General features: G+C 41.6%; 1 protein-coding gene across 1 annotated transcript; it reads left to right on the forward strand.

The window, feature by feature from the left end:
- Nucleotides 1–20,307: 20,307 nt before the first annotated feature.
- Nucleotides 20,308–53,000, forward strand: Papolg (poly(A) polymerase gamma). The gene is made up of 22 exons (XM_052734650.1): nt 20,308–20,550; nt 23,891–24,052; nt 25,450–25,516; nt 29,050–29,131; nt 29,356–29,465; nt 30,829–30,882; nt 32,720–32,831; nt 34,504–34,593; nt 38,348–38,486; nt 40,152–40,224; nt 40,905–41,025; nt 41,375–41,459; nt 42,836–42,889; nt 45,211–45,330; nt 45,753–45,862; nt 47,910–48,031; nt 48,193–48,362; nt 48,882–48,970; nt 49,050–49,270; nt 49,806–49,871; nt 50,030–50,086; nt 51,672–53,000. Exons 1-22 carry the CDS (start codon nt 20,534–20,536, stop codon nt 51,768–51,770), a joined length of 2,220 nt encoding a protein of 739 aa, XP_052590610.1. The 5' UTR covers nt 20,308–20,533; the 3' UTR covers nt 51,771–53,000.
- The last annotated feature ends 19,089 nt before the right edge of the window (nt 53,001–72,089 follow it).

Genomic DNA, 72,089 nt, shown 5'->3' on the forward strand with positions numbered 1-72,089 from the left:
CGCCCCCTCGAGAAGGTAGTACCTTGGGTCTGGGGTCTATCATTGATGAATAAAAATAAATTCAAGGAACTGTTACACAGTTAGGGCCTATGAGTTTCCCCTAAGGAGCTGCATAGATTGCAGCTCAGGTTAATGATTAAGGAAAACAATTGAGTCCCAGGAGCCAGGCTGGCTCAAATTCTCTTAATCTTAATGTTGAAAGATAAAGTCACAGGTTTCAGTGTGCATAATAGCTGAAACAAAGCCTTAAAATAACTTAAAATTAGAAAGATTTCTTTTTATAAAAATGGATTAATTTAAGATATAAGAACAGTTAGCAAGAAGCCTGCCACAGCCATACAGTTTGTAACCAATATAAATCTCTGTGTTTACTTGGTTGGGTCTGAGCGGCTGTGGGACTGGCGGGTGACAGAGATTTGTCCTGACTGTGGGCCAGGCAGGAAAACTCTAGCTACAGATGAGTTATTGAGAGGTGGTTGGATCATGAAGGGCTGTAACCATCAGTGAATTAAAATCCATTTCTAGGGGTTAGAGCCATCTCAGTGGCTAAGAGCACAGACTGTTCTTCCAGAGGACCCGGGTTCAATTCCCAGCATGCATATGGCAGCTCACAACTGCCTGTAACTCCACCTCCATGGTATTCGAGTCCCTCACATAGGCATGCATGCATGCAAAACACCAATGCACATAAAATAAAAATAAATAAGTTATTTTAAATGTTTTAAAAATCCATTTCTGAATCCATATCAGAATGGGTCATTAGCAGAGGGCCTTTTCCCTTCCTCAAATAGTTCTGCTTTCAGACCACATATATCCCATTGTCCTGTCTCGTTCCCACCATCACTTTAAATCTCTCTGCTCTCTCTGGTCATCTTTTTACCTCCATACCCTCATATGTGCATGTATAGGTGCATGTGTACATATGAATTTGGATCCACACAGGAGAGAAAGCATGGGATGCTGTTTCTCTGAATCCAACTCATTTCACATTATAATGACTCCCCCTTCCATGAATTTCCTTTAAAATGTCATAATTCCATTCTCCTTTACAGTTGAATAAATTTCCATTAGACAAAGGTATATCTACCACATGTTCTTTATCCATTCATCTGTTGTTGATGGATGTCTAAGCTGCATCCAGAGCTCGCTGTCATGAATACTGCAGCAATAAATAAAAACACACAAGTGTCTCTGCAGTGTGCTGATTCAGAGTCCTCCGGGAACATTCTCAGGAGAGGGACAGTTGAATCATACGTCGTCTAATTTTTAGTTTTTGGTTTCAGTTTAGTCTTTGCTGATTTGCACAGTGGCTGCCCTGGTTTACATTCCCACCAGCAGTATGTAAATTCCTCCTTCTCTTTGTTGTTATTTGTTTTCTTGATGATAAGCATTCTGCCCAGATGAGATGGACTCTCGACATCATTTTAATTTGAATTTCCATGATGACCAAGGATGTTTAACACTTTCTCAAGTATTTATTGGCCATTTGTGCTTTGTTGTTTTTGTTTGTTTGCAACCAAGTCTTGTGTGTCCCAGGCTGGCCTTGAGCTTGCCATGTCACTGAAAACAATGTTAGACTTCCAATCTTCCTTCCTCGGCGTCTGAGTGCTGGGACAGTCCTGTGTCAACACACCGGTTTCATGTGGTGGTTGGGATCAAACTCGGGGTCTCTCTTCTGTGTTTAAAAGTTTCTGTTGCAGAAGTCTTTCACCTCATTAGTTAGGTTTATTCCTAGGTGTTTTTTTAAGCAGGTGTAAATGGGATTTCCTTCTCTGCCTGAGGAAGTTCATTATTGGTATATAGAAAAGCTACTGATTTTTGGTTTTATGTCCTACTAGTTTACTGAAATTGTTAATTGGGTCTGAGAACTCGCTGGAGTCTTTTAAACATAAAATCATGTGTTTACAAATAGATAATTTGGCTTCTTCCTTTCCTATGTCTACTACCTTTATTTAATTTCTGAGCTTAGGTAACTGGAGACTGAAAACATGTTTTTATATCTTAGTATATATTGTATAAAGTATATGCTGAATGATTTCATTAGATGTGAAATAGAATTGACTATTAACATTGTGTATTAACAATTTAGGTCACTTTGAAATTTTTTAAAATTCCTGGCTGAATTATAAATGTTGCCCATGGTCTATGGTTTGGTACAAGAAGAAGAACCAAAAATTCTAAGACTTATTCCTGGCTCTAATCACAAAGTTCTTCATTTTCTTCAACAATTGCTTTTCCATTTATAAAGTGTTACTAATAATTTTAATCTGCAAAATACTTTCCTCAAGAGAGTGTTGTGATTTGAGTGGAATTAATTAATTCTACATTTTCAAACATAAACTTCTATTTTATGTTCACTAGTGTTGAGATCCATGGAGCCTAGTTTTGGACAAGCATATGAGTCCTTGTCCAGGGGTCTCCAGATGAGGCAAAAGCCCATGGGGACATTCTCACACAGCAAGGACCAGTGGACTTCGGGAGAGCACAGAAGAATCCTGGGACTGAGTGGCCTGCACACTCTCTTCTCTCTCATAGTATTGATGATTCTCTTGGCAGTTTTTAGTGTCACTTTGTCAGTCACACATGGGACAGATGTGATCATTCCTGGAAACCCCAGTTTTTCTCGAATACCCTCCCCTAAAATTCTTTGGGAGTTGATGCTTCTCAGGTTTCTTGTTTGGGGATGCCAGCTGTCACTCAAGACCCCGGGAGCTGTCCTGGTTCAGTGCTGACAGGAACAGAGGCAAATCACCTCTATTTCTGTAAGTAAGTTTTGAATGATATTGTTGTCCTTGAAAATGTGTGCCTATGTCAATCACCTTTTAGTTCTGTAAAGCCAGGATGTACCTGGCTCCATATTTGGCCAAGTTAGCAAAATGGTAAGTGTTATTTTTGGTTTAAATGATGTTTTGATGTAAAAGTTGGGAAAAAAAACATATTTGACTTAAATGCTGGAGGATGGGAAAAACTTATTTGTCAGTGTGGAAAACCATGCTTTTTTTGATGTGTAAATAGACGGCTGGAGGTATTCAGGGCCGGCCACTTGGGTGAAACTCACCGGGTGCTCCGACACTTCATTTCTTTGCAGTGACGCCCCTTCCCCATCTCAGGACCTGAACCCAGGCTGTGGTGAGGCAGTGGCACACTAGAGTAAGTCACAGTATTGAAGCTAATAGTTCCTAAAAATGATCACTTTTTAGAATTATCAGTTCATTGCCGGGCGGTGGTGGCGCACGCCTTTAATCCCAGCACTCGGGAGGCCGAGCCAGGCGGATCTCTGTGAGTTCGAGGCCAGCCTGGTCTCCAAAGCGAGTTCCAGGAAAGGCGCAAAGCTACACAGAGAAACCCTGTCTCGAAAAAAACCAAAAAAAAACCAAAAAAAAAAAAAAAAAGAATTATCAGTTCATTTAGTAATCTTATGAAATAGAGATTAAGCTGAAACTAACTCAGATAAAAAAAGTAATAGCCCTTAGGGGCTGTCAGAATGGTTCAGCTGGTAAAGGTGCTTGCTGCCAAGCCTGGTGACCTGAGTTCAATTCCTGCAATACATGGAAGGAAGGAGAGACTCAGCTCTCAGAGTTGTATTTTGACCTCCACATACATGCCATGGCACATGTGTGTGTGCAAACAAAATAAACAAACAAACAAATAAAGATAATATCGCTTACATTGGTTATCACAATGCATAGACATTATTTTTTAAATTTTGTATTACATATATTTAGTGTGTGTGTGTGTGTGTGTGTGTGTGTGTGCATGTGTGTGCACATGTGTGGAGGCTAGTGGACAACTTGTAGGAGTCAGTTCTTCTTTCACAATGCGGGTCACATGGCCCAAACTCAGGTCATCAGGCTTGGCGAGCCATTTCACTAGCCCTCTAATGTAGCAGGAATCTTAGAGGTCTTATTAATAAAATCAAGCCTGAGGCCAGTTATTGGGGTGAACACTGGAAGATCAGAGAGACAGAACAGGCCACAGCCACCTCACATTGCCAGTTCCTCAGTTGGTCCTGTTTCCTCAGACTGGAAGCCTCTGAGTCCTTATCCAGAATGAATCTCAGCTGAACTGCTGCTAGAAGCCTGAAAGCTTAACCAGCCAAACACTTCTAGTTTCTGGTCTTCATGCCTTATAAACCTTTCTGCTTTCTACCACCACTCCCTGGGATTAAAGGCTCGCTTTCAGGGATTAAAGGCGTGAGTCACCATGCTTGGCTGTATCCTTGAACACATGGATTTCTGCCTCTGGAATGCTAGGATTAAAGGTGTGAGTGCCACCATTTTCTAGCCTTTGTATCTAGTGGCTGTTCTGTCTCTGACCCCAGATAAGTTTATTAGGGTGCACAATATTTTGGGGAACACAATACCACCACACTCTAACATTATTATAACTAACATTATATATCATGAGGAAGTGGGGGGGAGTACATAAAACACTAAAAAGTCAATACTTGCATAAAACTACAAATTAAACAATTCTTGGTGTCCAATCCTCCTGTGAGTTTCCTCAGAGAGCAGCTGACATATAGTCCGGCATGGAACCAATCAATTCACAACAAATACCCTCAGATCTAACGGGAGATTCTGCACCAGGGTATTACACTGTCTGATGTTAACATGTTAGACAAGACTCGGCCATACTGTAATCTAAGTGGAACTGATAGGAGAGCATGTTCAGGTAGACACTGGGTTCAAACAAGGTATCTTTGTCTACCTCTGGCAAGTTTCTTTCCCACCTCTTCAGAATGTCTTTCAGATTGTTTTAGTCAGGGTTCTCTAAAGCAACAGAATGGAATATATATGTATAGGTATAGATATTCATATATATATATATATATATATATATATATATATATATATGAATATTAGCATGGCTCACAGGCTGTGGGTCAGGAAATCCAACCATGAATGTCTCCTGGTGGGAAGGCCATGAATCTTGTAGCTGTTTGGTTTTCTGGGCTGACCGTCTGGTTCTGGATAACCAATGGGTATGTCCTCCCTGGGGAAGACAATGACTCCCACTCTTGGCATCCTCCGGTCCCTAGAGTTCTTTTGTGTAAGCTGAGGCATCGCAGGCTTTCACCCAACACTTGGGCTTGTCTGTTGTTGTCCTTGTTCAGTGCACGTTGATGAGATTTTGTCGGTGTAGTCTCTGACATTACAGGAGACACACTCTCACAGCAAACTCTCTCATCCTCTGACCTCACAGTCTTTCTGCACTCTCTTCCACAACGTTCTCTGAGCCTTAGGTGTGGGAGGGTTTGGTAGATGTATCCATTAGGACTGGAATCCACAACTCTGCATTTTGATTGTTTTTTATTGCGATTTTTTTAAATTGCATTTTGATTGTGGTTTTCTGTGATGCCCGTCTGTTGCATATCTTTTTAAAGTGGACTGCCACCAGAAATTATGGCCTAGATTTAGGGTGGGTCTTCTGACCTCAAACAATCTAGATTTCAGGAGAGTATTCTCACTACAAATGATTCAGTCAAGAAGACCTCTCACAGATGTTTCCCACTCCTTTGGGTTGGTTGTACATGTAGTCAAGTTGATGAGCAAAATTAGCTGTCACAACTGGAAAGTGTGGGAGAAAATAGGTCTAGTGCCTGCTATCTCTCTCCAAAGAAGAAGCAGCGATTTCTGCCTTGAAGTAATTTTAAGCAGTTATCACCCTCTTATCATAACAAATCTTTTCTTTGAACGAAGGTGTAATAATAATAATCATGAAACATAACTGCGCATCAGAGTTCATGATTGTAATCCCAGTACTCCCTAAGTGGAGGCAGAATAATTACAAATTCAAGCCAGAAAGGGTTGCAGCGTGAGTTCAAGGCCAACTGGAGGTCTACATGGTGCGTTTGAGGCCAGCTTGGGCTATACAGGGAGATGCTCTATTAAAAAGAAATTGGGAGCCAGCAAGATGGGTCAGCAGATCAAGCTCCCCATGTCAGTCTGATGACGTTGGTGTCATTCCTAGGCCCCACGTGATGGAAGGAGAGAACCAGCTCATTGAAGTTGTTCTCTGACCTCCGAATGTGCACTGTGGTATGAATACATGTGCACACACCTGATAAGTGAATACATGCAACTTTAAAAAGAAATCAGAAACATACCCATAGTAACAGTTAGGGGAAAAGGAATGCTTAAAACATAACGCCCCCCCCCCCCCCCGCCCCGATCCATAGTAACAGATAAGGGAAAAAGTACTTAGAACACACCAAATTCTACAGTTGCTACAGGGAAACAAAGCATATAACTCAGGTAGTCTACAGCTTTATAAAATTCTTTTTCTGGGTTTTAAATAATTTTTTAAATGTTTTATGTGTATGAATGTTTTTGCCTGCACATCGATATGTGCATGCCTGCTGCTCATGAGGTCAGAAGAGAGCATCCGATGCCCTGGAGCTGGAACTGGACTGGATGCTTGTAAGCCACCATGTAGCACTGGAAACCAAACCTGGGTCCTCTGCAAGGGCAGCTGGTCTCCCACTGCTGAACTGTCTCTCCAGCTGTGATTTTTGGTTTTTTTTTTTTTTTTTTTTTTTTTTTTGAGACAGGGTCTTATTATGCAGCCATGGCTGGCCTCAAAGTCACAGCAATCCTCCTGCCTTTACCTCCCAAGCGCTGGAATTACAGGTGTGAGTCATCATGCTTGGAAAAAACTTTTTGTTAGATTAGTATAAGTGCATAGAAGTGCAGAAATTATAAACATACAAATGAATTTAAAAGTAGAAAAGCACATTTATGTTACCAGCAATCAAGTCAAGAAATAATAATTGTAATCTATGAAAAACTAGTTCACAATTTAAAATAGGCCAGAGTAATGATTAGTATTTGTCCTGGTCAGTGTTATGTTGCTGTGAAGAGACACCATGGCCATATCAATTCTTATAAAAGAACATATTTAATTGGTTCTTGTTTACAGTATTAAAGTTTTAGTCCACTATCATTATTGTGGGGAGCAGGGGGCCTGCAGGCAGACATGGTGCTGGAGAAGTAGCTGAGAGTCCTAAGTCAGTTCCATAGGCAACAGCAAGAGAGAGACACTGGGCCTGACTTGGGCTTTTGAAACCTCAAAGCCCATCCCCACACTTCCTCCAATAAGTGACACATTTCCTCCAACAAGGCCATACCTCCTTTTCCTCTAACAAGACCACACCTCCTGATCCTTCTCAAGTAATGTCACTCCCTGGTGACTAAGCATTCAAACACATGAGCCTATGGGGGCCATTTTTATTCAAACCACCACAGTATGAAGTTACAATCTAGGACAGGGATAAACCTGGTGAGGTGGTCAAATAGTCCACATTTTATCTGGGAAGGGGATGTCCATAAGTAAAATTCTGAACATTTAAGATTTGTGCCCTTTGTCCAACTTGTCATGATTCAATTAAAAACATTTTTAAGGGCTGGAACAATGGCTCAATGGTTAAAAGCACTGGAAACTCTTGCAGAGGACCCAGGTTCGATTCTCAGCACCCACATGATGGCTCACAGTCACTCATAATTCCAGTTCCAGGAGATCTGATACCCCCTCTGTCCACAGAGGGCACTAGGGCATGAAAGTGGCACATGGACATACACACAAGCAAAACAGACATCTAAAAATAAATTTGTTTATTTATTTATTTATTTTTGGTTTCTCAAGACAGGGCTTCTCTGTGTGTGGCTCTGGCTGTCTGGAACTCACTCTATAGACCAGGCTGGCCTCGAACTCACAGAGACCCGCCTGCCTCTGACTCCTGAGGGCTGGGATAAATGTGTGTTCCACCAACACCTGGCTTAAATTTTTTTTTAAAGAGTTGATGTTTTTTGGCTTTGAACTGTATGTAAATATATGCAACACATTTTCTTCCTTTTGTATCTTGCTCAATACCATTTGAGAAATTCATCTGTGTTTTTGACTATAGTTAAAAATCATTAATTTTTCATTGCTAATAATGTTCAATTGTCTGACTATGCCACAGTTTTTAATAAATAAATGTATCCATTCTATTTTGGAGTTGTATCTTGTCTGGAGTGACTATGAAGAACACCTCTGTATGCCTTTTGGTATATAGGAGCAAACATTCTTCAGGCCATAAGCATCATGGTGGTGAAATGGCTGATGTGGGCTGTATGTCTAACTGGGTGTTAACCTCTTTTTTCCTAGGCAGATCTCATCTCCTAATAGCCTATTGATGAAGTTAACATCCTAATGATCCAATCATCTTTTAATATTGTGACTAGTTGAGAACCCAGTTAACAAGACAAGAGCCCTATTGAGGGGAATACTTCATATCCGAACCCTGACAATCAGTTTTCCAAAACGTCTGAGAAAATCAACTTAACGGACAAAGATGTGTTTTCGTCCACAGTTTTCAGTATCTTGTCACTTGGTTCTCTTGTTTCTGGACACATGGCAGGAGGATATGAGAGAGGAAAAGTGTTCACTTCATGGCTGCCAGGGTGCAGAGAGAGCAAGAGGCAGCAATGTGAGGTCAGGCAAAAGATAAGTTCTTTCAGGCGAAAGATAAGTTCTTTCAGGGTATGCGCCCCCTAACTTACTTCCTCTATTGAGGCCCCAGCTCCCACAGTTCCTACCACCTCTCATAATCAGTCTAATTATGAACCCACTGATGAGTTAATTCACTGATGGAATGAGAGCCTTAATGATTCCTTTTCCAGAATCCCACTTCTGAACCGTAAGTCATCAGGTATCATGTCTTCATGTAAGAGTCTTTTGGGAACATTCCTATTCAAACTGTAACAACCTTATTAAACATTTCACCACTTATCTCACAAATACCTGCTGCAGGAAAAAGTTAACTCACTTGCTTTTCTGGTTCAGGATGCAATATAAAATCTAGAATCACCTGTTTCACTTATTTGTAAAAGTTTAACACAAACCACTTTCTCCTCTAGCCTCACAGTCAACACAAATACTCTGGTGATCTCCATTCACCAAAATATGTGGAAATTTCTCCTACAGCCCCAACCCTGACTCCCTGGCTCAATGTTTTGTAGCTCAGTTCCATTCAGATGCTGTCTAGATATGATCAGATCTCACAGGCTGAGATCAGTCCCAAGTCCAGGACACCAATAGTTCTGTCCGACTGGCAGCAACCAGGTTCCTGCAGCCTCCTCCATGGGTTTTATTTGAATTGCTAGGATACCACCACAGAATTCAAAGACTTATACTTGCCAGTTTATTATACATAATGTTAAATACATATAGTGGCTATTCTTGGTTATCAGCTTGACTGCATCTGAAGTTAACTAAAACCCAAAAATGGAGGGCACATCTGTGAGGAATTTCTGCTTAATTTGAAGTGGGAAGATCCACTTCTAATTTGGATCTTTGAGGAAGACACACCTTTGATCCAGATCTAATCTGGGCCATGCCTTCTCTTGGAAGCCTATGTAAAGACATGAAAGAAAGAAGCTTTTGCTCTTGTTTGCTTGTTCTGGCCTTGCCAGCAAGTCCATTCCTTCATTGGCATTGGAGCCTACCTCTTCAGGATTCCAGCATAACTGAAGGCCAGCTGAGACATCCAGCTTTGTGGACTGAGCAACTTCTGAATTCTTGGACTTTCCATTCATAACCAGCCATTATTGGATTAGGTGGACTAACAAAAATTATTGGAGTCCAGCCCCTCAATAGCCTTCACCCAGAGTTCCAGAAGAGATGCTACCGGCAGCAGATTAATCTGAGGGATTCGCTAATAAATCTATGCACTGTGTGTATAATGTATAATATATTATATATATTTAATATTATATATATATGCACACATATAGAGAGAAAGAGACAGACAGGGGAGAGAGGGAGGAAGAAAGAGAGAGATTCATTCTATAAGTTCTGATAAATTCTGTTGCTCTAGAGCAGCAGTTCTCAACCGGTGGGTCCCAATCATCAGAAAACCACATATTTCTGATGGTCTTAGAGATTGAGACACCATTCAGTAGCAAAATTACAGTTATGAAGTAGCAATGAAAATAATTTTATGGTTAGGGGTTACCACAACCTGAGGGACTGTATTAAAGGGTTGCAGCATTAAGAAGGTTGAGAACCACTGCTCTAGCGAACCCTGACTAATATAATACACACAGACGAATAACCAGACGAAGAAGCTCCTGACAGGTATGGTGAGGGTGTGGGAGAAAGAGGGGTTAAGCCCTCTCTGGCCCTGCCACTCTCCCAGCATCCCCACATGTTTAGCAAGCCAGAAGCTCATCAAATCTGAAGCATTTTTATAATGCTTGGTCTTCTGTCCCAGCCCGTCTGGAGGTTATTAGATGTGTCTGAAATGTCCAACCCTAAGCCTCTAATCACCTGGTCTACCCAGTCACTGGACCCGTCCTGAGGATGCTTAGTAGCACCCCAAGTCACTTTTTAAGCATATAATCAAGAATGTTAACTGAAAGGTACCATTGTTAGTAACAAAAGATATGCCTAACACTTGGGAAAATCTGGAATATTTTAGGAGTTCTATGGTAGAAACAATAGAAAAGTCAAATATATTTCATATTATACCAGGTCTTGTCCATTTGGTCTTCTTCAGTCTAGAATAGTTCTTCAGTTTTTGCCTCAACATTTCTTTCCTTTCCTTTTCTTTCTTTGTATTTTTGTTTTTGTTTTTTTTTCTTTTTCAAGACAGGGTTTCTCTGTGTAGCCCTGGCTGTCCTGGAACTCGCTCTATAGACCAGGCTGGTCTCAAACTCATAGAAATCCACCTGCCTCTGCCTCCGGAGTGCTGGGATTAAAGGAGTGCTCCACCACCACCCAGCAACATTCTTTAAAATAGAGGCAATTATGAAAAAGAATATCCTTGACAGACTAATCTGATATTTTCTCATCCTTAAATCTAGATTATGCGTTTTCAGAACGAAGAAACCCACAAAGCTGGGGTTATGCATTTCTTGGTGCCTGGTACGTCAATTTTGATAACGTCAAATTTTCCCTTTGCAGTTAATGCCATTTTTTTTTTCAAGACAGGGTTTCTCTGTGTAACTCTGGCTGTCCTGGAACTTGCTCTGTAGACCAGGCTGTCCTCGAACTCACAGAGATCTGCCTGCCTCTGCCTCCTGAATGCTGGGATTAAAGGCGTGCTCCTCCACCACCCAGCTCAATGAGCTATGAAGCTATGCAGCCCAGCCTAGCCTCCAACTCTCAATGCCCCTCCCTCGGCCTCTGGAGTGGTGGGATTACAAGGTGTATGCTGCTATTTTAGGCTAGTAATGTTGATTTTAATAATTTGGTTAAGGTGGTAAGATCTTCCAGGCTTCTCAGCTACAAAGCTGTTTATTTGTCTAATTTGAAATGTTCTGAGGTTGTTTGGTTTTGCCTTTTGCGACAGGTCTAATTCTATATATATGACAGGCTAGGTCTGAAACTTGTGTTGAGCCTCCTGCTTACGGGATTACGGGTGAGTGTTCTGATAGCTGATCTTGGTTGTCCAATTGATTGCACCCACTGAAAACTAACCCACAAGCTAGTAGGACTCCTATGAGAGATCTTTGAGGATTGAAGGCCCACCCTGGGTGTGGGCGGGACTTCTCACAGCAGTGCTGATAAAAGGTCTCATGAGGACACTTTTGCTTCCGTGTTCTCTTGCTAGAGAGTTCCTTCACAGATATCAGAAGCAACTTCTCTGGGATTCCAGCAGGGTTTGAAGACCAGCTTCCCAGGAGTCCTCCAGGTCCTGAGGTCCGGATTTGGACTGCTGAGACATCCAGCTTTGTGGACTGCACCAGGTTCTCCGCCTCTCCACAGTGAGCCAGGAGTTGGACTACCCAGATTGCATCCAGTAAGCCAATCTAATAAATCCCCCTTACTCCATGTACTCCGTTCTTTCTTTAGAGAACTCTGAATAATGCAGAGGCACTATGTCTGGCAGACCTTCTTTTTCTTTAATGACATGTTAATGATATTTTTTCATATCAAACTTAGTAGTAGTATGTTTTAAGTTTCATGTTTGGTTTTTAATAGTATATAGAAATCAAATTGATTATAATATATTAACATCAATCTGGCTAGGTGTTTTAATTATTATTATTTTAGTGTTTTAACTATTTAAAAAATATTTTTGCCAGCCTGGTCTACAGAGTGAGTTCTAGGACAGCCAGGGATGCATAGAGAAACCTTGTCTTGAAAACAAATAAGAAAAAACAAATTTTCGCCGGTCAGCAGTGGTGCAAGCCTTTAATCCCAGATCGGGAGGCAGAGCCAGGCGGATCTCTGTAAATTCGAGGCCAGCCTGGGCTACGGAGCGAGATCCAGGACAGGCACCAAAACTACACCGAGAAAGCCTGTCTTGAAAAACAAAACAAAACAAAACAAAACAAAACAAAACAAAACAAAAGTTAAGCAATTAAATAAAAAGCCATTTAAAAAAATTTCGCTGGGCGGCAGCGGCGCACGCCTTTAATCCCAGCACTCGGGAGGCAGAGGCAGGAGGATCTCTGTGAGTTCGAGGCCAGTCTGGGCTACAGAGTGAGTTCCAGGACAGGCTCCAAAGCTACACAGAGAACCCCTGTCTCGAAAAACCAAAAAAAAAAAAAATTTCATTCCTTTTTTATGTTTTATGTTTCAAGCCTTGTACATTTTGTTTTCTTGCTAGGACAATATTAAACCCTCATGACAATAGTGGATATCCTCATCTCATTCCCAGATTTAAGGAGAAAGGTTTTGATAATTTACTATTTAGTATATTTTCTACAATTTTTTCTTTGTAGAATCAATTTTTATGAAAAGTATTCTCTGTCCCTGGACACTGGCTGTCTTCAGTATCATGGCTATACATCCAAGCTTATTAATCACCTCTGCATCTACCAAGCTGATATGTTCCTTTTATTCTACACACATACTTAATTACATTTATAAACCTGTCACTGTTGATCCAGTCTTGGATTTCTTAGATAAACATAACTTAGTCATGTCTACCTGCTAGATGAATACTCTTACTTTAAAAATATTGTAGCAAATGACAAGTTTTTCACCTCAACTGTGGTCCAGCATAATCACGGCCCAGGTTGCAGTCAGATTTGCTTTCCAGGTCTCTCTTTCTTTTCCAGACACTATGGTTATATAACACATCGTCCCAACAGTGAATAGTCTAGAAAAAATAACTCCTTTATCACGGCTTTTTCTGTGAGTCAATAACCCCAGAGCTGCCCAACTAGACAGTTCTACCCAGAGTCCCTGATGAGGCTCCACTCTGTTTAGATGAGACTGCGTTCTCTCAAAGGCTTCCTACTTCTACGTCATCTAGTGCTGTGGAGTCTTTCAGTGTGTGTAAATACACTCTGGTGCCATGTGATGAAATCACACGATAATGAACATCTCAGAACATATCCCATAACTAAACAACGTGGCCACCTTTGTCTCCCTTCAGCAGCAACTCACAAGTACCACGGCTAGCTTGCTGCTCTACCATTACACTTGCACCAAGAAATTCAGCCCCAAAGCTCCCTTTCTGTCTCATCCCCACGATGTAGTGCTCACTCTTCATTTTCCATGTATAGTCCTACTCTTGGGACCCTCAAACCTGCTCCTAAGACCACCTCTCAGATACCCTTCCTAGACCTGGGGAAGGTAAGGGGAAAGTTTGGGTAGACTTAAGAAATGGGTGTCATCTATCACCAAGGCTGGAGATAGTCAGAAAAGCCATGACACACTTGAGATAACTGGAAAACTCAAAAATGCACCTGCCTACCAGTAAACCAAGATGACGTTTCCTCCTCACGCCTGGAATGTCCTGTGGTGAGGGCTTCTTGAACCCGGGACTGTGAGGAGCTGGCAGAGTGTTGAGGGAGAAGCGGTTCCTCAAGCAGCAACAGTAAAGGGTAGCATCTATAAACACGGGTTCTGATATTGATTGCATCCCTCAGCTTTCTGTCACCATGACATACACCTGAGAAGGACAGTTATGAGGAGGGAAGATTCATTCTGGCTTACAGTTTCAGAATTTTTGATCGTAGCTAGAGTTTTTGATTGGTAGCTGCTTGGCCTTATTGCTTTTTTTTTTTTTTTTTTTTTTTTTTTTGGTTTCGCTTTTGGTTTTTCGAGACAGGGTTTCTCTGTGTAATTTTGGTGTCTTTCCTGGAACTTGCTCTGTAGCCCAGACTGGCCTCGAACTCACAGAGAGCCACCTGGCTCTGCCTCCCGAGTGCTGGGATTAAAGGCGTGCACCACCACCGCCCAGCGGCCTTATTGCTTTTAACCTGTGACAAAACACTGCATGATAGTGGGAACATGTGTTAGGTGAGACTTTTTGCCATTAAGCAAAGAGAAGAAGCCAGGATCCCCAAATCTTCAGTGGTATAACTTCTTTTGTCCTTAAAGTTTTACTTTATTTCTTTAAAAAACTTTTAAAAAAGAGTTTCATGCATGAGCGTCCTAGTTAGGGTTTCATATTGTTGTGAAGAGACACCATGACCATGGCAACCCTATAAAGGAAAACATTTCATTGGAGCTGGCTTACAGTTCAGAGGTTCAGTCCACTATTGCTTTGGTGGTAGGCATGATGTCATGCAGGCAGACAAGGTGCTGGAGAAACAGTAGAGAGTTCTACATCTGGATGCACAGGCAGCAGGAAGAGAGACTCTGGGCCTGACTTGAGCTTCTGAGACCTCAAAGCCACCCCCAGTGACACACCTCCTCCAAAAAGAGCACACCTCCTAATCCCTGCAAAGTAGTGCCACTCCCTAATGACCAAGCATTCAAATCTATGAGCCAATGGTGGCCATGCCTAGTCAAACCATCACACATAAGCATTGTGTTTACATCATTTCCACCCCTCCTTCTTCCCCTCCAATTTCTTCCATATCTGCCCTACTCCCTCTCAAGTTCAGTCTCTTCTTTGTCATTATTTTTGGGTTTTGTTTTGTTTTTGATTTTTGAGACAGTCTCTTTCTGTAGCTCTGTCTGTCCTGGAACTCACTATGTAGAGCAGGATGGTCTGGAACTCAGAACTCTGCCTGCTTTTGCCTCCTGGATCCTGGGATTAAATGCTTGTGCCACCATACCCAGCTCAACCTCTCCTTATTTATTTATTTATATTTTATGTGCATTGGTGTTTTTGCTTACATGTAGGTCTGTGTGAGGGTGCCAGATCTCCTGAATCCGGAGTTATAGACAGCTGTGAACTGCCATGTGAGTGCTGGGAATTGAACCCTGGTCCTTTGGAAGAGTAGCCAGTGCTCTTAACCCCTGAGCCATCTCTCCAGCCCCAACCTCTCCTTCTTTAAGTATTATTATATATAGGCTGCTGAGTCCATTTAATGTTGTTCATATGTATATGTGTCTAGAGATGACCACTTGGGATTGATAACATATTAAGAGGCTCATCCCTGGGAAGACATTTCCCTCTCTGAGCAGCCATTAATTTCCTGTAGTTTACCTGGTATGGTAGTGCACAACTTCGATCTCAAAAAATAAAAATAAAAAAAATTGACACACTTTTGACTAAACTGGTTTAAAGAAAGAAAGAAGACCCAAATTAAAATGAAATGTTCCTGTAGTTCTTCATCTAGGCAGGGCCTTGTGTGATTTCCCTCACCAGTTGGCACATCAACTGGTATTGTCAATATGCAGGTCTTGTTTAGGTGGCCATGTTTTTTAGATTTCATAGGGTCCACTTCCCTGTCATATACAGAAGACACACCGCACAGCAGACATCCTGGCCCTCTGGATCTTACATCTATCCACTATGTTCCCTGAGCCTTGGGTATCGGGATTGTGTTACAAATGTTGGTCACCCCCCACCCACTCCCCGTCAGTTCTGCATTTTGACCAGTTGTGGATTCCTGTAATGGTCCCCATGTGTTGAACCATCCCTGAATCTCAGAGATAAAGCCAACTTGATCACGATAAATGATCTTTTCGAAAAACACCTGTACTCAGTTTGCAAGTATTTTATTAAGGATTTTTGCATCTATGTTCATCAGGGAATTGGCTGTAGTTCTCTCGTTCTCTCTCTCTCTCTCTCTCTCTCTCTCTCTCTCTCTCTCTCTCTCGTGCCTGGTTTTGTTACTAAAGTAAAATGGATGTTGTTTCTTTCAGTTCAGAAAACTGTGTCCAGAGTTGGAATAGCAGCAACAAGCTCATGCTTCAGGACTCTAAATTCTGAATAAAGTTTCACCCTACCAACATATAAGCTGATTTGATTCTCTGGTTGTGTAAAATAGACGTAGCAATCAATAGTCTTTGTAAAACACTTCAGAAATGTCTGGTGTATTTAAAATGTTAGCTAAAATAGTATGAAAAGTCCAACAAAGGCATATTTTCCAAACAGTTTTTGTGGGACCCAGAGCGGCAGCTGAAGTTCTAAAGCTTGTCTTTTTCTGCAATATAACCTGTGTTAGAAGAAGCAACTGTGTACCTGATTGAGTCAGGGAAGTTGAAGTGATGAAACCCGCCAGCAACAATGTGTCAAATGAGTAGTAGAAAGCTGGTTGAAAATTTAAACCCCTTTTTACTGGTTAATCTCCAACTGCTAAAGACAAACAAAAAGCAAAATTAACATGATTGTAAACCGAGCACTGTGTCCTGTGGCTCCATTTCAGGCCTGCTGAGAAAGAATGGATTGATCAAAGCAAGCGAGCTCACTTAGAACTGTGGAGCTGGGGCTGTCCGGCAGCGCACAGGCAGCGGCCATTATCCAGCCTGTTTCCAGGAACAGGTGAGCACCATAATTAATCTCAGCTTTCATTTGGAGAGAAGCAAGAAATCAATCCCCTTCCCCCATCCCCTGAAGTTATATGCCAATCCCCTGAGTTCTGGGGGAACGTTTTTAAATTGCTGTAAAGACTTTCCCCCTCCTTCCAAGCACGTGGAGGGGATGCTGCATTCCCTAACTTGAAGACTTCTCCCTGGAAAGCTGTTGATTGCTATCTTGGTTTGTTTGCTGCATCTCACACCTCAACTTAGAGAGTAAAGCCTCTGCTAAAGAAGCTAGATTTGGTTCTGTAGGCCTTGAACACTATGTAAATAAGGAGGACATGGAACTCCTGATCCTCCTGCCTCTACCTCCTAAGTGCTGGAATTATGCCCGATGCTAGCAAGTTTTTTTTAATTAAAAAAAATTATTCAGAGACCCCTGGAACCTCGCCTCACAAGCGTAGACCATGCAAACCCAAAGATTTGTTATTGGAGATCCTTTCAAGAGGAAAGTCTTAAACACCAGGCTTTTAAGGGCTGGCAAGATGCCACAGCAGGTAAAAGTGTTTGCCTGGTAACCTGAGTTCTATTTCTGGAACCAACTTCAAGTCGGAAGGAGAGACACCACACATGGACACACACAAATAATAAGTCAATTTTCTTCTCATTTTTTCATATTTGCATTATTTTCTATAGATATTTTTTAATCAATGGAGGCAAGAGAGACGGCTCAGTGGTTTAAAGCACAACCTGTCAGAGAAGGATTCCTAGCATCTGCATCAGACAGTTCACAACCACCTAGAACTCCAATTCCAGGGCTCCAGGCTTTCCCCAAGGGCTCCCGCACACGTGTGTGTGTGTGTGTGTGTGTGTGTGTGTGTGTGTGTGTGTGTGTGTGTGTATCCTCACACAGACACACATGCATACACATAGAAAAGGTACATCTAGCCGGGCGGTGGTGGCGCATGCCTTTAATCCCAGCACTCTGGGAGGCAGAGCCAGGGGGATCTCTGTGAGTTGGAGGCCAGCCTGGGTCACAGAGTGAGTTCCAGGAAAGGCACAAAGCTACACAGAGAAACCCTGTCTCGAAAAATAAAACAAAACAAAACAAAAAAAAAGAAGAAAAGAAAAAGAAAAAGAAAAGGTACATCTAAAAAACAAAACCAAAAGGCTCTTGAATTGTTCAAATTATGTATATTCTAGGTACAGGGAAGTAAATGGATACCTGTCCTGCTCCCTTCTCTGCACCAACTTGACTTTAAAAAAAAGCTGCAAATTGTGTAAACAAAGCACAGCTGTCCCCTTAGTATCCTAAGGTAAAAGGAGCTCCTTTCAGGGTCTCTCACTGGTTCCAACACTAACAGGTTCAAGTCCCTTCTATAAAATGACACTACAATTGCATATAACCTACGAACATCATCCCATAGATTTTAAACTATCTATAGATTAATTATGATGCCTAAAGCAATGTAAAATGCTGTATAAATAGGAAATGATGACCAAGAAAAAAGTCTAACATTGCATACAACCTATAGACATCCTCCTACACTTTAAATAATCTCTAGATTATTTATAGTACCTTGAACAATAGTGGCACATAACTTTAATCCCAGCACTCAGCAGGCAGAGACAGGCAGGCAGATCTCTCTGAGTTCAAGGTCAGCCTGGTCTACAGAGATCCAGGACAGCCAGGGCTACACAGAGAAACCCTGTCTCAGAAACAACAACAACAACAAAAACCTAGTTTAGAAAATAACAAAGGAAAAAATGTGTTCATCCTCTGTATAGATAGAATTTTATCTAGAACATTTTAACTATGAGGTTGGTTGATTCTGAAGATACAGTCTGTGGCTATGAGGCTTGACTACAGCTGCACCAGCCACAGAGATGTTACACTAGAAACCCAGGGATTTATGCTAAAATGCAGTGCTGGATTAACTGGGCAGCAGAATAAAACTAAACCACAGACGGCAACCTTTCTTCTTTGAGGAGACAATAAATTGTAGGTGTAGGCAGGCGATGCTGGAAGGTGTCCTCCACCTTTCTCAGTGAAGAACAAGCAAAGCCACTTGGTCACAGTAGATGAAGGAAAGAGGGCTGAGGGGCTTTTTAGAATCGCAAGGCTTGGATGTCACTCCTGAGTCTCTCAATGGTGACTGAATGTGGTGATATTATGGTTGTGTAGCAAAGTGTTCTTATTAGATATGCATATCAAAATACTTTGAAAAGTTTAAAGTTGGGACTATTATTAGGGCTCAGTAGATAAAGATGTTCACTGCCAAAGCCAAGGAACTGATTTTGATTCTTGAGACCCACATGGTGGAAAGGGAGAACAGACTCCCGGTAGTTATCCTCTGACTCCCACACGCAGGCTAAAATAAATGTAATTAATTTTTTTAAGAAGAAAAAGTCCAAGGTTAAGCAAAACATTTATTTTAAAGTTCTAGAGGTCACAGAGCTAGCAAATAGCAAACGTGGGTCTACTTTGAGCCAAATCCCACTCTAGCTACCACTCAATACCTCCGGTGTAGATTTTGTCTTCTCTTCATCACCTACTGAAATCTCTACTCTTCAAATCCTGCTAATTTATACAGCATCCCCTCTTTTAGGAAGCTACTGGTGACTTTTCCACCATGTATAGGTGGCCCTCTTTTGATCCCCTCATGACAACTGAACCCCATCAATAGTCTGTGTATATTTGTTCTCATCCACTAGACAGTAAACTCTTTAAGGTAGGGAATCTAGTTTCTACAGTGTGTGACACATACTTCTGCAGCAGAGAAATATCATTCACATCTGGTTTTTCTCCACCTTCTTTTGGAGAAATTCTGAACTTGATGAGGTCAAATAACACGTCTTTTATGCATCAGAAATAAACTGGAGCATGACAAACCAACAGACCAGATTTTCAATACATATTTTAAATCAATAAATGAATAATCCCTCCTTTCCTGTGACCGAGTCACTTTCCCCAAACAAGCAGGCTTAACTCCAGAGGAAAAAGACTTATGGTTTGAAATTACTTTTATCCTTTATCATTTTAAAATTGGTAACTGTCTCCCTCATTTTCATCCTCATAATCACAAAGAACATGATTTTTCCTATTGGAAAATGTGAGATTTTGTGTGTGTGTTGGGGGGATGTCTTGGATTTACCCTTTGGCTAACTGGTAGCAATAATGTTCAGCCTCTCAGCTAAATGCTAAAAAGCCGTAAATCGGGACTTGGATTTATGTGGCACTGCGAGGAAGGGAACAAGCTAGACTAATTTATTTATAAGCTTTCTTCCCTGAAATGATTGTGTTAAAGTCTCACATTCTTGGGTGTGACGCTCTGGCGACAAAATCTTCGCAACGTGTACTGATTACGTCTATGACTTAAAGATGTGGGTTAAAACGGTGTTAGGGAAAGCGGTGGTCTTTTCTAGATGCTTTCGTTGCAGAAACAAGGAAAAACTGACAAATAATCTTCCTAGAGGTTTGGCCGGATTGACAGTCCCACGGAGAGGGACGACCCGACGCTCTGACAGATGCGTTTGCAGCTGGAGCGCACACTTGAGGTGCCCAGGAGCCGGGAGCCGGGAGCCCGGAGCCCGGAGCCCGAGGCTGGGGGCGTGGCCGAGGGCGGGCCCGCGACTCCAGGGGCGGGGCCGCAGAGGGCGAGAGGCAGCCTGGGAAGCAGCGCCATATTGGCGGCGGCCGCGCTGTATTGTCATAAATAGAGCCGGTTTTGTGGTGTTTTCACTACTCGGTTGACTGCCTCGGCCGTAGTGAGTGGGGAAGTGAGCGAGCAAGCGAGCTACAAGCGAGCGGAGGGAAGTGGACAGAGGAAGGAAGAGAGGGCAAGAACAGGACCCCAGAGCGAAAGGCACTCGCTGGAGGGAGACGCAGGAAGCGATGAAAGAGATGTCTGCGTAAGTGGGGGCGGCGGTTGAGGGCGAGGTGGAGAGAGGTGCCCGAGGTGGGCAGCCCCGAGCTTGCAGCCCCGCGCCCCCACCCTGCGCAGCCGGCCGGGACGGCTGCTTGCCGCTGCCCGCCGCTCGGCAAGGGCACCTCCCCTCCCCGCGGCTCACCTGGCCGCCCCGCGGGGACTCGGGACCGCCGGCAGCCCCCCGCCGCCCGCCTGAGGACGCCCCCAGACCAGGATGAGGGGGAGAGGCGCGTGTGGCTGAGGAGAAGAACGGTCGGTCCCTCTGCTGCCCCAGCCCTGTCCGAGCCCGTCTGCTCCTGTCTGCATTGGCGCAAATACCATCCCTCTGCCTCCCCCTCCTCCCCGCTGGACCCGCCGTCTTCAGGTCTTCCCGAGGGAATGACCCAGCCCAGCCCGCAGGTTTGGGGTTGCTCGCTCTCCGAGAAGGGGTAACCCCCTGCCCCGTTCCTTCCCACAGACCCACAGTGTCTACCGGGCTGGATCCCCTGCTCACACTTTGATAAGTCAGAAGCCGTTTCCGTACTTGCCAAGAATTTATTAGAGCTTCTTACGTTTCACTTTATCAGGAAATGATTTAAACATACAGAAAAATGCACAGAAAAACAACACACACACAAAAAAAAGCCCATTTGGGTAGCCACCACCCATTTCTCCCAAAGAATAACACGGGGTGTGTTCTTACCTCTTTAATCTTCTTTCTTTAAAAGAAGTCAAGCATTCCAATACATCTGAAGGACTCGCCTATCCCTGCTCTGATTCCGTTCATGTCGCTCTTCCAAGGCCCCAAAGTACTGAATTTGGGGGTTATTGTTGCTGCATTTTTAATGTTAATAATACATATTCTTGTGTCCATAACCCATTGTACTTGTTTTAAACTGTTTATAAGTATCATCACAGGTACTACTCTGCAGCCTGATTCTTTAGAACATGTTCTCTCTGACCTTTATCTTATTATTTTCATTTCTAATTAATTCTTATTAATTAATGTATTCCATTTATAAATACACCCCAGTGCAGTCCTTTTAGGACTATTTTAGGCTATTTAAAAGTTTTGGTTTTTTTTTTTTTACAGACTGTCAGTGAACATTCTATTTACATATCTTGTGTACCTGCAGTAAAAGTTTTGTAAGTGAAGTTGATAGGTTGAAGGTTATGTGGGGGTATGTCGTTTACTTCCCCATTGTCCCACAAGAGAGGTTCAGAACCCTAGATTTTGAATTTGGAGCTCAGTAGATTGCTAGGTAGCCAACTTTTTGAGGATTCAAGTAAAGTGCAACAAGGAATTATATTGTCAGAGCTGAAGAATTTATGAAGGGGAGAATGGAGAGGTGGGGAAGAGATTGAGACCTACCTCTCAAGAGTTGTTGGGATTGATTGTGTGAGAATCTGTCTGTGTCATGTATTTATCATACACAAACATACCCAAACACCTTTATCTTTCTTAGATATAAGAAACCCAGATCTTTAGGGAGAAATACAACTTGAAATAATTAATTGAAGTTTTGTTTGTTCTACAGCAAGATGGAAATGGGGGAGAAATTAAAGATGGTTTTGACACTCCCTTATTTTTCATTAAGTCATTTCAAAGGTATATAGGCTGTTTGTTGAGATGAGGTTTTGAGCAGCCCAGACTGGCCATGAACTTGTTTCTGCTTCAACCTCTGGACTGCTGGGATTGAGCCCTGTGCCACCAAACCTGGCTAAGCTGTTTTACCGTCTATATTATCCTTTCTTTCTTCCTATCTAATAAACTCTCCAGCTGAAGAACATGTCTTAGTTTGTAGACTCACTAATAATAAGGCACTGTTGTTTCATTTGTTTTTGGTGCAGAGATGGAACTCAGGGCCCTACACATGCTAGATAAACACTAAGCTGTGTCTCCAGCCCCACGCCAATGTTTTAAGCAGTTAGTGCAAAAAGAATTAAACACTGTTGTATTTTGTGGTGTTTAAATTTTTAAATGGACACATTTGTGCATAATTTATATAATGATCAATTTAAAGTAATTGGCATGTCTGTTACATTTGCTGATCATTATGTAAACATGTACAGTGCAATTAATTATTAATCACAGTTGCCCTGCTGGGTTATAGAATATTAGAAATTAATCCTAGAACCATGCATAGTGGCACACACCTTTAATCCCAGCCCCATGGGGCAGAGGCAGGCGGATCTCTAAATTGGAGGCCAGCCTGGTTTACATAGTGAGTTTCAGGACAGTCAGAGATACATAATGAGACTCTATCTCAAAAAAGAAAGGAATCCTAGGGTCCAATTACACCTTTTTTTGGTGAAAAGGTGTTGTTATGTAGCCTAGGCTTTGAACTCAGATTCTTCTGCTTCAGCTTTCTGAATGAAGGGATGGAGGGACTGTGGCTGTCCCATTAATTAACCTCCCTCTTTTCTTCCTCTGTTATTTTTTAAAAGGCTAATTTACTAAAGTTAAAAGACTGTTTTTTATTTTGGGATGATATTCTTACTGTTATGAATAGTTCTTTATGAAAGTATGAAGAAAAGTGGTTATCAGGTTAGAGTATATGCTCATTGTTACTTTTGCAACAAAGTTTACTTCACATCTTTTAGTCATAGATGTAGTCAGAAATCTGTGGTACTTTATTCAAGATTGTGATTTCCTACTGGTTAAGGTCTATTAAGAGTCATTGTATTCTTTAAAATGTTGCTATTTAGTGTAAAGAATTCAACAATTATTCAGTGTGAAAATGTATGAGTTTCAATCTAAAATGAAGAGAATATTAACTAGTCACAAAATATTAGAGCTATAAATTCTGATGCAAGTAAAAGGTAAGTTTGTTAGTGTAGATTTCCCAAGGACTAGCCTAGTTGTGATTTCTTTTTAAGGTTAGAGTATGTCCTAAGGACTTTATGATGGACTGTTTTGTTCCTTTACTTGTTCAAAAACCGTTGTTTTTACAAGAGTGTCTTTCAAGTGTTTGACTGTTTTCCAAAGACTATAATCTAGATGGTACTTGACTCGGTCTGCAGGGTATAGTGGAGGTAGCCCTGGCACTGGTCCCATTCAGGCTTTTTGCATTTGAACTGAGTGGTGTTGATACAGTTGTCCTGATGCCAGCACATACTGCTTTGGGCTTGAAAAGACAACCATGAAAGCTGAAGGCTGTGTGAAAAGCCCTACATAAAGACCAAATACCCACCTTTTCCTTTTTTTTTAAAGTGGCTTCTTTGGTAATGTTCAATAAACTTTTAAGGTAGTTCAAATAACCTAAGTGGATTAAGAGGTTTAGTGTATTGGTATGAAACAATACTTTAAAAATTGTTTCCTCTTTTTCTTTTTTCTTGAACAGAAATACTATGCTGGACAGCCAGCGTCAACAAAAGCATTATGGAATTACCTCTCCAATTAGTTTGGCATGTCCTAAAGAAATTGATCATATTTATACACAGAAATTAATTGATGCTATGAAACCATTTGGAGTATTTGAAGATGAAGAAGAATTGAACCACAGGTATGTCATTGAAACTATAAAATATTTTTACAGTATGCTATTTAGTCATTTAACTCATACATATTGAATGCTTAATGATCCCTGCCTACGTGTATAAAAATGCCCAAAAAGAAAACTCTTGGCTCTCTTGGAACTTAAAGTTTTAATAGGCATTAGGAAAGGAGACTAACAACTAGTCAAGTAAGTAATTACGGTGTTATATATGGTAAGTACTGGTGGGAAAAATAAGTTTAAGGGTAGAAGTCTTTAGAGAAGACCTTGTTGAAAACCACTGAAGGAAAACTACAGTTGAGGAAGGGAGCCATGTGGATGTTTGAAGGAAGTGTGTTCTGGCGGAAAGCCTAAGGTGAATGTGTAGTTGGTGTATTTGAGGAGTAGATAAGCAAAAGATCTTGGGTGTCTAAAGCAGAGCAAGTAAATGGGAGAAGTTAAGACAGAGAAAATGCATTAGGAAGGAACTTAGGAGGAGGGCACTTTGTAAGCCAGTGTTAAATGTTTGGAAATTGAAGCCTATCTTGGTTTTGAGTAGAAGATTGGCATGATCTGACTCATGTTTTAACAGTTACTGCAGCGATGGTGTTGGGAATAGTCTCTAAAGGGTGGCAGGAGTAGGGGGCAAGAGCAGAAGCAGAGAGACTCGTTCAAAGGACATTATAATAACCCAGGTTAGAAATAATCCCTGAAACCTGAGTGTAGCAATAGAAATATGTAGTCTCATCTAGATGTATTAAAGGTAGGGTTATTTAATGATAAATAGAGACAGTTTCCAAAGATGACTCTAAGATTTTCAGTCCCTGCATCTTACTGGATGAAGTCCATTTTGAGGGGAAGACTGAGAAGGAAGCAAGTTTATAGGGATCAGAAGATAATTTGCCATGTACTTATAGGATGCCTACAATCATTTTTTTTTAATGTGGATGTTTATGCCATTGGTTTTAAATTTAATAATACCAAACTGCATTAGTTAAGTACTATTTCATAAAAAGTAGCCAATAATTAACTTACCTATTTTAATTACACAAAAAACCATGAGTACTAGTGAGAGAGAATGCTAGTCTCTAGTACCACACTGCATTGATATAATTCTATAATAAGGCAGAGTTGACAGTTCAGTTTACCTCTGTAGCCTCATTGAAGGTAACTTTGTGATTTATATTAGGTTTTTTAATTTTTGAAGACAACTCAAAGACCAAAATATCACATTTATCATGTCTGGCATTCTTAGATCTCTCAGGTTTGCTGTGTATCAACAGATGTGGTAGCATTAGCACATATATAATATGGATTTAATGTGGTATCATTACAAAATTTCTACCTGTGTGTTTATTTCTTTTATATTGTTTAGTTTTGGTTTTGTCTTAAAGTGTAAATCTAAAAATTCTCATCTTTTATTATAGGCTGGTTGTTCTTGGTAAATTGAACAATTTGGTAAAAGAATGGATTTCTGACATCAGTGAAAGTAAGGTAAGATTAAAACTGTATAGAATTCAATGTTTCATATTTTAGCCATTCATCCTAGCAATGCTGTGTAAGAATCAGATTACCTGAAATACTTTAGCATCTGTATTTGTGTTGAGTATTAATTTTATACAATATATGGATGTGTACTTTTGGATCTTTTGGAAAGATTCTTTTTGCTTTGTTTGCAAAGGACAGTTGTCTTTTTCTTTGTTGGGATTGTCCTTTTGCAGAACAGTAGTAGTAATGTGCCAGGTTGTGAGCAAATGAAATAAAGGTTTAATCCATTGGTTTTTACTTTCATATCTTACAACTATGTCAAAATCTTTATGTAAGTATTTCATTTTAAATGGATATTGTAATTTTGTAGCTCTCCATTTTGATTCACAATAAGTTAGCCGCTAGCTTCCATATTGAACAACAGTAACAACAAAAACCAGGCTCTCTGACATATTTGGGAATAAAGTGGTCTAGACAACTGAATTTCTAAATAAATAAGGTTTTACCCCAGAGATAGCCAAGTGTAGCCACAAGTCTATAAAAACGTCTAGTTTGACTTACATGCCCTGGGGTAGAATTTTTAGTTTGAGGAGATTTTACTTAAAAAAACAAACTTGAAACTTCTTACAGAGTGTCCCAGCTGGCAGCACCGGGCTTGCTTTTAAGCACAGGACAGAGAGGTCTGAATGAGATTAGGTTCCTGCTCTCTGGTGCCTCGTAGCCTCACTCTCTCTCTCTTTCTGACTTGGTGACTGCCATTTATTAGTTTCTGTGTTTCTCATGTGGAATTCTCTTACTGCACTTGCTTGGCCCATCAGACATCAAAGTTTGCAATCTTTCTGCCTCTTTAGAGGGTTTTGGATTCTGAATCATCCCCCACCCCCACCCCCACACCTGACAAGGTTTCTTGGTGTAGCCTTGGCTGTTCTGGAACTCCCTCTGTAGACCAGGCTGGCCTCAAACTCACAGAGATCTACCTGCCTCTGTCTCTTGCGTGCTGAAGTCAAAGGTGTGCACCACTGCTGCCTGGCTATGAATTTCTTTTATATTATGAATATTTTACTGGCTGTACTAAGATGAGATAGGGCATGTTCAACTAGGTGGTAAAAGTTTTTATTAGCTGGCTTCTTGTCACTATACCTAATTAATGAGATAGACTATTTAGGAAGAAAAGATTAAGTTAGCATACAGTTTTGGAGGTTCAGATCCAAGTTCAGACAACCCTAGAATTTTGAGCTAGTGGTGGTGGTGGGAGGCAGGGGGCAGCAGATGGCAGTCACAGAAGCGGAATGAATGTCAGAACAAGTGTTTCACTCCGACTAGCAAGCAGTCAGTGGCATCCTACGTAATCTCTTTTGAGGGCACACTCCGTGACCTAAGAACCTCTACGGCCCAGTCAGCCCAGCCTCCTTAAGGGCCTTCCTGCCTGCCAATACTGCCAGGAACACCACTCAGAGTAAACCATTAGTCCAGTCACCAAATGACCCTGTCTCTTGACATTTAAGTGTTTTTGTTTGTTCGTATAGTATTCTCATCTCTTCCCTTAACGGTACTCAGTTTAATGTGAATATTTCAGTGTATTTACTTATCAAGTCCTTTCTGCCCTGTAATCTACATGGATTTAGAAATTTTCTGTTAGTATTCTCATTTATTTTATACTTCGGATAAATTTGTAGGGTTGGTTCTTTTAGAATAAGGTAATGAGCTTCTAAAGACTTAAGACTTTAGTCATTAAATTTAATCTAATCTTTGTTATTTACTTTTGTGGCCAAAAGGGTATCGGGCTCATTTCTGATGTCTCAAGGAGGGTTATATCAGTAGCTAAAGTTGTTAGATAAGGTGATATTCTGGTCATGAATAATCAAAAAGTCAATTTTAACATCTATTCAGTAGATAAAGTAACTAGTCATTATATCAGTATTATACTTTCATTTATGTATATTTTTATTTGGGAAATAAATAACTGAAGGATTTGAACTAAGTCAAAGATGATTTGAATGTTGTTGCCATACTCTAGTCTAAACCACAGATAAAATAATGTTAGTTAAGGTCTGTGGCTGTATAAAAATACTTTATCCTGTAATTCAGCGTGTCACTTTCTCATAGAAATGCAGAGATCGACCTTTCCCTTTTTTTTGGGGCGCTGTCTCACTATGTCACCCCGACTGTTACAGAACTCTCTACTGCAGACAAGGCGGGCCATAAACTCAGAGATGCCTTCCTGCCGCCTTCCAGTGCTGGGTATTCACCACCATACCCAGCAAGGATTATCTTTTTTTTTTTTTTTTTTTTTAACATAGAAAAGTAAAACGAAAATTTTTTAAATGTCCTGGTTTACTTAGCCTTTGTATTTACTGTAAGTCATTAATAAATTTATTGACTCCTTTCTAGCTAGTTGTGAGATTCTTGAAACATTAATATGCACTAAACAGAAAATAGCTGTGTCGTCTTGTACAGATAATTTTATTCGGGTTAGTCACTTGTATTCTGGAACTATGGATGACGAACAGTAGCGGACCCAATTCTCACCTCTGACAAATTTAATTAGAGTTGAAGAGCTGGAAGTTACTTATTAAAAATATGTCTCTGGAAAGAGAACTCAGTTGATAGAGTACTTGCCACACTAGCATGAGAACCTGAGTTCAGATCCCCAGAACCTGACTTAACAAAGGAGTGTGTCTCTGGAAAGAGAACTCAGTTGATAGAGTACTTGCCACACTAGCATGAGAACCTGAGTTCAGATCCCCAGAACCTGACTTAACAAAGGAGTGTGCACCATACTCCTGTAACCTCAGTGCTTACGAAAAATGAGCAAGGCAAGCTGGATGTGGTGGTGCAGGCCTGTAATCCCAGCACTTGGGAGGTGAGACTGCAAGACTAGCAGCTCATTGGAGCCAGTTGGGCTACGAGGAACCCTGTCTCAAACAAACACGAAAAACTCGCCCATAAATAATGAAACAGAAGACTATCTGGTTTTTAGCATTGGAAGAACATTTAAGACAGATACTAAGTAGATCAGAGTACAAGTGAAAATACCTGAGAAGAAGCAGTTGGAGTTAGCTCTGAGAGAAGTTAAAAAGTAGCAGTTTTGTTTGTTTTTTTCGAGACAGGGTCTCTCTGTGTAGCCCTGGCTGTCCTGGAACTCGCTCTGTAGACCAGGCTGGTCTCGAACTCACAGATCTGCCTGCCTCTGCCTCCTGAGTGCTGGGATTAAAGGCGTGAGCCACCACCAGGCTGAGAAAAAGTAGCTTTTTATGATACAATTAAAGAAATTAAATTGAAGTCTTTCCATTATCTCTTGTAAGATGCTCCCATCAAGAATGACCTCATTCTTGAAGAAAGCTGAAAAGCTAATACCAAACAATTAAACATACTTGAATAAAAACTAAAGGGAAGATGAGTTTGACTTAGATTTTGATAGTTGAGTTAGTTCCTTAAAGGAGTGTAGTACATCAATTGTTCAGTAAAAGATTATAAACATTTAGGTGCTCTTTATGCAGAATAACTTAAATGATTGAATGCCTTTTGCTTTATTTTAGAATCTCCCACCTTCTGTTGTGGCTACTGTTGGCGGTAAAATTTTCACATTTGGATCTTACAGGCTTGGAGTACACACCAAAGGTAACTGCTGTTTAGTTACGTTCTAGTGATAAGAATTTTTAGTAAACTGTTTTAGTTGTTCACAGTTAGTGAGTACAGAACATAGTTCCCATTATCTTACTACTAAGTGTTCATAAACATTGTTAACATTATCTTATGCTCATTTTCCATACTTAGTTCTGTATTTATGTGACTTTAATGAAAATATAAGATATCCTTCTTAAGAAATCACTTTATTTCTGTAGGAGCTGATATTGATGCACTTTGTGTAGCCCCAAGACACGTGGAGAGATCAGATTTTTTTCAGTCCTTTTTTGAAAAATTGAAACATCAAGATGGCATTAGAAACTTAAGAGTAAGTATCCTTTGGCATCTAATATTTGGAGGTTAGAAACAGCTGTAAAAGCATGGACTTAGGATTGTTGACAGACCTAAGTTGCTGTATCTTGTTACCATCACATACAGAAATTAGGAATATGAGTTCATAGCTCTGTAGACTACTTTTATATCTAGACTACACCTGTAGTTCTTTGATCTGAGTCAAGTAGCTATCTGCCTGAGCATCAGTTTTCTCAGCTGGGGAGGGGTGGTGGGGTTGAGACAGGGCTTCTCTTTGTAGCTTTGGAGTTTATCCTGGAACTCACTCTGTAGACCAGGCTGGCCTCGAACTCACAGAGATCAGCCTGCCTCTGCCTTCCAAGTGCTGGGATTAAAGACGTGGCCCACCACCACCCAGCTGGTGATAACTTTTATGAGATATTTTTGAGGATTAATGTGATAGTAGACTCAAACCACTTGTTATAATATCTGATAAATGATTGATGTCTATCAAACTGTGGGTGATATTATGTGTAAGAATTTAGTTAATGACACCGTGTATATCTAGCCCTTCATTTAGCAACTAACATTTCCATACTGGCAATCTATATATATAAACACTGGCCTCAGTTCTACCAGTATAATATTGTATGTATGTATTTGCAAGTGTGTGGGGGTGATACACTTGTGTATTGCTTATGGAGGCCACAGGACAACTTTGAGTGTCCTTCTCAAGAACATTGTCTACTTCCTGACAGAGTCTTCATTGGCCTAGAATCCCCAGTTAGGGTAAACTTACTGGTCAGTGAGCCCCAAGGATCCTCCTGGTACCTCCCTACTGCACTGTTGTGCTCCGTATTGGGTTCTGTGGATTGAACTCAGTCCTGTGTTTGCAGGTCAGGTCCTGGACTGAGCCAGCCCCTAGCGTTCTTTTGTGATAGATTATATAATTTTAACACTAATGCTTTTTGTAGTTTTTTTAGGCATTTTGTGCACCCCATGCCCAAACTCGTTGTGTAGCCAGCAGTGACCTTGAACTTTTGAGACCCTGCTTCTCCTGAGTACCAGGGTAACAGGAGAGGGTAACCATACAGTTTACACTTAGTGCTTTCTGTAATAAATAATTTTCAATTTGGACCCCATAAATGGTACCCAGATAACAACAGTTCTGCTTTCCAGTTTCTGACAGCAGGATAAACTACATAATAGGTGCAGAGACATTTTGTGTGATCTCGTAACATAAACTATAAAAAAGAAGACCTTAACCTGCATAGTAGACCAAAAACTTTTTTTACTTTTTTTTACTGAATAAAATACAAATTAGAAGAAAAGATAAGGTATTGGCAGTTAGGAAGGCTAAAGGGCTAACCCATATGTTATTTTTGTCTTCCTTTTTATAGGCTGTAGAAGATGCCTTTGTGCCTGTTATAAAGTTTGAATTTGATGGTATTGAAGTAAGTATTTAATATGCTTTATATTTGACAATTGAAATATTTAACCTGTAAATTTTGTTTCAAAATCAAACTTGGCATTGGCATGTTTTTGTTTTGGACTTGGTTTTTGAAATAATCTATGTAACTCTAGCTGTCTTCCTGGGAGTTAAGCTTACAGGTGTGTCCCAGCTTGCCTGGCACTAACCACATAGTTTAAAGAATTAAATAGTAGTCTTTTTACCTTCTTTCCCGTTTCTCTTGACCACTCACCATGGACAGTGAACCAACCTCCATCCTCCCCTCGTGCTTTTTGTACACAACCTTCCTCATCCCGTAATCATCTAAAATAATCGCTGTGTTATAACTGTCGTTTTGAGCTGTGTTCTGTTTACATTATTCTCTTAAAAACAATTTTCAAAGCTCAGTACTGAGTACTGAATTACCGTTCCTTTGCCCTATAACATTTTTCCCCCGGGTGTTAGTGATTATGAGTTCTGTTAGTTTAGTTGTACTTTTGTCTAATTTAAACCCAGTCTCTTCTGGTTGTCAGAATCTCCGTTAAGCTAAGAGTCGTCAGCATCTTGAGAAAATGTCCCCTGAATCTTCTCATCTCTTCTCATCTCAGCCCACCGGTGCCCATCTTGGGGCACAGCTGGCATCTTGGTGTTCTCTCTAGCATCTTCCTGGAAGTTTCTATTCCTATTCTAGAATTTTCTTCTTTGTAGATGTGGTACCATTTTACTGGAGCTCATCCATTGGATTCCTGAAAAAGAATTTGTTTTCTTTTTATCTTGCATGCTTAAAAATCACTGAATTCATAATTTTGCTGAGTACGTCATACTAGGTAGGAAATGATTTTTTACATACTTTAAGACCTTCATTGCTTTATAGCTTCTGTGATGTTGAAAAATATACCATTTTTAGTCTTTCTTCTTTTTAGGTGTAACCAATTTTGTCTCATTTAGTTGTTTTGTTTTTATTTTGTCTTCACACTTGTAGAATTTATGATGATGATATGCTTTGGTGTGTGTTTTTAACTGATGTGCTTGGCATGCAATAGTCCTCTTTTAGTATGGAAACTCCTTCAGTTCTTGGAACTTTCATTGAGTTCTTTTGGATTTCCTGCCTTTGTTTACACACACGTGTCTTTTTTCATGGAATTTTAACATTTGTTTGTTGAGTCTCCAGAACAGCTTTCTATAAATATAAATAAACACACACACACACACACACACACACACACACACACACACACACAAATTCTTCTTTCTCACGTATTAACCACATCTTCATATTTTTATTCCACCTTTTTGATGTTTTCTTGTCTTTGAAGCTTTGTAATGATTTCCACTGCCCTATTTTTAATTTCTGAAAGTACTTTTTATATTTTCTAAATGTTCTTTTAAATTTGTTTGTGTATTTATTTGTAGCTACCTGTCCTGTTTCCTGACTAAAATGTTTCAGTCTGTTTTCCTAGATCTACTGGGTCTGTTGTCTTCTGTCCATCTGTTTTCTAGCTTCCATGCCTTTTGCTGCTGTTTGTTTTGTCTCATTTTCCTAGTAGGTTATGCCATAAAATCAAAACAAACTAAACCAAACATAAAGCATGTTTTTCCTAATACTTTAGTTGACTTTCAAGAGGGAGTGAATGTAAATGTGTGTTGGATCTTCCATCTTTATTTCAAGACTTAGAGTAATTGTCCCGCATTAGATCACCTTCATAGACCTTTTGATGTTTCGTTAGAATGTCTCAAACTAGTAATTGGAACTTTCTATGTTTGGAGTTGGGGCTGAGGAAAATAGAAAGTAATATTTGTCTCCTTTTTTCTTTTTCTTTCTTTTTCACCTCTTTCCAAAGATTGATCTAGTCTTTGCAAGACTGGCAATACAAACCATATCAGATAATTTAGATCTAAGAGACGACTCTCGCCTAAGAAGCCTTGATATACGGTGTATTCGCAGCTTAAATGGTAAGTTTCTAAAGAAATCTTAGATGTCTACTTGAAAACAAGTAAATAGAGCCTTTTTGCAGAATTATTAATGGACTGTTTTAAGGCTTGAACAAATTAAGAATAGTTGGAATACAGCTCAGTTTTAGAGCACAAGCTTAGTGTGTGAGAGGCCTTGGATACCATCTCAAATCCAGAAGATTTAAAGTCATAGTTTTCTTTATAAAAATAGTATGATCCTATTTAAACATCCTAAAAAGTATCATTTATTTGAAAGATTAAGTTTAGAATTGAGGTTCATAAACTTATTAGTCTCAGGAGCCCTGTAAACCTTTAACATTTATTGAGAACCCCAAAATACATTTGTTCATCTGTATTATATGTCAATATTTACCATATCATAAATAAAAATAAATGTTTCGAATATTTATAATTCACTAGAAATAAAAAACCTTTATAAATTAATAATATATTTTTTATGTCTAAAATAAATTTTGTTTTCAGATTGCTAACTGCTTCTGTAGTCAGCCTGTTATCTAATATCTTATTTTTGTTAAAATATGAAAAGAAATGGAATTACCTTGTCACATTAATGTCCAGTGATCTGACTGTTTGGAAAATGTTAGTTCACAAAGTTATTTTTATCTTCCAAATGTTTTCACAGACTTTGTTATAAAGTGGTTTTTAAATTTATTGATTAATTAATATTAGCACCAATTCTGTCATGAGAGTCTTTAAAGTATTAGAAGCTGTGAGGTTCACAATAGCAGATACAATGATTTATAACTAATATAACTTGAAAGCTTACATTTTCTTATCCACAGTAAATAGTATCATTGTTTTCCTTGAGGCAAGAAACTTACTTAGTTTATTATTCAGAGATTATCTACTGAATACCCACTATGTAATCTTGTTTATCTGCTGTTTTAATTTCAAGTAACCACTGAAATGATGACACACTTCTTTCCTTTTGTTGGTTTTTTTCTTAACTAGGATAGTAGTAAAGATACATTGTATACTTCTACACTTTGTTGCCACTGCCCTGATTGACCTCTAAGGTGACAGTACTTTTAGCCATCATTGCCATTACCCCATCAATGCAAAGTTAACAGACTGTGAAAATGACAAAGAAAGATTAGTATTCTTACAAAAATAGATTTGACTTCACAGATTATTCAGGTTTGAGAGCCACTGATTTATTATAGTCTCTTGTTTTACATCTTTGTTTTTTGTTCATTTGTTTATTTTTGATTTTTGAGACAGGGTTCTCTGGGTCTCCCTGGCTGTCCTGGAAATCACTCTGTAGACCAGACTGGCCTCCAGAGGAACTCAGATCTGCCTGCCTCTGCCTTCTGAGTGCTCACTGTAGTTTATCTAGTAAATTACACTTCTCTATGGAAAGGTTTGTATTGAAACAATAGCAGTTTAATAACTTGGAGGCATTGTGATTAAGTCAGATGTAGAAGAAACTAAAAAGGAACTCATACTCATCTCTATTTCAACACTGAATTTCATTACCCATGTACTTTCAATTCCTCAAAAGTAAAGACCTATTCACATGTGTTTCAAAATTTTAAATGCATCCTGATTTATTGTTCATACCTTTATCATTTGTTAGTTTGAAGGTTAGGAGACCACTCGAATTAACTGAGTTTTGTTCCTTAGTGAAAAATCAATGTTTTGTCTTTTTCAGGGTGTAGAGTTACGGATGAAATTTTGCATTTAGTGCCAAATAAAGAAACTTTTAGACTCACTCTAAGAGCAGTCAAATTATGGGCAAAACGTAAGTATCCCAAGTCTTTGATGGGTCTGTTCTGAAATTCTAATTTTCTGTCACCAGCAATTGAAGTACATATGAAGACTCTGGCCTTACTGATGCTGTTGAGGGTTGATGGCCAATAAACTTGTAAAAGCTGTTTCTCAGGTGTAATGGTCTATAGGTGACTTTCTGTCCTCCATGTGGAGATGGGTGTGTGTGTGTGCGTGTGTGTGTGTGTAAAGGTCCTATGTCTAGTTCTGATAGGTCATTCTGTATTATTTGTAACTGTATTGAGACACTGCTTAAGAATGGTGATATATGGTGGCAGAGGAAATGGCTCAGTAGATAGGAGCACTTGCTTCATGGGCTGAATCTGAATCTCCCACACGCATGCAAAAGGCAAGGCGTGGCTGTGTGTGCCCGTAACCACAGCCTCAGCATCATAGGGCTGGAAACAGGAAGATTCAGGCTTGCTGGCTGTTACCCTAGCTTCAGGTTCACTGAGATAAAGTTCAAAGGAATCAGGCAGGGAGAGAGGACAGCAGGACACCAGAGGCCTCCTCTGGCCTACATGTGCATGTACCTGTACACATGTGTTCATGTATACTACATACACACACACACATGATTTTTAAAAGAAAAATAATGTGATAATGGTCTGAAAAGTGAATTGTTAGGCAGTTTGTGGCCATGCAACCAAAATAGAATGTGCTCACATAAACCTGCTTGTAAACTTGAGCTCTAGAAAGCCATTGCTCCTAAAACTATATAGCCTTTTAACTGTATGAATAATGTAGGCCTTTTAAATGCAGTGCTAAGTACCTTCATGTAGAAGATACCTAAACACAGTAAGGTACAACAAAGACACACAAAAAAAGATCTGTGTGAAACAGATATGATAAATGGAATTTGCTGAACCCAAAGTTGGTTTGAGTGAGTCTGAGTGAGTAGTGAGTGACCGTAAATGTCCAGGATGTTAATGTCCACTATTGTAGACTTTATGAACACTGTATACTTTAGTCTCATTGATTTATAAAAGTCTTTTTCTTCAATAATAAATTAACCTTAGCTTACTGTAATTTTTCTTTGTAAATTTAATTTTTTAAAGCTTTTTAATTCATTTGTAATAACACAAATACAAATTGGACATGGTGGCACATGCCAATAATTTCAGGGTTCAGATGACTGAGGTTGGAGGGTCACATATTCAGGACTAGCAAAACTTTGTCTTAAAAAACAAAACTCATGTTGAGCAATAGTGGCACACTCCTTTAATCCCAGCACTCGGGAGGCAGAGGCAGGTGGATCTCTGTGAGTTTGAGGCCAGCCTGGTCTACAGAGCGAGTTCCAGGACAGGCTCCAAAGCTACACAGAGAAGCCCTGTTGGGGAAAAAAAAAACAAAACCCAGCAACAACAACAAACAAAACCCTGACAAATGCAAGCAGGAATGGTGGCTCCTGCCAATGCCCCGCTGGAACACTGAGGATGCTCCCTGGAGCACAGGAGTTAGAACCAGCCTGATTTCCAGCCCGACGTCACTATCAATTTTCTTAATGGTGTCCCCCCCCCCCCCCCCCCCCCCCCCCGTGTTTGCTCTTCTCTTACCTCTCCTTCGGCTATGCATTTTTTCATCCCCATTATAATCTGCATCATGTATGTGGTTCATTCTTGACCAACATTGGTCCGTGACCACACTGAAGCAGCGCTGGACTTGAGGCACGAGGTTTCACAGCTACAGATCTCTCCATGAAACTTTGACTGTGGAGATGTTTTATATGTCATTGTCAGAGCCAGCTAACTCTGTGCCCGATAAACACTTGAAATGTCCAACTAAAGAACTGAATCTTTCAATTTGTTTTATCTCATTGACTGTAACATTACATAATTCCCAATGGAAGGTAAAATCATGTTCATATAAACATCTTGTACATATATAGTATTAACATTCCTAATAGCCAGAGTGAACACAGTCACGTATTCATACACTGATAATGAATAAACCAACATGGTATAGCCACATTGTCAAATACTGTTTTGCAATAAAAAGGAATGCAGTAATGACAAAGGGTACAGCATATGATTGTTGACACCACTTTGTTGAGTGTGACAGAAGTTACTCAAAAGACAACATATGTATGCTTTGATTTATATGAAAATGTCCATAATAGGACAGATCTATAAAACACAGAAGGTAGATGAGTGGTCGCATAGGTCTTCAGATTCAGAGAAAGGGGTGGTATGGCTGTTAAAGGTTTCCTTTGGAGAGGAACATGTTCTAGACAGGATTATGATAGTTGTACAGCTGTGAATACACCAAAAAGCATTGAATTGTATAGTTTAAATGAATCCATCTATAGTATGTGAATTGAGGAGGCCTCAAGCAAGTGATGTTTGCCTGTGGCCTGGAATTGTCAGGATAATGTAATTTGTATTAAAAGCACAACATGAACATTTTATCTCTCCTTATAAACTAAACACTGTATTTTGTCAATTTTACGTAGTTTTTATATTTAACATGTCTAAACTGGTATTTCATAGGATTTTTTACCTCTCTATATGGGACATAAAATAATGTCATAATGTGTAATAAGGGCATGTGAAGTTTAATGAGTCTAATGTCATTGGTATATTGTTCATGTTCACAATGGAGAGGTATCCAACTTCTGTGAAATACTGAAGTTTGTTGCCAATTTTATACTACCCATGTATGTCATTTCTACTAGTGAAATGTCCTTTCTTACCGCCAGGTGTCTTTCCTTCTGTTTGTTTCTCTCTTTAACTCCAGATATTTCAAAATGGGGGAGGGGAGTTAGTAATAATTTCAGTAGCATTATCAATTGATGCACAGTCCTAATTAGTCTTAACAATAAAAAATCTGGAGACAGATATTAGGGTGAAAGCTGAAAAATCAGAGAAGCAGAGCAACCAGCCACTAGAGACTTCTTACCTCTACAAAATCTCAGACTGAATGGGTGGGTCTTCTGTCTCTACAAACCCTCAGACTGAATAGGTGGCTGAGAGTCTGTCTCCACCTGTTTTATATTCCTCTCTCCACCTCTCTAGTGCTGGAATTAAAGGCTTGAGCCTCCCAAGTGCTGGGATCAAAGGCATGAGTCTCCCAAGTGCTGGGATTAAGGGCATGAGCCTCCCAAGTGCTGGAATTAAAGGCTTGATTGAGCCTTCCAAGTGCTGGAATTAAGGGCATGAGCTTCCCAAGTGCTGGGATTAAAGGCTTGAGCCTCCCAAGTGTTGGAATTAAGGGCATGAGTCTCCCAAGTGCTGGGATTAAAGGCATGAGCCTCCCAAGTGCTAGGACTAAAGGCATGTACCACCACCTCCTGGCTCTGTTTCTCTTTTAGACTTTTTCAATCTCATGTAGCCCAGGGTGGCCTTAAACTCCTGATCTTCCTGCTTCCTCCTCCCAGGTCCTGGGATTAAAGGTGTGAGCCACTACTGTCTGGCTCCTATGGATAACTAGTGGCCAGCTCCACCTTCTGATCTCCAGGCAAGCTTTATTTGTCAGAACACAAACAAAATATCACACAGCGATCAATCAGGACAAATGACAGTGAAACAGAGAATTGAACCATTGTGCATTAGAGGATAAAGCAGAAGAGCTAGAAGGAGAAACTAGCAGTTAACTGACTGACTCAGCCTAGCGTGGCGTTCTGCTTATCATCTCTATTTTGTGTTCAGTCTTGGGGATGAATGAAGTTATCCTGTTGGACTTCAAGCATAATACATCTGAATAATAATTAACAGATTTTGTTTTCATAGGTCGTGGTATTTATTCCAATATGCTGGGATTTCTTGGTGGAGTCTCCTGGGCAATGCTGGTTGCCAGAACTTGCCAACTGTATCCAAATGCAGCAGCTTCAACTTTAGTTCACAAGTTTTTTTTAGTTTTTTCCAAATGGTAAGTATATACTTTAACTAATTGTTAACTTCTATGAATATGTTAAAAAAAAAAAAAAAGGTTGGGGATTTAGCTCAGTGGTAGAGTGCTTGCCTAGCAAGCACAAAGCCCTGGGTTCGGTCCTCAGCTCCAGAAAAAAAAAAAAAAAATTTAAGAACTATGGCCAGGCCTAGTGCCTCATACCTGTAATCCTAGCACTTGAGAGCTTTAGGCAGAATTAGTGCCGTAAATTTGAGGACAGTGGGCTCCATAATCCGTTCTAGTCAAGAGAGACCCTGTTTCAAGAAAAATAAACCTATACATATATATTGTGTTTTGCATTCATTAAAAGCTTTAAAAATATATTTAATCTGAGACAATGAAACACCCAGATGACACTCTTTCTTCTCTTTTTCTGATTTAAATATAAAAGTTGTATATATTTATGAGGTGCCCATGATATTTTGTGGGGTGTTTGTTTGATTCGGTTTTTTGAGACAGGGTTTCTCTGTAGCTTTGGAGCCTTTCCTAGAACTTGCTGTGTAGACCAGGCTGGCCTTGAACTCACAGAGATCCCCCTGCCTCTTGCACCCACCGCCCCCAGCTCTTTTGATAGGTAATCAGATCAAGGTTAGCATGTGTACTCCTGAAACCTTTATCATTTCTCTATGGTAAACACAGTCTCTTAGCTCGTTGAAGTTCAAAGTACAACTAACATTATTTGTAATCACCCTGCGGTACAACAGAACACCAAAACTTCTCTTCTCTGATTTAATATCCACTGACTGACATTCTACTATCCACTTCTCTACCCTGCTCTCCTAGTCTCTGCTAATTACTATTCTACTTTCCCCTTCTATGAGATCAACATTTTTAGATTCCTCAGATGAGTGAGATCCTGAAGGATTTTCTGTGCCTTGTCTATTTCAGTTAATGTAATGACCTCCGGTACCATCCATGTTATCACAAGTGACATAATTTTGTCTCCCCACCTCTACCAGTGTTTTGGGAAAAGGGTTTCACTTTGTAGCCCAGGCTTGTATACGATTTGCATTCCTTTTTTTATTGTATTTTATGTATATGGATGGGTGTATGTTTTACCTGCATGTGTCTGTTTACCACTTGTGTACCTGTTGCCTGTAGAGGTCAGAAGAGGGCATCAGATCCCCTGGAACAGGAGTTACAGATAATTGTGAGCCTTCCATGTGGATCCTGGGAATTGAGCCTGGGTCCTCTGGATGAGCAGTCAGTACTTGTAACCCCATTCCCCTTTTAAATAACTCAGTAAGACGGCACTTGAGGAGTTTGTGAATGTGAGCCTTAAGACTGTAATGGCCCCACAGATTTTTTGGCCTTGTACATTAAGCTGGTCTGGTAAAATGGAGATGATAATGGTAACTGCTTCATTCATGTACTAGTATTTTCAGCAAATGTTACTTATTGCTGTTATTATACTATCAGAATCAAATCTGTGAAAACGGATAAGAAGGAAGGGGCAAACTCAGGTACAGATTGCTTCCAACTAACAGAACTGTTGCCATTTCTGAGAAAGGGCAAATAAACAGATTCTTCCTCTTGTATTTTGTACTTTGCCATGTGAAGATTGGGACAGCTTGATACTTTTAATATTTCATATAGCATTGGAAGTGAGAGTCTATGTGAGTTAATGTACTTTATTCATGCTAGGGAATGGCCAAATCCTGTGCTGTTGAAGCAACCAGAAGAAAGCAACTTGAATTTGCCTGTCTGGGATCCTCGGGTATGAGAATTTACTGTAGAGAAGGGCCTTTTTCTAATCATAGTCTCACTAAGGATTATTCCTCTGCTTCCTGCATACCTTTCTAATGCAGAAATAGCTCTTTTCTTCCCTTTGCTGTGTATTTTGATGCAGGTGGTTTGAATTTCTAATATTCATCCAAATGTTATATCATTAAAAATTGCCCATATATGACCAGTAAGTGGGTATATCAAAAACAGTATCATAACCCATCGTAAAAAAAACTGTGTCACAGTAGCTACTTATAGTGAAGTACTGAAATATATAAAAATAATATTTTGCAGTACAGTTTAAAGCAGATTCATAATTCTCACATAGTTTCCATTTTAATTTTTAAATTCCAATTTAATAAGAGTAAGCACTCATTTCTCTATATAATTGAAGATAATGTCTCTGTAGTTATGATATTGTATTTCCATAATTCTGAAAGACTTGCTTATAAGATACATTATTTGATAGCTTCACTGAGGAAAAATTAATTTCTGCAGAGTTTTGACAAATATATCTGTCTTCAGAAAGAAGTGCAGTTCAGTAGAGAAATACACTCCTAGAATTGAAGGAATTTAGTATTAAATTTGTATTTCATATTCTTCAGACTTTGGGGGAAATGAAGTGAGGACTACTCAGAGGAGTAGATAATTATTCTACTTCTGATTTCACAGGTAAATCCATCAGATAGATATCATCTTATGCCCATAATTACCCCTGCCTACCCACAACAGAATTCTACGTATAATGTGTCTACATCTACTCGAACAGTAATGGTAGAAGAATTTAAACAAGGTAAACATGTTTGGCCCTATTTTTTCTTATATATTCTATTCCCAAGTTTTTGGTTAACAGTTTTATTCTACATGAGCTATGATTGGCAGTTAGAATTCTGTAACCCTTAATTCTTTGTAAAACTTCAAATGCTTTCGAAAATATATATTAAGGCCACAATTTGAGCCAGTCCAGTATAGTGAAATTTTACTTTTGTGTTCTAAGAGACAACATAATGTGTTTACATTTGTAAGTCAAGCATTTGTTTACATTTCTAAGTCAAGCATTTGTTGGGCTAGATAGTTTGGGTAGAGCTGGTCATTTTTCAAAAATTAGACTTAGTTTCTAAAAACCCTTTGTTTTTGCTTAGGTCTTGCAGTTACAGATGAAATTCTTCAAGGGAAATCAGATTGGTCCAAACTATTAGAGCCACCAAATTTCTTTCAAAAATATAGGTATTTAAACTTTGCAATTTTTGTGTATGTGTATCTAGGGAAAATGTCACCTTTTTGTCTTGTTTTTGTGGGTTTTTTTGTTTTACATGTTTATTTTGAAGGGAGATAGGTTGTATATGGCTGGGTGTGCCTGCTGTAGTGCTCACGTGAAGGACAGAGGACACCTTACAGGAGGTAGAGCTGCATGCTCTTAGGGATCAGACATAAGGCATCAGGCCTGCTGACAAGCACCTTTACCTGATAAACCATTGTGCTGGACCCGCGTTTGTTTTTTGAGACAGAGCCTCACTTTGTATTCCAAGCTGGCCTGGAACTCACTCTCTGTGTAACCCAGGCCAGCCTGGAACTCACTCTCTGTGTAACCCAACCCGGCCTGGAACTCACTCTCTGTGTAACCCAGACCGGCCTGGAACTCACTCTCTGTGTAACCCAGATCGGCCTGGAACTCACTCTGTGTAACCCAGACCGGCCTGGAACTCACTCTCTGGGTAACCCAGGCCAGCCTGGAACTCACTCTCTGTGTAACCCAGGCTGGCCTGGAACTCACTCTGTAACCCAGGCTGGCCTGGAACTCACTCTGTAACCCAGACCGGCCTGGAACTCACTCTGTGTAACCCAGACCGGCCTGGAACCTAGGGTGATTCTCCTCCCTCATTCTCACAAGTGGTAAAATTCTGTGTGTGAACCAGCACAGTCCAGTAAATGTAGAAAGCTAATTATGACAGATGACAGGTGTTACTCAGATTGCAAAGCAAGGTAGAAAATAGACTAATAGAGCTGGGCGGTGGTGGCGCACACCTTTCATCCCAGCACTCGGGAGGCAGAGCCAGGCGGATCTCTGTGAGTTCGAGGCCAACCTGGACTACCAAGTGAGTTCCAGGAAAGACGCAAAGCTACACAGAGAAACCCTGTCTCGAAAAACCCAAAAAAAAAAAAAAAAAAGAAAGAAAATAAACTAATAGAAATCCTGGCCGGGCAGTGGTGGCGCATGCCTTTAATCCCAGCACTTGGGAGGCAGAGGCAGGCGGATCTTTGTGAGTTCGAGGCCAGCCTGGTCTAGAGAGCGAGATCCAGGAAAGGCACAAAGCTGCACAGAGAAACCCTGTCTCGAAAAACCTAAAAAAAAAAAAAAAAAGAAAAAAAAAAAGAAATCCTGGTAGTAGCCAGTCCAGCATCAGTGATATTTTTTAAAGTGAGTTAATTTTTAATTGTGGGGCCTATAGTTTTGTGAAAATAAAGTATATTTTAACTTTCAGAAACTCTGTACATGTATTGTTTTGTTCATTGGGAAGAAGAAAGAAAAATGATGAAAAATCAGATTAACAATGTTTCTGGCTTTTTTTTTCTTCCTGATTATTGCTGCAAATCCTTTATAGACATTATATAGTATTGACTGCCAGTGCATCAACAGAAGAAAATCATCTAGAGTGGTAAGACTTATGTTTCAAGTTCCTTTACCCACTGTCTGATGATAACAATAGTCACATGACTTTTGGCTTTCATAATTGGTATGTTGTATTGGTGACTGTTGTCCATGAGTGCCAGGGGTTAAGAAGTCAAGTGCAGCATCGGCAGTGACAGAAGGCTTTGATGCAGATTGTACTTACTATCTTTAGAATCAGAGTGCTGTGAAATTTTGAAGAACTCTGGTGTCCCTGACGCCCAGCTTCAGCTGACTATTACTGTTCCCTCCAGAACTCAAGGGAAGACCCTTTATGCATGGTTTTAACTTCGGAGGAGGAGGCACACGTGTCAGAAGTTAAGCTTCTGTCAATAGATAGACAATAGTTTTGGTCAAGCTACTACGGTCTATCTTTGTAGTGCATCTAAATCCATCCCCTCTGCCCTCAGATACTCATTTTCATGGGTCCCCTGGGCAGAAGCTGTGCTCCCAGCTCTTCCTGCAGTCCGACTTGCTGCTTTAGGGGTTTGATTTCTGTGGTAATTTAACTTTTTATTGATGCAGAATTTAATTTGTCTAGATAAGGAATCAGTCTGCCACTTGTTAGGAGATCTTTTGGGTACACATCCTTCATTAATATGTTGTTGAGTGCTACTTCTGCTACATGGCAAAGTATATAGTTGCCCAGACACTATACAGCTAAAAAGCCTAAAAGATGTACTGTGTGGTACTAATAGAGAAGTTTACTTCTCATTTAGGAAACAGTACTCAGTAACTCAATTATACCAGCTTTTACAAGTGTTTGAAAACACTTAAAAGTGTTGTTGAAGTTATTCTGACTTACAGTCACTAAGAAATGCACAGATGACAGTCATATATCTTAAGTGAGGGGGAAGATTAAGTTGTAAAAATCTGGTGAAACCTGTATGGTTTTCTTTTTTCTTTTTATTTATTTATTTATTTATTTATTTATTTTTAAATTTTTTTTTTTTGGTTTTCCGAGACAGGGTTTCTCTGTGTAGCTTTGCGCCTTTCCTGGGACTCACTTGGTAGTCCAGGCTGGCCTCGAACTCACAGAGATCCGCCTGGCTCTGCCTCCTGAGTGCTGGGATTAAAGGCGTGCGCCACCACCGCCTGGCCAAAGGTTTTTTGTTTTTTTGTTTTTTTTGTATTTTATTTTTCAGAGCTGAGGACCGAACCCAGGGCCTTGCGCTTGCTAGGCAAGTGCTCTACCACTGAGCTAAATCCCCAACCCCCCTGTATGGTTTTCTAATATCTGATTTAAATTTAGTGACTTGAAATGCAAAATCCAGTATTTTATGAAAATCAGTATGCTTATTTCAAGAATTACGTGCCTGTGTTAGCTTTTCTTGTTGATATTATTTAAAGGTAGTTTAGCTAAGGTTTACACATAAAGATATGAAAGTAGAAATGATTGAAGATCACTACACTAAATCAGAGGTTTTGTTTTTTTAAGGGGTGAAAGCCTTAGAGATCACGGAAATAGGAAAAGCCACCAGCCAACCTCACCTCACCAACTCTGCAGCTTCCAAATGCGAGCTACTTCCTGTTTACCCACGCCTTTATATGCCTTGCTTTTCTGCCCTCTCATTGGCTCTTAGCCCAGCTCTCTCACTTCCTTGTCACTGTCTGTCTGTACAGACTTTCAGGTCTCTGTGGTTGGTACTGGGATTAAAGGCGTGTGTCACCATGCTTGGCTCTGTTCCCAATTATGGCCTTGAACACACAGAGACCCTGCCTGATAATTGATTGGATTAAGGGCATGTGCTGCCTGACTTTGTTTACTTAAAATGGCTGGCCTTTCCCCCTGATCTTTAGGCAAGCTTTATTTATCAAAGCACAAATAAAATATCACATTTCAGCACAAATAAAATATCACCACATTTCCCCTTTTTTTGTCTAATAAAATTAAATTATAGTCAGAAATGCATTCAGTTTAGATCAGTTCTTCTCTAAGCAGAAAGTCACATAAATTTGACATTTGCCTGACTGATGTTTATTTTATTATTATTATCATTATTATTGTATGTGAGAGAGTCTGCTTATGCCCCACCATGTATATGGATATCATGGGACAACCTTCAGAAGTGGTTCTCTCCTTCCACTATTGACATCAATGGCTCAAATTTGGGTGGTCAGACTTGCATGGCAAACACTTTGACCTGTCGAGACCTGTCACTACCTCAGTTGGCATTTAAAATCCTACTATAATTGGACTGCATTTTCAAGTGAACATACAAAGCTTGGTAGTTGATGTATTACTTGGTTTACTTGAGTATAGTTGTCAAATTTGATATAACTTCATAGAACTCTTGTTATTTATCTCAGGGTTGGATTAGTAGAATCTAAAATCCGTGTACTTGTTGGAAACTTGGAACGAAATGAATTTATTACTCTTGCCCATGTGAATCCTCAGTCATTCCCAGGAAATAAAGAACATCATAAAGCGTAAGTTGTCCTTAAGTAAATTTCTTAAATAATATTATTTGACATATGCATTGTTTCAGATGAGCTTTAAGACTGTCCTTAACAGACATTGATGGAGGAATGATACATGTTTTGAATATGTGTGACCGTGTATTTATTATATATTATAGAAGTACACATTGCGATAGTCAGCAAACCTCAGCAAAAACTCCATAAGTGTTTGGAACATCTTCATATGTTCAATGAGTCATTCTTCAGTACTATTTAATTTTCTTTTAAAACAATACTAAGCAACTATACCAGTGTTCTGGATATAGTTTCAAGAATTTGGCTATACCACTGAAATCTATTAATAAGGTAGAGAAATAGAAATTAAGTTTTAATTTTCAAGTAGCATTTGTTAGGTTGAAAAAATAATGGAAATGGTTTCTCTTTCTTTATAGCAACAATTATGTATCAATGTGGTTCCTGGGGATAATTTTTCGGAGAGTAGAAAATGCAGAAAGTGTTAACATAGACTTGACATATGATATACAGTCATTTACTGATACAGGTAAGACTTTTTACTCATGGGGCTGTGATTCTCAACTATGGCTGTAACTCAGTACCATCTGTTTAGGGTCTAGCTGGAGATATTTTTTATTCCCGATTTGGTTAAATTAACCCATATTGTAGACACTGATGCAGCTTTGGAAAAAGGGAAAAGAATGATGAGACACATAATAAGGGCATTGCAGAATAATGGATAGAGTGCTACTACCATTTATTTGCAAAAAGAGACATACTTACAAATGCAGAGGACATCTCTGGCAGGTTTTTGTTTTTGTTTTGTTTTGTTTTGTTTTAAAGGCACTGCTTGTTGCTTCTTAGTCTGGGAACCAGCAACTGTGCCCAAGGGACAGAGCTGAGGAGACTCCCTAGGTACTCCTAAATCACTTAAGTTTTGTACCATCTTAATGTATTTTCTATTTTAAAATTAAACTCCACAGGTGACTTTCCTGTGGGTTCAGAGTTTATAATCACAGTCCATGAGAATGAATTGATTTTTATGTTTTTCATGTTAAATAATCATCAGTAGATACAGATTTGCTGAATATGTTCCAAGATCAATAGAAAAAAAAAAATGTTCATCATATCTAGCCGCAGCCACATCTCTGGAGTATCTGTTATAGACTGGGCTAGTGTTGATCTGGAGCACTATGCATGTTCATGTTGTTACTGTTCTTGGCACATAGGTGTTTTCTAAATTCTTTTAGCTAGTCCTCATGTGTATCATGGTAATATAGATTCTTACGCTTCAACTTCAGACTACTAAATCACATTCTGAGGAAGGAGCCAGAGAATCTGCAATTTGTACAAGTACTCCTGATGATCATAAGAATCTAGAATGAAATTATGAATACAAATTAGGGATCAGATGTCTTAAAAAGAGAAAACTGAGATACTCATTTGTTAGATTTTTAGAATATTCTTTTCCACACATAGACACTCTAGGTCCCACAGTATTGAATAATGTGCCACATTTCATAGCATTTGCAGTGCAAAACAACCCTCCTGCCTCTGTCTTCAGTGGACTTAAAATCTAATTGGCTAGACACAGAATACCTTAATTAGTATGGTAATACAACTGGTCTTCACAAGCTGTGAAAAGCACTTAGAACAGAAATCTAGAGCCATATGTCCCCTGAGGCAGTCAACGTGTTCCAGGCTTTCTGAGACAAATTTTTCCACCTATACACTACAGATAGACTTGCAGATGGCCTCTGAACTGCGATGTTCTGTATCTGATGTGGGCTACGATACTGAAGTAGTCTCAGGCTAGAGGGAGTACTTGAATTGCCTTTGGATATTTGATACAAGAATTATCCTAGGTGGCTGCAGAGACGACTTCGAGGTTCAGAGTGCTGGCTTCTGTCCAGACGGCCAAGGCCGGGTTCCCCAGCGCCCACATGGAGGCTTACAACTACCGCCTTTAACTCCAGTCCCAGAGAACCCAGTACTCTCTTCTGACCTCGGCAGGCACCAGGCAGGCACATGGCACACGGACATACATGCAGGCAAAACACCTATACATGCATAATAAGAAAAAGAATTATCTTAGATTCAGACAAGTAATTATGAGGAGAGATTGCCATTTTGAGAATAGCAAAGAACAAGATTTGGAAAAAAAATATTTTGCTGTATATTTATTTTGTTCATGAGGGCTTAATAAAAATAAGAAAGCACCGGGCAGTGGTGGTACATGCCTTTAATCCCAGCACTTGAGAGGCAGAGCCATGCAGATCTCTGTGAGTCCGAAGCCAGCCTGCTCTACAGAGCGAGATCCAGGATAGCCAGGACTATTACACAGAGAAACCTTGTATCAAAAAACCAAATAAAGAAAGAAAGAGGGAGAGAGAGAAAGAAAGCTTTTAGAAGATAGACACACAGAACCAGTCAATCCTTAAACACTACTGTGACACAGTGGCAGTATTGTAGAGATATTTGTTCATAAGAGGGTGTGTGCTTAATGGGTGGTAAGGGGTCTATACATTTCCAAAAAGGAAAACAGCTTGGGGTTCAGAAAGAAATGTCCATTTAACATATTAACATTGTTACAGTGTACAGACAAGCAAACAATATAAACATGCTAAAGGATGGAATGAAAATTGAAGCCACTCATGTAAAGAAAAAACAACTTCATCATTACCTACCCGCAGAGATTCTTCAAAAGAAGAAAAAGGTGGGTCTGTAGTCCTAATTCTCTAGTATTGTTCCACTGGGAAAGAGGGTGTAGACAGTCGGTCTGAAATCTCACCTTAAAATGGTGACAAGTTGCTTTTGTGTGCATCATAATATTCTCATTTGCTTTTGAAGTCCTAATAGTGTCTCTCTCTCTGGCAGAGCCTTTCTGATGTAAGCCGGAATTCAGGTGGCCTTCAGTCCAAAAGATCATCCCTGGATAGCAGTTGTCTGGATAGCTCCAGGGACACCGATAGTGGAACACCTTTTAATTCGCCCATGTCTACAAATAAGCCTTCCAACCCAAACAGCCCCTCAGGAGAAGCAGAAAGGTGTGCGTCCAAACTGTCCTTGAAGGCTGTTTTTGGAGGATGATGAGAACTTTCTGTACCTTTCCTAAAAGATCTATTTTCATTGTTAAAAGAGTTTTCTCTTGCCGGGCGGTGGTGGCGCATGCCTTTAATCCCAGCACTCGGGAGGCAGAGACAGGCGGATCTCTGTGAGTTCGAGGCCAGTCTGGTCTACAGAGTGAGTTCCAGGAAAGGCTCAAAGCTACACAGAGAAACCCTGTCTCGAAAAACCAAAAAAAAAGAGTTTTCTCTTACTAGCTACTAGTGTCTTGTTTAGGAATACAGTGTGTGTAGTGCTGCCGGGGTTGTTCCAGGATCAAGGGCCCATGGAATTGTGCAAGTTTTCTACTCAGATTTTATTTTCTTCAGTTATCTGACTTTTTCTGTTCTTCTAGTAAAGTTGAAATACTAGAAAGAAGTAATCCTGAATGTTAAAGTGAGAGCTTTTAAAATCAGTAATAGTGAAAAAAATTAATAATGATAATTTTATACTTTTACTAGGAATAGTACTGAGCCTGCCACTGTAATTGTGGAGAAGCTGCCAAGTGCCCCTCCAGCTCAAGGGCTATCTATTCCAGTCATTGGTGCAAGTAGGTATCCAAACTCGGTTATTACTGACAATTCTGCTACCTAACTATTGGATTACTGAAATTGTTTTGTACTTTTCAGAGGCTGACCCTACAGTCAAAGCCGCGTCCTCCCCATCGGGATGCACCATCCCTACTCTAGTGGGACGGAATGTCGTTCCTAGAGTCCCAACGCCCCACAGCGCTGTCCAGGGACAGCCACAGCCAAACGGACTGTCTAATATCAGTAAGAACGTCACACCCAAAAGATCCCATTCGCCACCTACAGATGGGACTTCTAAGAGGTTGAAAGACATAGAAAAGGTAAAGCTAGGACTTTAATAGTGGTCACTCATTGGTTTTTTGTTTTTTTTTAAGTTCAAATAATAGTAAAGAAGCTGACAATTCTCCTTAACTATGTAAGTTTTCCACTGGGAGTTGTTCTGTCTAAAAAGAATATTTCAAACTCTTCAGGAACAATATTTGTTGTTCATCTTAACTTCAAATTATTGATGTCTGAAAGCTTACTTGATTGGTTTAAGTTTCTTGACTTACACAAAAGTTAAGGAGACTAGATGTAAATGTGGTGTTTTTTCCCGTTATGTGGATCTTCTTAGCTTCCAGCAGATGGTAATAAAATATTTTGTTAGAATCTGAATTGATTTAACCAAAAAGATCACTTAAGGTGCAGAAATTAAGGGTAGCACTTGAATTCAATCTAATTTTAGTTGTAGTTAATTGAAGTCATTAATTAAATTGTCATTTTCAATGATAGACGGATTAATCTCCTGATTTATAATGATATGTATGGTCTTTGCAGTTATATAATAGCCACTCATTTTTATTGTTTATGTCTTAGTTTATTCGACTTGAGTCAGCATTTAAGGACCCCCATGCTGCCGGGGATAGGAAGAGAAAACCAATGGTAAGTATGTTAACGCTGCATTCAGACTGTGGGCTCAGAGAGCAGCAGGCTGTAAAAAGTACCGTAGGAGGTATTTCAGAGTCACCACTTTTTGGTAGGAATAGTGTTGTAAATGGTAAGAAGATTTAAACCTGTATTTTTAATTCTTTTATTTTTAGGATGCCATTGGTGGAGAATCTATGCCCATTCCAACTATTGATACATCACGCAAAAAGGTAATAGGTTACGGTAATAGTTCTATAGGTAAAAACAAGTACAGAAAAACTTAAACTAAAATAAATCCAAGTATTTAGAAGTCTAAGGCAGGATTGCTTCAAGTTCAAAACTAGCTTAAGCTACAGAGTAAAACCCTGTCTCAAAGAAACAAAACCTAGGGCCAGGAAAGGGTGTGATTATGTCCCCGTTGTCAGCGACCAGCAGCGCGGTTGGGGTTAGGACCGGAGATGACAGATAGTGTACGGTTCTGAGTGGACATTCCTCAAGAGTCCAGAAGAGGACATAGTTAGGAAGACCGTGGGACCTACTTAGATTTCAGTCTATTTTAGTCTCTGTCAGCGGTTGGTTGCTCAGCACAGGAGTTTCTTACTAATGCCAAAGATGATAGCTTTTGTTATTTATATACACTGCTTTCAGAATTGAAGTTACTAGAAATCAAATACATTAAGCATGGAAAGCTATTGAGCAAGTGTTAGAAAGGAGCTTTGTATAGATGATGGAAAGCCCTTCCCTGAGAGTGTGCAGAACAGATGGCTTCTTTTCTCAAACCCTCCACCGAGGAACTGCTTCCCTGTCGTCAGTTCTTACTATGTCAGGACTTTGGGAAGTAAAGTAGTATCTTCACAGGCAATTTTACTCACACAACTCACACTGCAAGAATGCATCACAAAATTATATACTAAATACGATAATGGATGGGAAATATTGGGATGAATATTAAAATATAAAAATGAATGGCATGATTATGTTTTAAGATATTTCAGGTAGAGCTAGGGCTGGTGGTACATGCTTTAATCCCAGCACTCAGGAAGCAGAGGCAGGTAGATGTCTGAATTCCAGGAAAGCCAGAGCTACATAGACAAACCTGTGTCAAAACAAAAACAAAACAAAAACTAAGTATAAAGGATAAGTGAGTAGAATTGTCTAGTGTCTGAAGTTTGGCTATGCTATATAAATCTTCATTGTCCTATTCTCTATGTATGTCTGAACTTTTTACCCATTCATTTACTTATTTATGGTGCTGGGGGTTAAACTCAGAACCTCATGCATGCCACACAAGTGATCTACCACTGACCACACCCTTTGCATTTAACTATTGACAAGTTGTATATTGTTTCTATCACACAAAAACTAATTGAGGGACCTAACTCTCAGGCACCAGACTTTGCTGTGTAATACTCCTTTTTACTTGACATTCTTAAGACTTTGCTCTTCAGTCACCATGCACTTTCTATTGCTCAGTGTCCTTGCTCAGCGTTAGGGAGGGTAGAGCTCTTTATACATTTCTAGTGGTGATTGAGTTAATGAAGTCCTCTTTTCCAGAGCCCTCCTCACATTGCTGCCACGTCTACTTTCCCTACTCAGTTTTGACTGTGGGAAAAAAAGACCCAAGAGTGAAAAGTACTTAGAATAAGCAGGGAAGGAGCTATTGAGAACACCTGTGAATGTTAGGGTGCAGGGCTTTGGAGAAATAGTCCAAGAAGAGTCTGATGGTTGATTATTAGATGAGCCATTATAGGGGAGCGGTGTACATGTATGTATGTACATACACACTTTTTTGTGTGTGTGTCTTTCTTTCAACAGAGACTACCCAGTAAAGAACTGCCAGATTCGTCATCTCCAGTTCCAGCCAGCACCATTCGTGTCATCAAAAACTCCATCCGACTGACCCTCAACCGGTAATCGCAGTGCCTCTTCCTGAGGTGAACTGCAGTCACACAGTGGCCTAGATGGCGTGGCAGTCAGTCAGCAGCCTGACGACCTTGGAGTGGTTCCTGACCTCTCATTCGACCTTGACGTGCTGTGGCATCCTCTCACTGACTGCTGCACATGCTCTGAGGACCACCTGCTAGTACATTGTCACCTACCCTATTATGGCTTTGCATTTGGAGGTTTTACTGCCTTAACTTTGATGTTTGTTTCTCTGTCATGGGAACCAGTTCTTGGCCACTTGGACTCTGATAAAACAAGTCCTGAATTGTTTTTTTCTTTTTTTAAGTCTTATGTCGTAATCATTGTATAGAGCTGGAAAAGTTTAAAAAAACAACAAAAAAAAACCCTGTCCTGTAATTTTCTAAATGTTTATGTGTTGACTTGAAGCCACTTTGTAAAACCCAAGAGTAATGAATGTGAGGTATCTTTTCTGCTTCCTTCATTTGTGTAGATGTCTATTTTGTTAATTTAAATTATTTTTTCCAGATTGGCACATAAATATTTCAACTATTTTTGTGCTTTTGTCCAGATGTTACATAGTTAGTTACCAGGGAGGACTAGTCCAGTGACTACACCAGAGTTGGGCACCACACATTCTCTATATTTGCCTCCCATGGAGGCCTTCAAAGTTCATCTTTATTAAAAATCAAACTATAACCAGGATACTGAAAGTCAGTATATGAATGGTGAAATTGTTACATATCTTACTATCTCATGACATTCTTGTTTAGCTGATTGGTATTTTTTACAAAGGAAGAATTCATCCCACCATCAATGATAAGACTCATTTAAGTATGGCAGACTTGTATTTTTGAAGTATAAAATTAACTCAGCATGGTAATCCCTCACCATAACTTCCAACAGTCTCTTCATGGATTAGGCATGCGGAATAAGCAGTGGATTTTATTGAAACCTCAAGGCATTTTTGAATGACATTGTTACCGACCATTAATTGGCTCAGGACCTTTGTAGTTTTTATTTAACTATATGAGTTGTCTTTTTTTACACTGCTTTTTTCAGTGCATTTCTTAATATTTTTTAAGTTTCATGAATGCATGCTCAGTTTATTAAAAATCCACAACCATGTAATTCTTGTAATCTGTTGACTCCGTGTTTTGTAAATGAAGTCGTATGTATTTTCAGAGTATTTTTGTATGTACTGTAAGATATCATCTTTTCAAAGAGAAACTTTAAAACCTTTACTGTCTGTCTTTAATTTTTTAAATACACTTAATTAATACATTTAAAATGAAACTCAGAAGCACAGCCAGATGCATACCACCTTCTTGAGCTCTCACTCAGCTGTGGAGTAGGTCCAGAAGGGGGCAGTACATTTGAGTAGTGCCGGGGAAATAACCTGGCCGTGGTTTTCATAGGACACATGGGAAGCCATATAGTCAGTGGAGAAGGAGCAGTCCATTTTCACTTGCAAACCCTTTACCACTAATTTTAAATCCTTAAGTTGAGGTGGTCAGAGTGCTGTGTCCTCCCTCTCCCGTTCTGATCCACGGGGGGTCTGAAAGGCAAGTTCTAGCGTCTGACGTACACAGTAAAGAGCAAGAGATGAAGAAGAAGGGTTGTTCCGCTCTCAGGTTCGGTATCAAAGGCCAGGAGGAGTTGCAGCTTCCTTGGCAAAGCCATTTTCATAGTTAACCTTTTCTGAATTTAAATGTTTGGGATTTGTTCTATAAATATGCAAAAATGAATGATTATAAAAGGACTGACACCTGACCTTGAACCTAGAAAAATTATTTGATGGGGGATTTAATTAAATCTTATTCTGAGAAAGAACAAGCCTGGCCCTGGTTATATAGTTTTTTCTCTTAGGCTAAGGGTCCATTCAGCATGGTCAATGGTTCAGCATCAGGGTTTACAAATAGGGACTTCATCAGCTTGTCTGACAACTGAGGAATCAGTTAGATGGGTCTTGATAACAGTGGGTTCCTTCAAAGGTTAAAGAGCTTCCTGTCCTGACTGGTAGCGGGGACTTTTGGTACATTCCATTACCACAGTAGGGGGTGCTCTCTGTCAGACTGGTTCCCAGTAAATAAAAACATTTGGATTTCTGTGGGCCTCTCTAGCACTTTGCTTCTTCCTATTCTCATGTGGTCTTCATTTACCATGGTCTCCTATTCCTTGTTCTCCCTCTCTGTTGTTGATCCAGCTGGGATCTCCCGCTCCCCCAAGCCCTCTTTCCCTCGACCCTTGCCTTTCATTACCCCCACTCATGTCCAGGCTGTTCATGTAGATCTCATTCCATTTCTCTGTCATTGGGCGATCCCCGTGTCTTTCTTGGGGTCCTGTTTTCCAGGTAGCCTCCCTGGTGATGTGAGTAGCAGTCCAGTCATCCTTGTTCCACATCTAGTATCCTCCTATGAGTGAGTACATACCATGTTTGTCTTTCTGAGTCTGGGTTACCTCACTCAGGATGATTTTTTCTAGATCCATCCATTTGTCTGCAAACCTCATGATGTCATTGTTTTTCTCTGCTGAGTAGTATTCCATTGTGTATATGTACCACATTTTATTTATCCATTCTTCAGTTGAAGGGCATCTAGGTTGTTTCCATGTTCTGGCTATTACAAACAATGCTGATATGAACATAGCTGAACACGTGCTCTTGTGGTATGATTGAGCATTCCTTGGGTATATGCCCAAGAGTGGTATAGCTGGATCTTGGGGGAGATGGATTCTCAATTTTCTAAGAAAGCGCCATATTGATTTCCAAAGTGGTTGTACAAGCTTGCATTCCCACCAGCAGTGGAGGAGAGTTCCCCTAGCTCCACATCCTCTCCAGCATAAGCTGTCTTCAGTGTTTTTGATCTTAGCCATTCTGACAGGCGTAAGGTGGTATCTCAGAGTTGTTTTGATTTGCATTTCCCTGATGATTAGGGATGTTGAGCAATTCCTTAAATGTCTTTCAGCCATTTGAGTTTCCTCTGTTGAGAATTCTCTGTTTAGTTCTATAGCCCATTTCTTAATTGGACTGTTGGGCATTTTGATGTCTAATTTCTTGAGTTCCTTATATATTCTGGATATCAGTCCTCTGTCAGATGTGGGGTTGGTGAAGACCTTTTCCCATTCTGTAGGCTGTCGCTTTGCCTTGTTGACCGTATCCTTTGCTCTACAAAAGCTTCTCAGTTTCAAGAGGTTCCATTGATTGATTGTTTCTCTCAGTGTCTGTGCTACTGGTGTTCTATTTAGGAAGTGATCTCCTATGCCAATGCATTCAAGACTACTTCCTACTTTCTCTTCTAGCAGGTTCAGAGTAGCTGGATTTATGTTGAAGTCCTTGATCCACTTGGACTTAAGTTTTGTGCACGGTGATAGACATGGATCTATTTGCAGCCTTCTACACGTTGATATCCAGTTATGCCAGCACCATTTGTTGAAGATGCTTTCTTTTTTCCATTGTGCACTTTTGGCTTCTTTGTCAAAAATTATATGTTCATAGGTGTGAGGCCCATAGAAATCCACAAAGATACCCCCACAACAGACTGCTGGCAGTGGTCGAGAGACAGCCCGAACTGACCTACTCTGGTGATGGGATGGCCAAACACCCTAATTGTCGTGCTAGAAACCCCATCCAACTACTGAGGGATCTGGATGCAGAGATCCATGGCTAGGCCCCGGGTGGATCTCTGAGAGTCCAATTAGCGAGAATGAGGAGGGTTTATATGAGCGAGAATTGTTGAGACCAAGGTTGGAGTAAGCACAGGGACAAATAGCCAAACAAATGGAAACACATGAACTATGAACCAATGGCTGAGGGGTCACCAACTGGATCAGGCCCTCTGAATAGGTGAGACAGTTGATTGGCTTGATCTGTTTGGGAGGCACCCAAGCAGTGGGACCGGGTCCTGTGCTCATTGCATGAGTTGGCTGTTTGAAACCTGGGGCCTATGCAGGGTCGCTTGGCTCAGCCTGGGAGGAGGGGACTGGACCCACCTGGACTGAGTCTACCAGGTTGATCTCAGTCCGCGGGGGAGGCTTTGCCCTGGAGGAGATGGGAATGGGGGGTGGGCTGGGGGGAAGGTGAGGGGGCCCGGAGGGGGGAGAACAAGGGAATCCGTGGCGGTTAGGTAGAACTGAATTGTACTTCAAAATAAAAATAAAATAATAATAATACTCAAAAAAAATAAAATAAAAACATTTGGGATTCAGTGTTATGCTTGCTGTCTCTTTTCAAGTGTGTAACTATAGCTAGAAATGTATTTATAACCTCCAGCCTCTAGACGCAGGTTCATTTTCCTAAGGTACTAGACTTTCTTCAGTGACTAGCTCTGGAGACTAACAAAGGAAAACAGGTACCTAGGAGTTTCAACTCTGAGAATTTAACCAATTTGAGGTAGAAAGTACTTGGTTTAACACCTTGTGAAACTGGGGAGAATAATACATTTTTAAAGTTTTTTATTTTTCATTTTTCGAGACAGTTTCTCTGTGTAGCTTTGGAGCCTTTCCTGGATCTTGCTCTATAGACCAGGCTGGCCTTGAGCTCGCAGAGATCCGCCTGCCTCTGCCTCCCGAGTGCTGGGATTAAAGGCGTGCGCCACCACCGCCCAGCTTTTAAAGTTTATTGATGCTTAAGACTAATTTTGTCTAAAGATAGCCACTCAGTGTTGGTAAAACGCTTACTAGTTAGCAGATAGCTGAAAATGGACAGGATCAAGTGGGCCAAGTCTTTTTTTCTGCAGCACCCCCAAGATCTGTCTCACTTTGTAACCCTGGCTGGCCTGACACCTGCTGTGTAGGCCATGCTGCCTTACAGTGTGGGGGGACCCTCCCTCCTCAGCACCACACCTGCTTGTCCCTTGGTTTTGAAATAGCAATTTCTAGCTTGAGAGTCAAGAGTATCTGAGAACCCTTTGGAATTGTGTAAAAGATGCTTTTTGTTTGTTTTTCTCGTCAAGGGAAGGTAGTGTTCATTGGTTTCTCAGAATAGTTCATGCCCCACAAAGGAGGCAGAGGGTGGGACCACCAGGGTCGAACAGTCCTAGAATATTTATAATTTACTCCATTTGATTTTGCTGCAGTAGATTTCTGAATGCAGTGTGGCTCTTAACTAATAAAAGGGGCTGGTGAGGACCTCACAAACACTGTATTTCTTAGGTACTTTATATATTTTGGGTGAAAATGTGGTTGGTATTTAGAAAAATGTTTACCATCAACTTTTCCATGTTATTAAGGTCACTCAAAATTCACTAGCTTAGAATGATCCTTAAAAATGATAGAAAGAGTGAAAATCTGAATCCTTGAGTTCTATAGCATGAAAGTTTTCACTTGCTCCTCTGAACTCACTGAACATACCAATAAATATAAATGCTTTAGTTTTTTAACATATGTATTTTTATAAACAAATTTGTTTAAATAAATTACTACCTAATAAATCATACAAAGATTAGAATTTGTGCAAATGATCAAAGGAAATCAGACTCTAATAACAACTATTTCCTTAGGATTTTCTAAGGGGATTATATGAGGTCATATACTTTCCAATTTCTCTATTTTAGAAATAATCTAATAATTTTATATTTGAAATTAATTGAACACAAGATTATCAAATATGTTAAAAAATTTTAAAGACTTATTTTTGTTTATGTGAGTGTGGGTGTGTTAATGTACATGTGAGTGCAGTGCCTACAGAGCCAAGAAGAGGGTGTCCTGAAGATCCCCTGAAGGTAAAGGCTGCTGTGAGCTTCCCAACATGGGTGCTGGGAACCAAGCTTGGGCCTCTGGAACTGCAGCGGGCGGTCCTCACTGCTGAGCCGTCTCTGGAGCCTCTGAATTTGTTACAATTTTAAACTATCGCCAGATTTTCAAAAAGACCCATAGAGAGTGTCTTTGATGGCAACGGTGCTAGGTCACACCATGGTGTTCTGTGAAATGACTGCGGCTGCTGTCCCTTCTAGATAGCTGTGGTGTATGTTAATTTTGTCCTGTTTTATACTTGTACACATGAGCTTCATTTGTCTGGAGTAAGTAATCAAATAAACTTACTTTGATAAATGGGTGATGTTTGGGTAATATTATTTGGGAGTATTTCAGAAGTGCAAGAAAACTACATAGTTGTTTCTCAAATTGACAATCAATTTAGTCATTTAAGACTCAAGTTGCCTGTGATAGAAAATGGCATCTACTAGCTACTTATTAAGAAAGCACAGCTCAGACTCATTTGCCTCCTACACAATCACTTATTTATTAGCAAGCTATAGCACAATTTGCAAATCTGCTCTACATTTAAAGAAGTTCCAGTTCCTGTCCTTTTGGGTGGCCTTGTCTACACTTCCATCAAAGGTTGCTTGAGGCATCCATGTCAGGTGTTGAAAGGAAGATGCTGTCATTCTTGTGGTCAGCCCTGGGAACCAGAGGCTTCTGGTTCCCATCCCTAGAAGTACAAGTTACAGGACTTCATTTGTTCTTATACCTCCTTTAGTAACAATTGACATTATGCAGGCCTCTGGTGCATCTTTTAATACTTAAATGATTCAAACTTGTGAAATGTTTACCTATTTGTTTACCCTGACAGGATAGTTGTGTTTTATCACTGTCATAGAAAACAAACTAAGGCATGACCGTTATTCAAGATTCTTCCTATAGAGGTAGCCCAGTTGATAGAGAGCATCCCTAGCCTGCAGGAAGCCCTGAGCTTGAACTCCAGCACGTCATAAAGCAGGCCTGGTGGTACACACCTGCAGTCCTATCACTAGGGGGTGGGGGCCAGAAGATCAGAAGTTCAAGGTCATCCTTGGCTACACAGTTCCAATCTAGCCTGAGCTAAATCCTGTCTCACAGGGTGAAAAACAACAGCCCTTCCTGTAGAGAAAGCTCAGAGAATGTTGAAGAGGAAAATACATGCCTTTGCTTTGGGAAGGCAGCAGAGATTTGATTTTAATACACTACTTACACTACTGTGAAGACTTAATGGGCTAAGATACCAGAAAGCAAACAAAACAAAGGTCATTAAAATAGGTTTTCAAACCTTAATAATAGCCCTTAGAAGTATGTTTCCTATTGTAAGTTAATGCCTGTATATATACATATGTGAATATATTGCATATAAAATGTATGTGTAAGAATTTAAGTTGAGGAAATAGCTTTCCTTACTATTAACAGGTTATTTTATTTCATTTTTTAAAAAGTCCTACTTATGATATCACTGAGGTGTTTTCATACCAGTCTTGAATTGTAACCTACAGTTTGAATCCACAGCACAAGAGGGCCTCCCAAAAGGTCAGCTCAAGCTTGGGTCATTATCCTTTGTTCTATAATGTTAAACTGCTCCAACAAACAGTTCCAGAAAAGACAGAAGTCTGTATGAAAAAGGAAACAGATCAAGTGCAAAGACACTCCTTTGTCACTAGGAAAAAAAAATCTGCCACAAAAAATAATAATAATCTTTGCATCAATCATCAATAAGCAAATCAAAAGCCAATAAGCAACAAAAATCATTAACTGGGACATTTTAAAATTGGTCAGGTGGCTTCAATTCTCAGAGGGGGCCGAGGTTGAACTGAAGTACAGCGTATTAAGATTTGCTCCAGCCAGGCGGCAGTGGTGCACGCCTTTAATCCCAGCACTCGGAAGGCAGAGCCAGGCGGGTCTCTGAGTTCGAGGCCAGCCTGGTCTACAGAGCGAGATCCAGGACCAGAACCAAAGCTACTCAGAGAAACCCTGTCTTGAAAAAAAAAAGATTTGCTCAAATGAGAGGCAAATCCTATTGTACCCACGTCTCATACACCCCAACATGGTACAGAAACTAGATTATAGGGTTCCAGCAGGAAAAAGTATTACATCCTGGGGAGTATTAGTTCTAGACCTAAATTGTAAAAGTGTCCTTTACTAAACCTTTACAACGCTGACAGTCGTGAAGCTCCTCTGAGGCAGCACTGGTTTTACAAATGAGGAAAAATTGAGCATCTCCAAATGCCTCACCATTCGGTAGCAGACCCCAGAAGTGTGGGTCAAAGTCTGAGAACCCAACCGTCTCTCCGAGTTAGGAAAGAAGCGGAGGTGAGCAGCAGAGTCCGGCGTGTCGCACTGCTCCACCGGATCTGGAAGTCCTCACCTGGTCGGCAGCAATGATGGTGTGCTGTGCCAGGCTGCTCTGCCACTAAAAGCTGTGTAACTTGATGCTTAACCCCAGATCCAGGGGAGCGTGCGTGTGCGTGTGCGTGTGCGTGTGCGCGTGCGCGTGCATGCGTGCGTGTGTGTTCAGTTGGAAACACTTGTCTTTCAAGCCTTAGAGTAGCTATGACATGAAAATATTCCAATAACAAGGGCTTTTAAGGTGCCAGCCTCTAAAGCCTTGTGTTAGGGTCCAAAAGAGACGCACGATACTCAAGGGAAAAGCTAGTATCTGAGGTTGAAGGAATGAATCTGCTCACACCGTGCTCTAGCCATCCATGTCTCTTTATTCTACCTCTTTCTTCTCTGCTGCAAGGGTTTCAGTTATATATACATCCACAAGCAAAGGCAGTTCTTTGGTAATCGTAACGTTACAGAGCTAGAATTTCTCTCAGGGTCATAAGCAGATAGAAGCTGTCCCGAGATGGTTCTGGGGAGGCGTGGTTAGAAGGGGCCCAGGCAGCACTAAGAGGCGGAAAGGCTGATTTAATAGGCTTCTCTATTATTATTTGTTTTTGTTTTTGTAAGATTTTTATTTATTTATTATGTATACAGCGTTCTGCCTGCATGTATGTCTGCAGGCCAGACGAGGACACCAGATCTCAGTATAGATGGTTGTGAGTCACCATGTGGTTGCTGGGGATTGAACTCAGGACCTTTAGAAGAGCAGCCAGTGCTCTTATCCACTGAGCCATCTCTCCAGCCCATGGTTTTTTTTGTTGTTGTTGTTGTTGTTGTTTTGTTTTGTTTTCGAGACAGGGTTTCTCTGTGTAGCTTTGGAGCCTGTCCTGGATCTCACTCTGTAGCCCAGGCTGGCCTCGAACTCACAGAGATCAGTCTGCCTCTGCCTCCCGAGTGCTGGGATTAAAGGCGTGCGCCGCCGCCGCCGCCGCCGCCGCCGCCGCCGCCGCCGCCGCCGCCGCCGCCACCACTCGGCTCCTGACTTCTCAATTCTAAGGAGTTTGTGCATGATGTGCTTAATTAAACTAGAGTTAGTGATAAGTAAATGTGCACAATTTACATCTACCACCTAAGTGGTTAGAACGAGGGGGATTAATAGCTTTTTAGGGTAGAGCTGGGGGGTCAGCTGAGGTTAGCACTTTCCCAAGTCAGCTGCAGGAGAATTTAGGTCATTCAATCTCCATAATCAGGAGGGACCAGGAATCAAATGAGCTTGGACGTTCCTTTATCTCTGAAGGTCCCTAATGTGATCTATTTGAAAGACTCCTTTCCTGACCACATGTCCTGCCAAATGGCAGATAATTTCAGGGAGCTGGCTTCTAGCGTATGCCTCGGGGAACGGAGTAGAGATTAGGCTGTGGGAACCAAGGTTATTGACTTTGTGACTAAATTCTCTCACCCACTAGAGGTCCCACAGAGTAGGGGGGAGTCACTTAATATACAGTACATGGGAGAAACTGTGCCCAGTAAATGATCAAAACATTGCTATATGGGAATAAATCTCAAAATTGTAATCGATGGGAAAAAGCGTAGGACTTCACATAAGAAATCCACAGCAGGAAACAGCTAAATCATTCAAAAGGCAATAATGCCAATACGCTTTGTGTTCTTGGTTTAAATCCTCCATCAGAACCCTTGGCTCTGGTGGGTTGGCCTCTTTATAACAGCTGAATTTCTCACTGGATAATCCGAGGCCCACAGTAGCTCGTGATAATGGCTGACATTCCAAAAGGTCATCAGGCCTCTCCGTCCCTTGAGAAACAGTTCATCTCCCAGATGACAGATGTGTATCATTTGTTAGCTGTCTGGGAGCTGAAAGACAGGGGTCTGGGAGCACTGTCAGCAAGAAGAAGAGAAGGAGAACCTGATGGACTGAGAGGATAGCATGCCTGCTGATGATCTTGCAAACAAGCAAGTTGTTCATGGCAGTTGCTACGGAGCCCTGGCTCTCCCGAAACTTGCTATGTGACCAGGCTGGCCTAAGTTTGTGGTGACCCCTCTGCCTTGGTGCTGGGACCATGCCTGACACTAGTAAAATTTTTAAGTGGCACATTTTAATTTCAGAAAAATCAAAAAGCTTAATTAAAAAGTGTAACTACAGTAAATCGTCACAGTCTTTTTTTAATCGCAGTTACATTTAGTGCGTGCGTGCAGGCATGCATGTATGCACGCGGGTCAGAGGACAACTTTAAGGAGTTGGTTCTCTTCTGTCAGCATGCGGGTCCCAGGGACAGAACTCAGGTCTTCAGGCTTTGCCACAGGTTAAGTCTTCTTGACAGTCTGAATGTGAATAAAATACTGAAATGACAAAAAAAAAATACATTGAGAATGAGGGAGGTCAGTACATGAGTAAAGCCTCATCTGTAGTAATAAGTAGAAAATTAGAAAATACCTAAAACTGGAAAATGTAGACCAGTATAAGCATGTCATTTAGAAATAGATGAAGCCAAAGGGTACATCTGTAATTCTCACTCAGGAGACAGAGGCAGGAAGATCATGAGTTCAAAACCAGCCCAGTCTTCATAGCAAGACCCTGTGTCAGAGAGGTATGTAGGCTTGCAAAATAAGTGTATGAATAGAATATTTACTCCTAGTAAATCATAAATTTGTTTTAAACAATTCTTGGTACACGTAATTTTACCATTTACTAAAGATGAAAGTAATCTCGATGCTAATGAGCTAGATATGCTTGCTTATGATCTCCGTATGGAGTTCAGTTTTGAAGCTTGTAAGGTGACGTAGTGTGTGGAAGCATTTGCTGTATGAGTGTGAGGGCCTGGGGTCAAATCCCACGGACCCACATAACCCCGTGCCGCATTTGAGATGGCTCTAGGTTCCTCAGCTGTGCGGTGGAAACAGCAGTCCCTATTTCGATGAAAAAGCCATGTGAGGAGTTTAGGAGGCTCTTGTAGCCTCTCTGCCTTGGCCCAGGTCCAGCGCTGCCCTTGCTTGTGGGCTAAGAAGTATTGTACAAGCTACTTTATCTCTCATGTCTCCGTTGTTCTCATCTAAAAATGGTGGTTATAATAAAAGATCCTACTTCAAAAAGTAACTCAGTGAATTAAAAGAAGCAATCCAAAAGTTCCTGGCACATAGTAGAATTCAGCAAATCATTTGGGGACCACATGAAATGACAGGTCATGTATCGTGCATGGCACTTGATCAAGCTGTTGCTCCTTGTCCTAGAAATCCATCTCAAGCATCAACCAAGGCAGACGTCTGTCTCCCCAGCCAGGCGGAATAGATTGCACCTCCCATGAAATGCCCTTGCCTTGTGTTATGAGAATTTTCTCTGGGAAGCTGGGGACATGGGGGTGGGGGGAACTAGCCAACATCTGCTTCCTCCCCTACTCATGAGGTTCAAACGACAGACAAGTAGAATTCCACCACGTTCACTCAGGGGACTTACTCACAGAGAGCTCATAAGCAAACAAGCAGGTAACTTGAAGACAGCCATACTGGAATGTGGTGATGTTTTGTTGAACTCTAATAAAGCTTGCCTAAAGATCAGAGGACAGAGCCAGCCACAGAGTTAGCCACAGAGGCCAGGCAGTGGTGGCACACACCTTTAATCCTAGCACTCAGGAGGCAGAGATCCGTCTGATCTCCGTGAGTTCACCCTAGACTACACGAGATTAATCTAGTCTAAAAGAAACAGAGCCAGGCAGTGGTGGCTCACACCTCTAATCCCAACACTAGGAAGGTTGAGACAGGAAGTGATGTGGCTGTGTGGGAAAGGCATATAAAGTAGAAGAGACAGGAACTGGAGACCTTTTCAGCTGAGGACTCGGGGACACTCAGTCTGAGGATTCGTGGAGTTGGCGAGGTGAGAGGTGGCTGTAGCTTGTTCCTTGGTCTCTCTGATCTTTCAGTATTTACCCCAATATCTGGCTTCAGGTTTTTATTAAGACCATTAAGATTCATGCAGCACTGGAAGGCTTACAGGAAGCATGGATAACAGCTCTGCTATGGCTGCAGACATGAAACCCTTCTCCCTGGTCCTTCCCAACCCCTCCCCAAAGCCAAATGCAATTGGGGCTGAATTGCAGACAACTGGTTGGTGAGGACCCCATGACTCTCCCCAATCTTCTGTGCACCCCATGACCCTCCCCAATCTTCTGTGGACCCCACGACCCTCCCCAATCTTCTATGGACCCCATGACCCTCCCCAATCTTCTATGAAGGAACATCAATGGTCAACAGGCTGCAACAACCTTTTGCCAAGAGGGCACAGCTGAACTCATGAAGATGTGGCATTCGGCCTGGAGGATAGTCCTCAAAACCTTGTCACAAAGAAAGACCTTCTCAAAACAGCTGCCTTAGTTGTAGGGGGGAAAGTGTAGAACTCACTGAATTCTTCTGAAGTTCCCTGAGCTGTTCTTCAGTCCACACATATATTGCAGCAGATTAAGAGCTTATCAAATCCACCTCTGGCAGTCCAGCACTCCTAATGCAGCCGAGCCAATGCTCAGCCAGGATTTAACTTCCTGCATCATAAACACCTGTATGTTGACACTGATTTCTGATCCAGCTAGATCTGTAAGCAGTTACACTTGAGAAGCATCCCCGGTGTGAAGCTACACCCATACCAGATGCACCTGTATTTCCTTCCTCCCACCTCTCCCGGGCATGGGGCAAGACGGTCTAACCCTGTTTCCAAGTCACTTCCTGCTTAGCTTCATAGCACTTCAAAGAACAAAGTGAGGTTCTTTCCAAATAGATCGGTTTCTTGAAACTCACCAACAAGTCAAACACCAGGAAAACGGGGATTTCTGAATGCCACCCACTTGGATGGCAACTGATATTTAGTAGTTTCAAATATTAAGAAAAGAAAAAAAATCGACCTTGCTTAGGCAGTATCTAATCTCCCGGAGCACAGGAAATGAAGGCGGTCAAGTCTGATTGGCGGGAGGCACTGGGGTTGCACGAAGCAGCCTCTCCCCAGCAGGGCCCACTAACCTGCCTCCAGACTGCTTCCAGCTGAGCACCCTGGGGGAAAGCACCGCCAAACTCCCTATGAATGCAGCAACCAATCAGCTGCGCCAGGGTCACCAGGTGAGGAGGTGGGGAGAAGGGACGGAGGGAAGGGGGCTGTGGTCGGTTTGAGAAGGCTGTGCTGCTGGGGCCAGCCGGATTCAGTAATCACCAAGCTATTCATTCCATAAATGTTTAGCATGGATGTTCTGGAAACTAGATAGTATTGGAAGGTCCAGTTGGAAGGACTGGAAATGTAATCAGAGCTCCACTTTCCAGGGATGGCGGAGGGAAAGAGAGGCACAGAAATGAAGACGAGGTTGCTGCTGTCGGCCACCTGAGGTTGTGGGGAAGGAAATATAGCAAATGAGTTTTGAGAGTTTTTTTTTGGGGGGGGGAGATTGGCAAAAAAAAATGCATGAGGAGAAGAGAAGGCGATGTGCGCCTTCCTTAGGCATATATTACTGTCATTAAGGAACTCTGAGAACCCAGAAGAGGCTGGTGGTGTTTAATTAGAGCTGCCTGGCGCCCCCATGTGGCGATATGCAACAGATCAGGAACCACGCTGGGCCCAGGCTCGTCCAGATAGAACCCCGTTGGAGGTTCCCAGCCCCATGAAAAGGGTTCTGCTGAGGGAACTCTTGGTTCGGGTGAACCCTCACTGCAACCTGCAGCCAAGGGACAGTTCACTTGATTGGCCATTTTGGGAATGAGAGCTGAGCACACACAGACCTGCCACTTTCTCTTTAGATCCTTCTGGCCATGCCCTCAGAGGCTTCTGGACTTGCTAGGTGGGCTGGACTACAGAACAAGCCCACTTGAAGCTGACCCGGAGTCACAGTCTCCAACTGAGTCTCTCCGTAACTGAGTTTGGATCTTTGCCTCCTGCAAACTGAGAGGCAGAAAAGAAAACGATAGAGTACTGACACACGCCGCCAACCCCCACACCATTAGCATGTATGTATGTGCTCATTTGCTGTACTTTTGCCTCCTCGGCACTCTGCGCAGGTGGCCAGGCCTGTGCTGTCCTTTGCGGAGATGTTTACACAAGGTGAAAGCGGAGGCTAGGTGTTCCTGGGGTGGGGGCTGTGAGACGGGGGCAAAAAGACTTGCCCCTGGAGCTCAGAGACAGAAAATACCAGCAAGTCTGCAAGGGCTGGGACCTGGGTGCTGCTGGGTCCCTGCAGCCCTCTAGGGGACGATAGTAGACGCACTTAGGGAGGCTGAGCCAGGGCCGTGAGCGCATTTTGCAGAAAATTCCTTTGCTCTAATCGACGAGGTTATTGACCCGTGACCCTGGACTCAGCTGGAGCAGGGAATGTCTCATCAGCCATCAGTGGAACCAAAGCTCCGTGGATTTGCCTAGCACGTGCTCCCAGGAGGGGCTGGCCTTGGCACACCTCTGGGCAAAGGAGGTGTGATGGTCAGTCCTCATGGTCAGCTTGACTGGATTTAGAGTCACCATCGAAACAAACTCTGGAGATCTCCCTGGATCTCACTGGACCTCTGGGTGTGCCTGTGAGCTTGTTACCAGAAAGGAAGACCCACCCTGAGTGTGGGTGGCACTACCCAGGGACTGAGTTGGGGGAAAGCTGTGCACCAGCGGTCAATCTCTGCTTCCTGACTGTGGGCAATGCGACCAGCCCTCTCGAGCTCCTGCTAGCACGTCTGTCCAGAAGTCAAATCAGCTGTCCTTAAGCGGTTTCTTCTTAGATATTTGATCTCAGCAACAAGGAAAGACACGAATACAGGACATTCAACAATTCCTGGGGTTAACTTCCTGCCACCTCAGTAGAAAGGGGCTCAGTGTCAGACTGAAGTTGACTTACACTCAAGAAAAGCGTTATTTCCTTCACAACGGAGCTGGAAATCTAAAATCCACAGCTGCAGTAATATTTACAAAACAGACTTGTGGGGGGTGGGGGGTGGGGGTACAGAAGTGAAGCCAAAGGTGGTAGGCAGGGCCTGGGCAAGCTCAGCCTTAGGAGTAAATGAAAACAGAACACAGCCATCCTGGCGGGAATGAAGACATTCTAAAGAGACATTTGTGCTCTGCAGAATCCCTGTGGCCATCAGCTCCTGAGGTGGTGGTCCCCACAGGACTGGAACCCCCACTCCCGAGGAACCCCATGCTTGGCAAAGAAGAAGGCTGAAGGCTGCCTGCCAGAGGAGGAATTTGGTTCCTAGGAAGATGTTTCACTGAGTTGTGACAACTTCTCAGACCACCTTGCAGGAGAGACGGAAGCCCAGACAAGGACAGGCAGAGCCACACCTCCACTCGAGGCTGCTTAGTCATATGTAACCCCACACTACGGCTAAGCGTCAAGTCACAGGTCAGGACCCAGAAAACGCACTCTGGAGATCTCACTGGACCTCATGATTTGCCCTCTTCCCAGTGTGCCCACACGGAATGAGGCTCTTTTCTCGGCCTTTCACTATCTCTTGTTTAATCGGCCGATCGAGTGCACATGACCAAGGCTAGCCCACGAGAGCTGCAAGAGCCCCAGCTCTGACCCTACGACTCCAGTCATGGGAGGTGGAGAAGATGAGGTCGACAAACCAGCCAGAACTAAAGAGAGTCCACAGCACTTAAATGCTGCAGAGGGTCGGGGCACGGCGAGCCTGCAGCACCCACCTCCTATGTGGGAGGCTCTGGGTTTGATGCTCAGTGCTGCAAAAAGAAAAAGGAAATGCTGCAGAGGTCAGCGTAAATAAAAGAGCAGCCACATGACCTGGCATTTAGGTGGTCACTGGTGACTAGTGGAGCAGGCTGTGGAGGTGGAAGCTGGGCAGGGAATAAAGGTCACATTCTCAAGAAGACTGGGGAGGAAGGAGGGAGAGGAGACCTAAGGTCATAGCTCAAGGGGCGGGGATTTATTTTTAAATTGGGAGATTTCTGGACATGCCTTAAAGCTGAAGAGCAGGCTATGCGGGCCAGGTCCTTTAGGTCAGAATCTGATGTCCTGGCAAGATAGCTGATTTGTAATCAATGTTCAGGACATAATAAAGCTGAAGATGCTAAGATCAAAGTAAGCTGAGCAACATGCCTAAAGAAGTCTGGGATCGCTGGGTGGTGGTGCTGCACACCTCTAATCCCAGCGCTCAGGAGGCAGAGGCAGGTGGATCTCTATGAGTTCGAGGCCAGCCTGGTCTACAGAGTGAGTTCCAGGATAGCCAGGGCTACACAGAGAAAAACCCTGTCTCAAAGGGGAAAAAAATCTTTTTTTTTTTTTTTTAAAAAAAAGTCTGGGATCAAAATTCAGGGAGAGTGGGGATTCCACTAAGAGCTTCATGAACTCTGCATCTGACGTAACCTTTCCACAGTTTGGGAAACCTAAGATTTAAGGGGCCAGGCACTTGGCCTTGACTTGTGTCTGTACTCCTAAAGTCTCATCCAGTCTCAAGCCTAAACTGCATGAATGTGCTCATGATACCAGATTTCATCTCTAGCCAGACTGACTTCTACATAAAATTATCTCTGGCATCGGAGATGTCTCTATAGACCATACAAGCTCCACAGAGCAGAGCAGCCTCCCGGTTTCAAGCCCACAGGAGTTATTCTCACGGTTGTCTCCATCCTGGTAAATGGAGATTGTACCATTTAGGACCCAAAATCCCCCCACCCCATCCCCTTAAGCACATACACACACACACACACACACACACACACACACACACACACACACACACACACACACACACACACACAGCACACGGCATTCCCTGCTGAATCCCCATCATGCACATAAGCAACCACATACTCCTCTCTTCCAGCACGACCTTTCCTCTGTGTTACAATCCCCTCTCATGCCTGTCCCTTCAGCACTGAGAACAGAGAGATGCTTCTCAAATATAAATCCAGTCATTCCGTTAAAGTCATCAGGCAGGCTCCCATCCTTCATAGTGGACCCATTCCTCCTCACTGTGGCCTACGGGCCCCACAGCCCTGTTGCCCATCAGTCATTGGTCTGACTTAAGTAGCTTTATTAAAGGGTCCTTCACATGGTGGAAAGCTTTCCCACTCAGAGTACATGACGGTGTGGCGCTAGTGTATTCACAGGGCTACAGGGAATTGAAGAACATCTGCATCGTTTCAGAAGGAAACCTCACTCCCCAATCCCACCTGCTTGCCCAACCCTGAGCAACCCTTTCTCTGCCTGCAGATCTGCCTGCCTTGGGTTTTCTACACAAAGTTCTCTGGCTTTGTCTCCCTCCTCAATACTCTCTCCTTGCGGCCTTGAACGCTCCCAGCATACCCTCCACTCGATCTGTGGCCCTTACTCTCTCCTCCACCTAAAATCCACTGGGCCCAGATCTCTGTGTGGCCACGCCCTCCTCCCTCAGGTTTATGCTGACAGATGGCCTGACTCCCACACAAGACACCTACCTGCCCTGCTGGTCCCCAGGGCACTAGTGTGGGTTTCAAAGTCCGCCAGAGATCATGGAATAGAGTGCGAGCTAGCTAGCCCAGGCCGCCTTGTGGTAGAGTCTCCTTTTCTTTCCTGCTGCTCAGATTTGAACCCGGACCTCCTACAAGCCAGTCAAGCACTCTACCACTAACTACACTTCTGAGCAGTGTTTTGTTTTTATTTGCCTATGTCCCTTCTTAGCAGTTTTTGTTGTTGTTGTTGTTTTTGCTTACGTCCCTTCCACTCAAGTGTTGGCTCCAGAGGCAGAGGTTTGAGGATTTTTTTTTCTCTACAGTCATAACTCTGTACAGCACCTGAAATATATGTTGCCAGCATTATCAAATGAATGGCAGAAGTGGGATTTGAGCACATGCCTGATAGACTTCAAAAACCCTGTCATTAATTACTAGACTATGGGACCTTCAAGAATAAAAACATATAAAAGGAGGTAGAGAAAGAAAGGGCCCCAAACTCAGCTCAGTGTGGTGGCTGCTGCAGGGCATGGGTACCCGACGCCGAGCTGCCAGACAGGTTGGCTGCTGGAGCTGAGGGCACAGTGTCTGTAGAGTTTGCCCTGACTTGAGAGCCGCTGCCTGGTTCCAGGGCAGCCGCCATCTGACAGTCTATGCAGGGACAAGAATGGCCATGCACTCCCTTTCCAAGGGGCCGTGCTGGCTCCAGGGTGCCTGCCACTACCGCTGGAAGCTGCCTTTGAGACAGACAACCTATGAGTTTGGCTCCTCCTGCCTATCCCATGTCCCTCCTGCAGGGTGTTGTAGAATATTAGTTTAATATGTGTGACGTTTGATTATACTGTGGAACATTTGATTAATGATGCAAAGATGTGTTGCTTTACTTTATGCTGCATTTGTTTAACTCTGTGAAGCTGTGTTACTGTGCCTGTCTGAAACACCTGATGATCTAATAAAGAGCTGAATGGCCAATAGCAAGGCAGGAGAAAGGATATGCGGGGTTGGCAGGCAGAGAGAATAAAGAGAAGGAGAAATCTGGGAGGAAAAGAAGAAAGAGCAAGAGAACAAGGAGAGGAGGATGCTAGGGACCAGCTACCCAGCCACACAGCCAGTCACGGAGTAAGAATGAAAGTAAGTATATACAGAAGTAAGAAAAGGAAAAAGCCCAGAGGCAAAAGGTAGATGAGATAACTTAAAGTTAAGAAAAGCTGGCTAGAAATAAGCCAAGCTAAAGCTAGGCATTTATAATGAAGAATAAGCCTCCATCTGTGATTTATTTGGGAGCTGGGTGGTGGGCCCCCCAAAAGAGCAAAAACCACCACCAACAGCATGACTCTCACCTTGAGCCGTCAGTCCCCAGTGAAGATTCTATACATGGACCTCTGGAGAGTGACATGGGGGTTCAGAATAACACACCCCATGGCTTTCCACAAAGAAAGAAGGATCTTTAGGGAAACTAGAAACAGGACAAACAAGCTAGATCCCCCAAACGCTACACCAGATGACCAGTGCTGTGTGACCTGGGAACAAAGGTTAAGAACGTGGTTTTCAGGGCCCACACCTGCCCCAGGTGGAAACAGCTTCATGTCGTGGCCCAAATACTCCAGCTTAGGCTCCCTGTCTAAGCATGAGCAACCCGTGAGTCATCAGGAGCTCCATCAGATTTTCCTCTCCACACCGCACCCTACCCCAAGGACAGTGTTCCTTCCACATCCCTCAGAGCCAGGCTCTGAGGAGGAAGAACAGACCGACAACGAACAAAACAAGAAATGACAGCCCCACGGGGGCAGTAGTATCCTTGCCTGAAGTCTGGAGAAGAACAGGCGCGATTATTAAAACTGCTTCTGGGGTTGGGGATTTAGCTCAGTGGTAGAGCGCTTGCCTAGCAAGCGCAAGGCCCTGGGTTCGATCCTCAGCTCAAAAAAAAAAAAAAAAACTGCTTTTATTCCAGTCTGTCACTTAAGTATTAAGTGACAAGGTGGCACCCTCCCCTGTAGGAGCAGCTTGAGGGCAGGTGTCAGCTGCAGAAGTAAAGCCAGTGTGCTCACATAGGGAGACTTTGCACTATGCTTTGTTCTGACTATGTTATAAATACTCACCAATTTAGGGACCATTATTAACCCTCCCACTTTTCAGCAAAGGAGACTGGCAGGGGGAGCTGAGAAGGGACAAGAGACTGGCAGGGAGAGCTAATTATAAGTAGGTTTGGTCCGAGTGCCACACTGCCCATGTGTGTAATTTAGGGCAGGCAGTACCTACTCTGCGGCCCTTCTCACAGCTTACCACTTACTGCTCAGGAGCGGGAAGGGGGTAGGGGGCATCGGAAGCCCAGGCTAAGAGACCATGGGTTAGGCTGCAGGCTTCCTCTCGAAGCCCCCTCTTCCTGCCTGTGTCCCCCTTGACTGGGCTCCTGGTATCTGTTCTCTCTTTGGTGCATTCATTCTTTCCAGATTTTTTTTTTTCAGCTCTCTTTCCACTTGTCACAAGGGAATGTCTGCTGGGGCGGAAACATCGCACATGAGCTGAAGGAGAACACGCGGCGTGAGGCGCCGAGCAAGCCTCCAGTGTGGTGGCTGTCTTGTGGTTCCTGAGTTTCCTCCAAGGGAGATCTGATCTGTCGCAGCGCCCCAGCAGGGTTGGTGGAGACATTCATCACTTCCTCCCTCAAGAAAAGTTGAGAAGAGATACTCTTTTCCTCTCCTGGGCCATTTGGTCCCTGTGCTGACTCCAAACAAGGGCTCCCTAGCTTCTTTCTGAGTCCCTGTGCCAGCCCCCGTGGGCCACCCTGGCCATCACACACAGGGTGGAGCTGCCTTGTTTTCTCCAAGCTCTCTTTACTAGACTCAGCT

The sequence above is a fragment of the Peromyscus californicus genome, unplaced genomic scaffold (assembly GCF_007827085.1).
Source record: "Peromyscus californicus insignis strain IS unplaced genomic scaffold, ASM782708v3 Scaffold_13__1_contigs__length_99412109, whole genome shotgun sequence".
NCBI lineage: Eukaryota > Metazoa > Chordata > Mammalia > Rodentia > Cricetidae > Peromyscus > Peromyscus californicus.

Excerpts from the sequence above, each read along its gene's own strand:
- Papolg (XM_052734650.1), top strand. Across the intron at positions 40,225-40,904 it reads TGCCTGTCTGGGATCCTCGG|GTAAATCCATCAGATAGATA; the intron begins GTATGAGAATTT and ends CTGATTTCACAG. Across the intron at positions 42,890-45,210 it reads GAAGAAAATCATCTAGAGTG|GGTTGGATTAGTAGAATCTA; the intron begins GTAAGACTTATG and ends TATTTATCTCAG.